The sequence below is a fragment of the Garra rufa genome, chromosome 21 (assembly GCF_049309525.1).
Source record: "Garra rufa chromosome 21, GarRuf1.0, whole genome shotgun sequence".
Lineage (NCBI taxonomy): Eukaryota > Metazoa > Chordata > Actinopteri > Cypriniformes > Cyprinidae > Garra > Garra rufa.
Window position 1 is genome coordinate 19,969,525 of NC_133381.1, and position 72,089 is coordinate 20,041,613.

Genomic DNA, 72,089 nt, shown 5'->3' on the forward strand with positions numbered 1-72,089 from the left:
AATTTGATGGAATGCAGAAAATACTGCACTTGTTAATAAAACACCCCTGAGTTTTTTTACACCTAGCTAAAAATATGTTTGCATTTTTTTGCATGTGAAGCGAGTAAAGTGATATTCTCTTCTCAGCCATGTGTCTCAACTATTTAAACAGATGTGGATCCACATCACATCTTGTGGCCACACCCTGACTGTGGACATTATCTCTGCTCTCCTGGTCACGTCATACTGCTGAGTCCAGAGTTAAGGGTTTCGGGGTGTGCAACCGTGCATGTGTTAATTTGTTTATGTTTGTTTTTCACACATCTGTGTATTTGGCGATAGCTGGTCACAGTTTGTCTGTGTGTGTTTGCATGCATGAATGCTGCAGACAGGCATGAATACCCTGTATCCCATCCATGCTGACTAAGCAGCCCTGCCCCAGCCACGTGCATCAGACTGTTTAGCTGCACCAGCCAGTGCACTGCAACCAGCTTCCCCATAGCTGTCAGCCTCACTGTACTCCAAGTGCATGCTTGCCAAGAAAGAGATGCTACTGTGTGGCATATGGTCAGAAACCATGGTGGACTCCATAATAAAGGTGGAAATACAGATACAGATTCATATGCACTGTAATTTTTTTTTTTTTGATTGGCAGTGTTATTTTAGTATAACACTAGAGTATTTACTATTATATATGTGACCCTGGACCACTAAACCAGTCTTATGTCGCTGGGGTATATTTGTAGCAATAGCCAAAAAAGCATAGTATGGGTCAAAATGATTGATTTTTCTTTTATGCCAAAAATCATTAAGAAATTAAGTAAAGATCATGTTCCATGAAGATTTTTTTTTTGTAAAATTCCTACTATAAATATCAAAATGTAATTTTTGATTAGTAATATGCATTGTTAAGAACTTAATTTGGAGAATTTTAAAGGTGATTTTCTCAGTATTTTGATTTTTTAGCACCCCAGATTCCAGATTTCAAATAGATGTATCTCAGCCAAATATTGTCCTATCCTAACAAACCATACATCAATAGAAACCATATTTATTGAGCTTTCATAGGATGTATACATCTCAGTTTTGTAAAATTTAACCTTATGACTGGTTTTGTGGTCCAGGGTCACATATATTTTGTATATTTTAATTTTAGTTAAAGTTTTAAGCAATTTTGTTGTATGTGTGTGTGTGTGTGTGTGTCAAACGTTTTTGAACAGTAAGATTTATAATGTTTTTACAGAAGTCTCTTTTGCTCACCAAGCCTGCATTTATTTGATCTTAAGCACAGCAAAAACAGTAATTTTTTTAGTATTTAAAATAACTGTTTTTTAATCAAATATATTTTAAAATGTAATTTATTCCTGTGATCAAATCTAAATTTTCATTTCAGATAAATGCTGTTCTTTTGAACTTTCTATTCATTAAAAACCCCGAAAAAACTCTACTCAGACATTTTCAACATAATAATAATAATAATAATCATAATAATAAATGTTTTTGAGCAGCAAATCAGAATATTAGAAGGATTTCTGAAGGACCATGTGACTGGAATAATGATGCAAAAAAAGTCAGCTTGAAATCACAGGAATAATTACATTTTAAAATATATTCAAATTGAAAAAGGTTATTTAAATAGTAAAAATATATTTAAAAATTATGCTGTTGTTGCTGTACTTTAGATCAAATAATTGCAAGCTTGGTGAGCAGAACAGACTTCTCAAAAAAAACAAAACATTAAAAACCTTACTGTTCAAAAACTTTTGACTGGAAGTGTATATACAGTTTTTATTTTGATTTATTTTTAAATAAATTACTTTAAATAAAAAATATTTTTAAATAATTAACTGTAATCATTTAAAAATATTTTATATATATAGTTTTAGTCATTGTAGTACACAAAGTTTAGTAACATTTTTTAAAGTAACAAAATAGGTTTTTATGGCTCTAATTTCAGTTTGATTCTAAGTTAACTGATAACTCAGACTTCAAAATTTCACATTTAACTTGTTACTTGTCATTTCTTTGTAATTGTTTGAAAGTGAAAAATGTTTCTACACCTATTTTTAAGGAACTTTTCCTAAACCAAACAAATATATAAAAACTTTTGCAACAAACGATCAAATGTTTTTATCCACTCTCAGAAATAAAGCTGTCAGTCCATTTTGGTACCTTAAAGGTACATACTAGTATTTAAAGTGTACATAATAGGTACAAAAGTATACCTTTTGAAAAGGTACCGCCCCAATGACGTTATAAAATATTACATATTGTGTTCTTTTTACTGCTCAGAGGGCAGATGCAAAGCATCGAAAAGAAAAAGAAGCTGTACAATGAATAATAAATCAAATAGAGTTTTGTGATCATAAAATTGCATTAAATCAACTGAAGCACCAATGAAGCACTTAGCAGTTTGAACATGCATCAAGACAAATATCTAAAGTCTGAAAGCCATATTTGTTTACATAAGGCCTCCACATGCACCACGCACGACTACCCAACTAATAAACCATTTCAAACTCTTCTCTTCTGTAACCGCCTCCAACGTGCTACCTATGAGGCCTTTTCCCCTTTTCCTCGAACAATGACTGCTTTATACTCGAGGCCTGAAGTGCCACCGTGGGAATGTGCTGAGGGGGAGGACGTGTTTTTATCCTGCTATTGGCACCCTGACCAGAGACTGGCGACGCAAAGGTTAAAACTGCTACACACAAATAGGCTACTCAAGGCAGAAGGTGTGGACAAATTGTCAATTTAAGGGCATTACAGAGTTAATTTGCACATTTGAATAGCCAAATGGTGCAAAAAAACATTTGGCAGCAAGTTCAATGCTCCCATGCAAATTTCCTGGCGTGGTCCAATTAGCACGTCAGTGTTAGATCTGCAACATCCTGATCCACCTAAAACGTTTACAGCCCCACTCATATGGAGGAATCGATTCTTTCGGGTGGTTCTTTTTTCGAAGAACGGTTCACAAATGATTCAGTGGTACGACGTAACTGCATCATCACGTGGTCTCTGATATCATTATATGCTCTCAATTTAAAATGTTCAATAAATCTTTATGAAGTTACATTGTTTATCAGCATTTAGTACCAAAAACTAATTTGGATATCTTGGTTTTGCTACCATCACGTTTTAATAAGATGCTACACCTTTCGTCTGTGAATAAAACTGTCACACAATCAAGTCAACATACGTCTAGTACGTTTTATTTACAACTTTTGCTCAATCGGTTCTTGGTTCATAGCGAATCGGTTCTCTGTTCAACGAGTTGACTACGGATGCGCTCGGCTTGTAAACGATTCAAATAGAACCGATTCAAAAGAATGATTCGTTCACAATTGATTCGAAAAGACGGCAATGTCGTAAAGATGCTACGCATCTCTCTCTGAATATCACCTTGATGCTGTCTCATGATGTCTACTGCACAAACAAGCTCTGGGAAAACATGCTTATGATGACTATAACACAGATGTTATTGCTGTGTCAGAGATGCGCCCCTCCTGAATCACATTACATCACATCAGCAGTCAAACTGGCGTCCTTCCTAAAGGACAAGACAGCAGCATGTGGTTATTTACCTTTCAATGCGCAGAACTGTCAGAAACACGCCAAACCTTCAAACAAGCAGCATATACGTCCGCGGTACTGAAGGAAATGCTGTTTTGATCCCAAAGCCATGCTGTAAACGGTCGCATTAGGCTACTAAGGTTACATTTCTCTGCAATGCGATTATTCCCTGTCAAAACGAGTGCTGAACCCTGTAAATATGCGTTATGAAAGTATGTTTAAGCTCTGTGGTGTGTTTGGGTCGGTGGTTGAGGAGCCCTACCTCGTTCCGGCTTCACCTGGGATGATGATGATGGAGCGTGCAGACTTTTGCTGCATTGACTCAAAGCTCCCAGGAGCGAGACCACGTGACTCAACTCTGCACCGCTACTCTCTAGTCATCCAAGTCTACACTGCGCTTTTAAAGTCAGATGCAGTTTTCCCCCCCATGGAGGGCATTATGCCATAAGAGTCGTGCAAGGATAAAATCTCTTAAAATAAGACTATATCAATATATAATTTTATTGAGATGGAATAATGTTTTTTTCCAGTAAATGAATGCAGTGAATGTGCTTTACAGGAATACTTTGTAGAAACTATTACATTTACTGTAAAACTGTTAGTTGTGGCTGCCAGAACATTATCGTAAGTGTCATTAATAATCATATAATCATATAATGACCTATTTTAACGATAAATCACCATAACCTATTACCTTTTAATTATAGTATTTTTAGATTATTTCCCCTTAAGATTAACATATAAACATATACGTTTTTATTTTTTTAAATATATTTGTAGATTTTAATTTAAGTTGTGAAAAGTATTTGAACAGTAAGATTTTTAATGTTTTATATAAAAGTCTCTTCGGCTCACCAAACCTGCATTTATTTGATCCAAAGTACAGCAAAAACAGTACAATTTCTAAACATTTTTACTATTTAAAATAACTGTTTTCTATTTGAATATATTTTAAAATATAATTTATTCCTGTGATTTCAAAGCTGAATTTTAGCATCATTACTCCAGTCACATGATCCTTCAGAAATTATTCTAAATATATTTTGATTTGCTGTTAAAAAAGCATTTATTATTATTTTTAAGTTGAACAGCTGAGTAATTTTTATTTTAGTTTTCTAAAGTTCAGATCGGTATTTATCTAAAATAGAAATCTTTTGTAACATTATAAATGTTTTTATCATCAATTTAAAGCATCCTTGCTAAATAAATAAATACATTTTAATTGTATTAATTGCCAGAACATTATCGTGTTATTAATAATAATTAATAAATTAATAATAACAGCAAAAACAGTAAAAAAATTTAAATATTTTTACTATTTAAAATATAACTGTTTTCTATTTGAATATATTTTAAAATATAATTTATTCCTGTGATTTCAAAGCTGAATTTTTAGCATCATTACTCCAGTCACATGATCCTTCAGAAATTATTCTAAATATATTTTGATTTGCTGTTAAAAAAGCATTTATTATTATTTTTAAGTTGAACAGCTGAGTAATTTTTATTTTAGTTTTCTAAAGTTCAGATCGGTATTTATCTAAAATAGAAATCTTTTGTAACATTATAAATGTTTTTATCATCAATTTAAAGCATCCTTGCTAAATAAATAAATACATTTTAATTGTATTAATTGCCAGAACATTATCGTGTTATTAATAATAATTAATAAATTAATAAAAACAGCAAAAACAGTAAAAAATTTAAATATTTTTACTATTTAAAATAACTGTTTTCTATTTGAATATATTTTAAAATATAATTTATTCCTGTGATTTCAAAGCTGAATTTTTAGCATCATTACTCCAGTCACATGATCCTTCAGAAATTATTCTGATAAAAAAAAAAAAATATTATTATTAATAAGTTGACCAGCTGAGTATTTTTTTTTAGTTTTCTTTAATGAATAGAAAGTTCAGAACAGCATTTATCTAAAATAGAAATCTTTTGTAACATTATTAATGTCTTTATCATCAATTTAAAGCATCCTTGCTAAATAAAAGTATTAATTTTAATTGTATTATTGCCAGAACATTATCATTGTCATTAATAATCACATAATGTGCTATTTTAACGATAATTCACCATATACAAACACAATAAAAATACTGTAAAATTACGTAGGCTATTGTCTTTTTAAATTTGTTATTTTAACGTAGGCCTATATGATAAAATTAACTAGTTAACATTATTATTAGGCTATATTTAACATATAAACTAAAGTTAAAATTAACATAAACATTTTAAAGTCTATCTATGCCACACAATAAAGCTAACCCATCGCAGAGAGACACAAACGTATGATTAAAGGCTGTGTGGATGTGTCTCAGAGGGGTTTGTGAATAATTACACTTACAGTAATGATCTCATGTGTGCTCTGACTCTGTGGGCGTTGATAACGGGTTGCACCGTATAATAAACTGCTCAAACGGTGTTAAATGGGATTTAACTTACCTGTTATGATGTCGTCAATCACCAACTCGTTCTCAGTCATCCTCAAAATCTTCAAGTTTCCTTATTCCCGTTCAATGTCTAACTTTTTGCGCGGCTCATTAGAAAAGCTCCCTACTTCTGAAGTGTGCTTCCACCCGTCCCGTTTCTTCACTCCGCTCTTACACCCACCAGACTTCCGGCCCAAATATGTTTAAGACTAACTCTTTGGAGCGCATTTAAAAGAAAGTATCTTAAGTTTGACCTACAGCTGAGTTTTTCCCGGACTGCCTGACACCCAGAGAAAGGAAGTGTACCGATCCAGACTTTGGGACTGTTGACTCGCCATCCCGCCCCGCCCTTCAGCTCGACTCCATGTGGAAGAGAAATAAATACAGTAACAGAGTAAACACAGGCCTCTGTGAACTAATGTGACAGGTAATTAATTCTCTATAGCTATTCTTATCGCTATGTATACTGTGAGAATAAAATACAATGTAATACATCTATCTATCTATCTATCTATCTATCTATCTATCTATCTATCTATCTATCTATCTATCTATCTATCTATCTATCTATCTATCTATCTATCTATCTATCTATCTATCTATCTATCGTACCTTAGTCTACTAGATGCTGTTCTGTGTCATCTTCTCAAATATCAGATCATATCCCATGGCAACATGGTCATATAATACTGCATCCCACTATTGCATGGAAATAATATTGTGCACTGTTTTCTGTAGTATTGTCATTTCATAAATGAATAGGATGACGTGTTTTAGATGCACTGAAATGGTGCTTGTGTAAATTTGAGGAGCATTTGTTTTCTTTTTAATTAACATATGGGTGTGATCTCAGCCAGGGTGGAGTTTACATGACAAAGGCACTGGAATATTCATGATTTCATACAGAATACAATTTACAGCAGAATACATGTGTCTCTGTTGTAGGCATGTTCATAGAAGAATCTTTGGGTGAAACATGGACAAACATTGCACTTTACATATACTAAGAAGTTACTTTCTGTCAGTGACAGACAGAATCGTAAATTCAGATTTAAAGTTATATTTTAGCCAACATCATGACATATGCATTTATATGTGACCCTGGACCAATAAAAAAAAAAAAAAAAAAAAAACAGTCATAAGAGTAATTTTGAAATATATGAAAGCTGGATAAATAAGGTTTCAAATGATGTATGGTTTGTTAGGAGGACAATGTTTAGCCAAGATACAACTATTTGAAAATCTGGAATCTGGGGGTGCAAAAAAAGTCTAAATATTGAGAAAATCGCCTTTAAAGTTGTCCAAAGACATTCTTAGCAGTGCATATTACTAATCAAAAATTAAGTTTTGATATATTTACGGTAGGAAATTTACAAAATATATTCATGGAACATGAACTTATTATCCTAATGAATTTTGGCATAAAAGAAAAATCGATAATCGGGTATATTTTGACAAATATATCCGTGCAACTTAAGACTTTTCTGGCCCAGGTCACATATATACAATCAGTGATGGCTGTTTTTCTAAATTAACTAGTAAACTAAATTTTTAATAGATTATGGCAGTTAGAGGATAAAGCCAGTGGCCAGTGTTGGTCATGTCCCCTGGCATTTCTAGGTTATAAAAAGGCCCAATGCCCCATCTAGTGGTCAATCTGAATTTGACCCACAAGACCCCAAACCTGCCAATCAAACCACAAAGGAGCATTGCATTAACATCATCCTAGTCTACAATGTTCAAAGCATCCCATATATATATGTATATATATATATATATTGTTCATATTCCTATGTGCATCAAAACTTGTGTGAAAAAATGTAGAAGGAAAAAAGGAAAAAAACTAAAAAACAAAATGTTTTGTTATGGCTATATGAAAAAAAGAATTATATTTTTATTAGAGTAACAGATTTCTTGCTGTTAGAACCCAGTGAGCTTGTTTTAACACTTTACTAAGCTTTTTATTCGCTGCTTTCACATCACAAAAATTGCAGTGTTGTTGCATCAATACTAGATTACAAAATCTAAAATCAAATTGCTGCCCCATTTCTGCCAAATATAAGCTGGAGTTCAAAAAGCAACTGAATGAGTCATGTCAAACTGGATTGCAAGTCTTTATTTTTTAACAAATATAAGCTGCAAAATCACAACAGTGTGTTTTCACTTTTGTAGGAACATTGATTTATGAGAGTACTGTATGTTCCTTTTAAATTAGCCTTTTGATGGTCTTTGATGATAACCACCCATGTTAGCCAGTTCAATGCATTCTTCATTAAAACATTTTGGAAATAGTTTTTAAAGTTTCCAAACATATAATAATATATACTAATATGCTTCAAAATAGTCTGGTTCTTGTTTGTTATTAACCATGTGATCATTTTGAAGAAGTTTACTTATGGTCAGGCCTTTGTCCAGGGTGTGGATATATCAAGGCACTGGTTGGGTAAATTCTGCATTTTGAGGACATATGTGACCCTGGACCACAAAACCAGTCACAAGGGTTGATTTTTTTGAAATTGAGATGTATGCATCATCTGAAAGCTGAATAAATAAGCTTTCTATTGATGTAAGGATAGGACAATATTTGGTCAAGATACAACTATTTGAAAATCTGGAATCAGAGGGTGCAAAAAATACTGAGAAAATCACCTTTTAAGTTGTCCAAATTAAGTTATTAGCAATGCACATTACTAATTAAAAATTCAGTTTTGATATATTTATGGTAAGAAGTTTAATAAATATCTTCCTGGAACATGATTTTTACGTAATATCCTAATGATTTTTGGCATAAAAGAAAAATCTATAATTTTGACCCATACAATGTATTTTTGCCTATTGCTACAAATATACCCATACTACTTAAGACTGGTTTTAAGGTCCAGGGTTACATATATGAAAGGAGGTTATTCACTCTTGTTAATGACCTCCTTTCATATATAACCAAAATACAAACAAAGTACATCATTAGAATGGCACACAGGGAGGGACATGCAGCACATTATTGTGGACTAATCAGAACCCACTTATGACAAGCTATCATCAAGTTATATGGATTCAGCATAATTACGATTCTGGGTGACATCTCTTATCCAGATAATCTATTCAAAATCACACAGTGAGGAAAAATTGTTAAATGACTCAACTTAATAGTTTATTTGGCTGGTATTAGTTTTGTACGTAATGTAAAACAAAACAAAAAACTAATTCAAGACATCACTCTTGACATACTGCAAACGTGATGACTAAACTATAAAACAATAACTGTCTTCATAAGAAAAAAAGATCAAAGTTATAACACATGTGCAAAGAATGTTCCCTGACTTGAAACCATTCTTTACTAAATGTATTGAAAATGCTATTGTTAAATACATTTAAAATAATTCAGAATAGGCTATAAGCCTGTGAAAATAGGTAACCTGTGAGGAAGAAAAATCTCCAAAGCCTTGATGTTGTAACAACATGCCCTTAAGTCCACAAGGGGGAAGTGTTCATACAGAATGTCAAAACCTGTATACAGCACTTTGGACATTTTAGGTTTTCCACTTTCACTCTGATTTACACTTTTCACAATTACAAACGCACAATATCTAAAATTAAGCTAAAATTACGGAAGCGTTGAGAGTGTGAAAATTAAGGATATTTAAGCCCACTGATGAACAGCAATGTTACATTAGGCTAACTATTACTGTTTAATCTGTCCAAGTAATATTGTAAGGTGATGAACTACAATTGAATTATTGCGCTTTAGAATGAGTTGTAATCTTTAAGGACTGGCTGAACATCACCGCTCCATCAAGAGAGTTCTCTCAATCGATTGGCTGATAGTAGGCTATCCCTTGTTGCGTCTATGTCGTGCGCAAAGTAATATTTAAACAATACAGCTATTGCAAACACTATTTTTTCACTATTATTTCACTAGCAATGCTGAAGCGATTTACTGAAGCTGCAACGAACATACCGCATAAACCCTTGAACACACATAACAACACAAATACTTGCGCAGCGTTACGCAAAATGCGTGGCTACGCAACTGACTAGAGCCACGCTCATTTGCAGATTCATTTACGTTAGAGAACTCCGGTTGTTTATATTTACTTGCGGACGGTCTGAAAGAGACATTTCTACTTTGCGTTACTGAAAACAATAGGAAATTTGGGCTCTGTGGATTAGACTGTGCATTAGTGTTAAAATAGCTACAACGCGGATGGCTACAGTAGGTAATAGACTGAGACATAAGTTTAAGTGCTATTATATAATTGAGCCACCATTTCGCGTATTAATTTCATAAATGTTTCACTATTGTGCCAAAGATTTAATAATCAACCATTAACAGTTTAATGTAATTTGCGTGACACCTGCTTGATGTGGGAGACTATACTTTACAGACTATTGATTTCATATCTACATTGATTTTAAGACAAGTTATAGGGCATGCTTTTTTGTTGTTGTTATTGCGAAGAAGGTTTATATAGCATATATAAAAATAAACTGTTACGAATACATAAATTATTAAATGTTTTTATATTTATGATACAAAAATATCTGGTGGTTGCTTTTTTTTCTGAGAAAACTCTAGGCTACGTTAAGGGTTACACTTCGAAATTAACTCTACTTAAGCTAATTAAAAAAAGCACACAACGCAACAAGGCTAGGCTATAGAGATGCTTTACAGGATTTCCTGTGTGTACATCTTTCAGCACTTTACGCTTATTTGTCCCCATTTATTTGGGTTAAATCATACTTGTCTCTTATTTTCCCAGGAAGATGCAAGGTCATGCGCAGGTCAAGGGTTTGATCTTGCTTATGTATTTGCCAGATGGTAGCAGGGAAAGAAAGAATCGAATAATTCAACAAATCTGTCTTTCTCTTTATCTTGGGCAAGGTATCAGAGCAATGCGCTCGACCTGTCCGTGAACCCTTTTTAGTGGGCTTAGGAGAGTGACTTAAACGAGATCGTTTCATTAAGGCAAGAACTCATTATTAATCTAAAGCGTAAGATATTCAAAATAAAATCTGTAATCCGTTTTATACATACCAACAAAATAACTTATTTTCCGTTTTCTTCAGCCGTATTCATTTATTGCCGAATATACTATATTGGGCACTGCACATTAATTGCCTTCTAATACACAATATTTAACTGAAATATAAAATGCAAACGTTTATGGCAAATATCAGAGTTTTAAATAATTCTGATGTGTTTCTGAACAGATTATGTGTTAATTATTTATTTGTATTTTATATATTAATTCATTCCAATTAATACCCTACAAAAGATTATTAAAATAAAAATAATTCCCCCCGACTATTGTCAGTATGATAATGGTTAGAAGCAAATGTAAAGCTAAATAGTATTTTAGTTTGAGCTGTAATAAAACGTCAGATCTTTCTTGTCATGAACCTTTTTACGCTTTAATTTTTATTACAGACGAATACGTTTTTCGACGTTTAGAACAGTCATGTAGTTGCGCGCAAAGGACGTAAAATCATAAAAAGAAGTTATCAGCAAAACATGTGTGCATTAGGCCTGCATTACCAAATCAAACAAGCCCAATTCTTAAGTTCTAAAACAATTTGAGTCCTCGTGGTCGCACAAACTGGGGGAAAAAAAACTATTCAGATGACACCTGGCAAAGTTTGAAAACATGACTGGGCAAGTGCGCGGCTCTGAAAACATTAATAAGAGCATCAGGCGATGCATCTGGCGGCTTAAGGATGGGACAAGACGCGCTAATTAGGTAGAAATGGCCCTTTTTCCCCGTGACCCTGCGGGACCCTTGGCAAGCTGTTTAACATTAGTTAAGCAATTAAAACGTTTGAATGCAAATGTAGCTTTTGGTGAAAGCTGTGGCCGTGGCTTCAAGTGTATTATTTTCGGTGTTTGTTATGATCCACATGATGCATGCCATATATGAGGTCACAATGTATTATGATGGCACGACAAAAACGCAATTATTGGCGTTACTGGATAACAAAGCAACAAGTGGCTAAGCGTGAGATGGCTGGTCTGTGCTTGACAAGAATAAATATCGATAAAACATTCGGTTTACGTGGTAGAATTTTATGAAAACTAAATGTTGCAACGTTGCTTGAGGCTCCAAGAAGTTCTGCAAGGAGGAACAAAACAGACAACAAATCTATCTGGGAGTGTCTGACCCACCGGCAGTCACATGTCTTGACAATGTGGATGTTTCCAGCTTTAACACTCTTGAAAAGCCTGGAGTCCTTCACAAGGCCCAGCGGTCGCCCCAAAGCGGGCACAAGGTGTTTTAGGCACAGCTTAGCAGGGTATTACGACTGTGTTTGTTTGGTAACTCTAACGTCGTCTTGTGCTTATTAAATGATTCTCTTATGCAGTACAGAGCTGGACATATGGGCTTGGTTTGTCTCTATCACTTAAAGGAAGTGTCTATGGAAGTATCTTCTCCGAAATGTAAGTCAATAAAAATTCTTAATCACAGGCAGTGAATGTTAATTTTCATATTTATAGGCTACTTTATGTTTTGCATTGTAGTCTCATGGTTAATTAGACATGTTATATAGGTCAATGCTACAAATGTAGCTAATAAATCACTGCAACGTAATTTATTAAACAAATGTTATATTTGTCTATAGTTTTCAGGCAGTTAATCTGAATTTTCTGACTCGAATTAAATTCAAAATATTTATATTCGCGTAAGCGGGATAATATATAAAAAGAAAATATGCGTTTGGGAAGTGAATGCATGTGTAGATTGAGCCTGGGACTGCGCAGACGCGGCCGGCTGGTGGCGACAGCAACTTGAACTCGGAGGTGACCGCACAGTCTAATGGCATATATGCTCAGATATCTGCTTTGAGTGATTTTAGATCAAGATATTTGAAAACATTTGTGTCCAAGGACCACATGGTTTGTGTGAATCTCAATGCTCTGAGTAAAGTTTACCTGCTTCATGAAATACATAGCAGGTGTTTTCCCACTTGTTCATCATCAGATGTTACGCATTCCCGTGCGCATTGCATTAGAGACTAGCAAAGCTACTGGACTGCATCCTAATTGATTTCTGTGTGGATGTTTACTGTGTTTTCCTCCTGATACCTCATACTGCTTTTGCGCCATGCGGAAATGAGGCTCGGTTCATGTTTAAGCAAGCATATTTTGTTGTGTCAGATTTTGCTTGTGTCTGCCCCATCTGCACGACCCAGCCAAGCGCAGCAAAACGCCAATGAAACGCGCTCTAGTCCGTGACGTCAGTCACGCGGGTGCCCTCTCGATGACTTCCTGTCCTGGAGCGACTGACCTCCGCCTGAACCTAAGTTTAATCGTGAGCAGAAGCGCGTGCCACATAGTCACACAGGCGTTTAATTTGGAAAAGGGGAGAAACAGATTGTTTATACCTTCTCCAGATTGTTCCATGTGAATAATGTTCTCTGATTAACAGTATAGATTATGTTAAAATGTCGTTAATTTCCTCCTACAATCTCTTTTAATAAGAATACTAGAAGCTAATGCATGTGCTGGAAAAAAAAAAATGAAAACCACAGTTGTTTTTTTTATCATTAATCTGGACAAGGTCAACCGACCTTTGGTACTGAACTAACAGCAACGCGTGTTAATTTGTAGCACAGCAAATAATATTTTCGCAAACGAATATTACAATAAACTTGAAGGAAAATGACCTAACGTAAAATAAATAAACACATTAAAATGATGTAAATTAATTGTCACATTTCTCGCAACATATAGGCCTATATGTTAAATGGCTACAAAAAGGATAGAGGCAATGTCGCGTTCGTCTTTCATCAGTTATTAGACTCACCCTGGATTAAATTATTTTTAAAATGCATATAGAAAGTAAAAACTCAGTGCAGAACATGGTTTATTAATACGGCATAATGAGCACAGAAAAAATGACCTGCTCGGTAAAACGGCCAACAGCGGAAAATAATCTGATGTGAGTGCTGGCTAAATTGATATTAAATAAAACACTTTTTTACTCTTAATTTTTTTACTCCCATCAAAACATTTCAAATAATATCCTCATGTGCCTAATTAATAATTTAAACTGCACGAAAAATTGTAAAATCATTTTAAAGAGCTCACGCACCCACAGCAAAAAATGTCATGTTAGACAACCAAACAAAAGCAAGATTTGTAAATGTAAATTTCGAAAAAAAAAAAAAAACTATGATAATTTAATTCAATTATACATTAAACAATAAAATAGTAAGCCTATTTTTTTTTTTAATTAATTTTAACTTTGTATTGGACTTTGCACAACTGCGTAACTATAAAGAGTAGAATTACGCGCTTTAGTTATATGAACATCACAGAGTGAATTTTTAAAATGAGCAAAACATGTTTATTTTCATTTCAGCTTTTTCTTATAGTGTTGAAAATATTATGTTATGTCAACAAAAATGTTCCAAAACATTTAAATGATCTGAATTATCTGAAAATACCTTAACTTCAGTTTCAGGACTTTTCATGCGTTTTGTTTTTAAAGATTTTTTAATAAATAAACAATAACTTACCATTAATGCTAGCTTTGGCAGACTCTAAGGCAAATTGCTGTTAAAAAATTGTCTTTTATATAAAATTAAAGCCACGGTTAGTATTGCTTTGGTAACTGGCGCCCTGCCGTATAGGCCTATATTCTTTCCATGCAAACAGATAAACAAATACCTTGAGCTTGAGCTCTTAGCAAAATAATTAATATGGACACATGGAATAGATTAGATACTTTAAAAAAAATTATATAGGCTACATTATTATGGCAGTAGCACCGCAGATCTTAACACCTTATAGCATTTCTACAAATAATAATGATAAATAATAATAATACTTTATTGTTATTATTATTATCGTTTTATTTTCGACAAATAATGTTCATATTAATAGTAATAGTAGTAGTAGTAATAGGTTTTTAAAAATTTTTTTTAAATAGTTGCCCAATTTTTTTCTTTATTAATGGATGATTATAACTTTGTTTATTCAGAACGAAAATGTCTATTAGCCTATGACCGCGGTGGTGTTTTTATTTGGATCATTTAACCTAGCCTACATTACCGCATTCTTCGTTTAATTTTTGTTTTATTTGTTATTATGTATTCTAGTACAACCATTCATGGGTTTCCATTACACAATAATATTTCGAGATATATTAGTGTCTACTTCATAGAAACGCGACGTAGCTGTTTGCTAAAACATCTATATAGCTATCTGTACTTCTGACAACATTTTCACTTTAACAGACGGGTCTCTTAAACACAGAAAAATCTTTGCATTGCCATTTTCAGATATCACATGGGCCGCGAGTGTAACGTCAGTAAGTGTTAAATCCATTAGTTCCGTAAAGCTCTTAACCAACAACCTGACACTGGGAACCAACTCATAATGCGGCCAAATATTTGTATTAATATCTTGTAATAAGTATTTTGGATAATGTTTTTCAGAAACAAAATAAAAATGTTACAACTATACATTACATATGTAAAAGTATTTTAGCCTATATCAATTGTAAATGCGACGTGCTAATTCTTCACTTATTTTTCTGAACATATACGAGTGCGTGTAGTTTTGTATGATGCTTGCTATATCAGATTTAGCCTATTATTAAATTAATTTGAGGCCAGAAATATTCAGCGTTTTTACGTCAAGAGGAATGGAGGGTCCTGTTAGATTTATGGAGGCCACAACAGCGTCAAAATGGATATTGAACTTGTTCCGATTAAATGCGTTATGAAAGAGAAACGCAGACCCAATTCTCGCGGTGTTACATCTGAGGTTGCCGAGCAACCGTAGATCATCAACAAAGCCTGCAAGCGAGGACGCGCACATGACAGCGAAGGACTGTAAACAAATGTAGAAATTCTGCCGTAAACCAAACAAACATGTCATATAAAGCATTCTTGAGCCATAGCAAGGTATCAAAAGAGGACCAGGAGTTTTACGACTTGAAGAACAAAGCCGCAGAGTATTACAGGTCCAACGGCGTGCCGCAGAAGATAGAAAACGTCCTGAACGAGATGTTTTGGCAGAAGCCGGATGATATCTACGGTTATCTGGTGGGACAAATCAACATACCTAAGCTTTATAAACATTTGATCTTAGAATTATGCTGTAGAATTATAAATGACAAGTTTGTCATTGCGTGTCCAGTTTCTACCAGAATGAAGTCAGTATTGATGTAGGTCAGATCCCCATAATTACACACCAACATAATGAACTGAAATCAATAACGTTAACTGCCTGCTGCTCTTTTTCAGGCGAGCTATTTTTCCAGGCTCTCCTATACTCCAGTGATTAGTAAAATCACCGGAAGAGAGGTGTTTGATGCAAGAGGATTGACAGCAGTTCAGACTGAAGTGTACTGCATCATAAAAAATGAGCAAAAGGTATATTCTGAAATGTGACCCTGGACCACAAAACCAGTCGGGTCAATTTTTTGAAATCATCTGAAAGCTGAATAAATACAATGTTTGACCAACGTACTGTTTGAAAATCTGAAATGTGAGGGTGCAAAAAATCCAAATGAAGTAATTAATGCATACTACTATTTAAAATTAAGTTTTGATATATTTACGGTAGAAAATTTACAAAATATCTTCATGGAACATGATCTTTACTTGATATCCTAATGATTTTTGGCATAAAAGAAAAATCTGTAATTTTGACCCATACAATGTATTTTTGGCTATTGCTAGAAATATACCTGTGCTACTTAAGACTGTTTTTGCGGTCCAGGGTTACAAATAATGAAAGACAACAAGGTGGATATCAGATCTAAGTGTCTCTGTTTTAATGCTTATGAGGAACTGTAAGCTGGTCGCCCTGTAACCTTTCACCTTTTGCCATTTGCACCATGCTGGACAGTTCGCACAAGAAATTTGTAGTGACACAATGAATTTAGGTCACATACTCATGCACACAGACAAACACAGAACAATTAGAGTTGGAAAGCGTGTGTGTTTATAGTGTGACGCACGTGCCTCACAATCAAGCACTATTAGCATCAGATCACTCTCTGTCTCTTATTCTCCATCTGTTTTGCCTTCTCTCTATCACTGTTTATGTTTGCTGTAAGCATTATGCCTTCTGGCTTAGTGGCCATATTGCAGTTGTGAGTGCTGCTGTTTTAGTTTGGCACATTTAGAGATTATGACAGTAATACATTGGGACAGGGAACAGGGTGACTGTAGGCATGAGCTGGGGGAGGAGAAGAGAGGTGAAAGGAGGAGGGGAGCAGAAAAGCACATAGAAAGGGGAAAGCAAAGTAGGGAGAATTGGCAATGCTCAGATTCAGATCAGTGTTTGGACAGTGCTAGAACGTAATGTCACACTTGTCAACAGAAATTTCTGACTTCTGATAATTGTTTTAGCATTAGCCTGACTGCTGTGAACATTTGCCGTTCCCCTTATGGTGAAAGAAATGCATTGTGTTTAATGTGAAATCCACACATTTTGACATTGAAATACAAAGATCAAGCGGTGAACACCAGGACACATGAGCAACAGTTCATGCACAGATTGTTATATTCAGACCTTGGTCTTTTGAGTCTTGAATTTAGAATTTTGTCCTGACCATGAATGTCTTGATTCAGTAATTTTAGAAGAAATAGCAGTATAAGCTCAAATGTCGTGTGTGTGTGTGTGTGTGTGCGTGTGTGTGTGTGTGTGTGTGTGTGTGTGTGTGTGTGTGTGTGTGCAAAAAAATGTGGAAATTAACTATTATATGTTTCTATTATTAGGGGCCAAGCACCGAAGGTGTATCCGTTGGCGTTCTTATTCTTATTCTTCTTCCGTTTCTTCCGCCGCAAGTCTATGGCAGCCCATAGAACCGCTTGCGGGAAAGTTGTATAATTTTGCATTGGATAGTCCCAACATTAACCATAGCAAGTTTGGAGTCTCTAACTCAAACTCTCTAGCGCCACCACTTGTCCAAATTTTCACTTTCTTTTTGCTAATAACTTTTGAACCGTAAGCCATAAAATCAAAATTCTTTTTTTTCTCTGAATCCGTGGGTCATGCCGAGTCGATTGAACACCAAAATTCAAAAATCATAAGGTTTAGTTTTTTTTTCTATAATTTATTGTTTGTAAAACCTACTTTTTCAAACTCGTCCTAGATGTTTGTCTGATTTTCACCAAAATTGGCTCAGATCATCTTCAGACCATGCTGGCAAAAAGTTATGGAATTCAAGTTGATTGGACAAACCGTTCTCGAATAACGCGCTAATTAATTCTATGAAAAGCGTGCAAAAATGGATGTGAGGCCATATCTCTGCAACGCTCTGGAGTATTGAGACCAAACTTGGTGTGTGTTATAAAAATCATGGCCTGAGGCTACCTGCAGTGTTTCGTCACAGTGCCACCTAGTGGTCAGGAGATATGAAAAATGGCTATTTTTGCTTATAACTTCTCAGTGCTTTGCCAAAAAATCTCAAAGCTCATCCCGTTAAATTCGGAGGAGCATGCCGAGTCGAACCATATCCAATTTTTCCATGTCAGCCATTTTGGGTGTCGGCCATTTTGAATTTAGCGTTAAAATGCTGTATCTTGAGAACGGATTAGCGTATCGTTTCGACATTAATTACAAAAATGTTCGGCCCTGAATGTACATAAAAATTTTGGGGCCAGCGCCACCTTGTGGTCAAAAGTTATAACGAAATTTCGAAAAATGCTAATAACTTATGTGAAAAATGGCTTATTGTAATGAATTTGATCTCAAAATATTCCTTGGGTCAGGCCGAGAACATTGATACCAATTTTGCCAATTTTGGCCGAAGTTTCTGTCCACCATTTTGATGAATGTAGAAAACTTTGATGCGTTTTTATTTAACGCATCAACGAATTTGCTGAAAAGATGCCAAAGCTCATCTGAAGCTGTATCTCTGCAAAGCTTTGAGATATTTGCACCAAATTTTGTATGTGGCATTATCACCTCACACTGATTACTCCACATCAATTAACAGCGCCACCTATTGGTCAAGAGTAATAAACCATTCATTAACTATCAATTATAAATTGTCCAAAAATGCTAATAACTGTAGACAGCATTAGCCTAGTGTAATGAAATTAGTCTCAAAATATTCCTTGGGTCATGCCGACAACATAGATACCAAATATGCCACAGTTGGTCAAACTTCCTGTCCGCCATTTTGATTTATGTTGAAAACCTACTTTTTCGAACTAGTCCTAGACTGTTTTCATCAAAATCGAGTCAGATCATCTTCAGACTGTGCTGACAAAAAGTTATGGATTTCATGTTGATAGATGAAACCGTTTTCGTACAGCGCCTCAACAAATTTTAGACTTGATGCCAAAATGATTCTGAGGCTTTATCTCTGCAAAGCTTTGACATAAAGACGCCAAACTTTGAGTGTGCCTCTGTCACCTCACACTAAACACACCACATCGATTTGATAACAGCGCCACCTGTTGGTCAAACCTAATAAGCCATTAAATCGTATCAGTTCTATATAATTTTTCTGTCGTTTTGACTAAAATCATCCTAAAATGGCTTCTTTTTACTTATTGTTGCAGTTGGTCTGCTGTTCCTGCCATCCTTAGCTCCTCATTTTCCCCTTTGAATGCTTGGCCCCATAATTGCTGCTTGCAGCTATATTTATTATTATTATTATATTCCATTGCAATATTGGAAAATACTTTTCATTTTCTAACCATAAAAAAATCTAAAACTATTAAATATGTTTTTGACAATTAAGATAAAGCAAATCTAATAATAATAATAATAATAAATAAAATAAATATTAAATATTGGAAAAAACTAAAAAATATAATAAAAATTATACATGTTGTCTTGGTAACTAACTAAAATACACTACCAGTCAAAAGTTTTTAATGTTTTTAAATGTCTGCTTACCAAGTCTGCATTTATTTGATCCAAGGTACAGCAAAAACAGTAAAAATTTGAAATATTTTAACTATTTAAAATAACTGCTTTCTATTTGAATATATTTTAAAAATGTAATTTATTCCTGTGATCAAAGCTGAATTTTCAACATCATCTCTCCAGTCTTCAGTGTAACATGGTCCTTCAGAAAACATTCTAATATGCTGATTTGCTGTTCAAGAAACATGTTTTATTATTATTATTATTAATACTTAAAACAGTTGAGTATTTTTTTCACGATTCTTTAATGAATAGAAATATGCAAAGATCATTTAATCTAGATAAGAGCATTTATCTGAAATAAAAAGCTTTGTAACATTGTACACTATACCATTCAAAAGCTTGGACTACTTTTTTGAGGGGAAAAATAAATTAAAGTATTGAGCAAGGGTAGTTAAATTGATCAAAAGTGATGATAAAGACATTTGTTATGTTACAAAAGATTTTTATTTCCGATAAATGCTGTTATTCTGAATTCTACTCTGCTGTTTTTAACTTAATAATAATAAAAGTTTTTTGAGCAGCAAATCAGAATATTAGAATGGTTTCCTAAGGATCATGTGACTGGAGTAATGATGCTAAAAATTCAGCTTTGAAATCACATAAATTGCATTTTAAAATATACTCATATAGAATACAGTTATTTTAAATAATAAAAATATTTCAAAATTTTACTGTTTTTGCTGTACTTTGTATCAAATAAAAGCAGGCTTGATGAGAAGAAGAGACTGTTCAAAAACTTTTGACTGGTTAAATTGGTTTAAGTTAATGTACTACAATTACCAAATCTAAAACTGAATTAAAATTAGAGTTACACACAAATATTAAAAAGTCTGAGTAAAACTGAACAAAAACTTTAAATATGAATACAAACTGAACATATTAAAAAATATTAATAAATAATTTAAATATTACCAAAATAGCACTGAATATTTTATGTCAAATATTTAGTATTTAGTAACCTAATTAAAATTAATTGAATCTGAACAATAATTTAAGAAGCCTAGTATAGAATTGAATAAATATATAAAATTTTTCAAATTCATTATGGGGGCTCATTTTCAGTGACATCTTGTATCAATCTCAGATGGTGTGCAGTGCAGTGATGAGCAGCCCTAGTGATGTTCTGGCTGATGGTGTGGCAGAGCCAGGGGAGGCATTTTCTACCAGCAGCCAGCAACATCTATCCATCACCACAGCTCTGAAGTGGATCACAGAGCATCTCAGTCCAATGCTGCACGGCTTTAACCCCACTGACCAAACCAATGTAGACAAACTACTCAGGTGATCTCACACACACAGTACAAAATACACAAGCATCACTCAAAGGACATGAAGGTTGCTATGATAACACATGCAGGACTGAGGTTGTGTGTCTCTGTTCTGCAGTGATTTCTTCATGGCACGTTACCTGGAGCACAAGGACAGTCTTAGCATAAAGGAGGAGGACGAGCTGAGAAATGAATCAGTGTCTGAGTCTCCACCCCAAGCCACTCTCACACCTGCCCCTGCCAAAGACAAGAAAGGAGGTGATAAAGGTAAAGGAGCTTAATGTTCTGCCATTTTTAAAGAGTATGTAGCTGTAGGTCAGAATAAATATATCAAAATAGTAGAGGGATCAGAGTCAGGTTAAGTGAGGGTGCCACAGGAGGACAACAACTCATCTTAGTGCACCAAGTCAAAAAACCCGTGTGAGATTCAAAGACAGAAGGTTAAGCAAGATTCCAGCCAATCTCCTGTCATCTCACTGATCTGAGACCCGTTGTAAAAGCAGTCTGAAAGAATCCACACTTCATGAAAAACCCAACTGGGAGCTGCTCTCAGATACATTAGCAGCTTGTACCGATGTGTTTCTATGTGACGCTGACTCTGTTTTCACCTTTTCATTGAATCCAAGCTTTCTTGAAATCTTAGAGAAATCAAAGGGAAACGGATTTAAATGTGCCCCGGGTAACCTTTTCTACTTTAAAAAACCTTTTACCCCTACAGAAATGAATAGTACTTTTGAAAAACATTTTTTAAATGGTGATGGCCTTCAGTCATATCAGTGGCCTAGAAAAAGCTGTTTTATTCTGCATGGAGTGGGTCTTCTCTCGTGGTGGCCGCCATGCTGATGCCGCACACTTGAAGAAATGCTTCTCACTTAATCTCGGTAACCCCAGTATATTAGACATTTTTGCTAGAGAAAAAATCAGGAACTGAAAACTTTGATGCTTCAGCTTTCCTTTAAGATTCAGGTCATATAAGATAATATTGTGCACATCCTTCAATGACCTCTCCATCCCTTGTACTTTCATTTGCCATGTTTTTGTACTCAGGTAAAAAAGGAAATAGTACAGAGAAGCCCCTCCCCCCTGCGGAGACCCCAGTGCCGAGGCTGCCAGGGGCTACAGCGGTGGGTGTGGTTTCTTTAGCTGTGGCAAAAACTGCTGCCAAACTTCGCAGAGAACCCTTATACCGATATATCACATCAGTCAGAGCCCCGCAGGTATGCATTTATTCAATCAAAAACATAGTAAAAGCAGTAATATTGTGAAATATGATTGCAATTTAAATAGCTATTTTTTTTATTTCAATATATTTTAAAATTTAATTTATTCATGTGATGGTAAAGCCAAATTATTCCAGTCTTGATCCTGTAGATTTATTCTAATATGCTTATTTAATGCTCAAGAAACATACATTCATATTTTTTCAGGATTTTTTGATTTATAGAAAATTCTATAGAAGCCTGTTTATGCAACTGAATAAAAAAGATAATTACGACTTTTTATCTCACAATTCAGCCCTTTTTTTTTGCAATTGTATGATACAATCTACAAAATGAAAAAAATAGTTGCAATTCTGAGTAATAAAGTCAGAATTGTGAGATATAAACTCGCAATTCTGAGAAATAGTTGCAATTCTGAGAAATAAAGTCAGAATTGTGAGATATGAAGTCCCAATGCTGAGAAATATTTTTTTTTCCTTCCTCACAATTGCAATTCTGACTTCATAATATGCATTTGTGTATATAAACTCGCAATTCTGAGAACATATCAGTCTTTTTCTCCCTCAAAATTGGGCTTTATAATTCGCAATTGTGAGATTATATCTCACAATTCTCACAAAAAAAAGTCAGAATTGCGAATTATCTTGCAATTCTGACTTTAACTCACAACTTTATATAACTGACAACTGCAAGTTTATATCATACAATTCTGACTTTATATCTCACAGTTGTGAGTTTATCTCATGCAATTCTGAGAAAAAAAAGTTAGAATTGAGTTTATATTTTGCAATTGTGACTTAATTTCCCAGAATTGCAAATTTATATTGTGCAATTCTGACTTTATATCTTACAATTGCAAGTTTCTATCATGCAATTCTGACTTTATAACTCACAATTGCGAGTTTATCTCACACAATTTTGAGAAAAAAGTCAGAATTGAGTTTATATCTTACAATTGTGACTTAATTACCCAGAATTGTGAATTTATATATTTTGCAATTGCTAGTTTATATCTCACAATTCTCACAAAAAAGTCAGAATTACAAGAAAAAAAGCCAGAATTGCAACATATAAACAATTGCGAGAAAAGTCAAAATTGTAACATCCAAACTTGCATTTGTGAGAAAAAGTTTTTAATCTCACAATTCTGATTTTATAACTCACAATTGGGAATTTATCTCACACAATTCTGACAAGGTAAGAACTGCGAGATCCATACTCGCATTTGTGCATGTGAAAATGTTTATTGCATTTCTGATTGTATTACTTTGCAATTGCGAGTTTATATCACACAATTCTGACTTTATATCTTGCAATTGTGAGTTAAAAATTTGCAATACCCTTTAAAAAAAAACTTAAAGATTTTTTTGTAACATTATAATTTTCGATGAATTTAATGTGCCTTTGTTAAATGAAAGTACTAAAGGAATAGTTCACCCAAAAATGCAAATGTGCTGAAAATGTACCATCTAAGATGTGGATTTGCTTGTTTCCTCATAAGAAGAGATTTGGAGAAATTTAGCAATACACCACTTGCTCACCAGTGGATCCTCTGCAGTGAATGGGTGCTGTCAGAATAAGAGTCCAAATATTTGATAAAAACATCTACAAGACAACAGTCCATCTATTAACGTCTTGTAAAGTGAAAAGCTGGATGAACATATTTAAGTTCTTACAAACATGCAGCTTTTAACTGCACATTACACTCTTAAAAAAAGCTCCAAAAGAAGTAGAAGAACCATTTTTGGTTCCCTAAAGAACTTTTCATTGAACAGTTCTTAGAGAACCATTTTGAGGAACATTAAAAAAATCTAAACAAACTTTTATGCATTTAAAAGATGTCATGGATGTTCAAGGTTTTTCAAGGAACCATCAATGCCAATAAAGAACCTTTATTTTTAAGATTGTAGTGGATTACTTTTGGATTACTGTGTTTTTATTTCATTCTGATGGCACATTCACTCCAGAGGACCCACTGGTGAGCAAGTGTTGGAATGCTAAATTGCTCCAAATCTATTCCAATGAAGAAACAAATTCATGCACTCCTTGGATACCCTGAGGGTGAGTAAATTGTCAGCAAATTTGCATTTTTGGGTGAACTATTTCTTAAATTTCTTTACAAAACTAAATCAAAGCACATTAAATCCGAAAAATATTGCATTAGTTAGACAACTTTTTAAGTGTATGTATGTAAGTTATGCATGTTAATCATCAAGTTGGCTTGAAAAGTGTACTTGAAAATTTGTATAATTTCATGTACAGTTTTTATCCTCTTCCTCATTTCCTGTGAACTGCTTTAGAGTCAGAGTGAGATGCCACTGCCTGTGCCCATGATTACAATTCTGAGCTGTGGAAAGAACTCTGTGGGTAAACTCAACCTGCTGGAGGAGGTCATCCTCATGCCCAGCTCATCACAAGGAGTCAGAGAAGTATAAACACACTTAAACACAAACAAAGTAAAGTAGGCTGTGTTCAGCACAGAAGTGTTAATGCTGTGCTGACTGCTCCTACTCCAGTGTCTATACCACTTATCTTCAATGTATGTGTGTGTGTGTGTGTGTGTGTGTTGGTCTTGCAGGTCATTGGCATGGGCCTTGAGCTGCAGTGTGAAATGAGGAGAGTTTTGAATGGATCTGCATATAAAGCTGGGGTAAGGATGCTCTCACAGGGTTTGACTCTTTGACAAAGGGACATAATGTTCTATGCTCCGGCTCACACAAAAGCATCAAGCAGCACACACATTACGTGTGGAATTTTTTTTGATGCTTTGATGGGGTAATTATCTGCACATCACCATCTGAATGAAATAAACAGGCCTCAATCACGTGCAGGGCTTATGAATGGCGATTGAACCACTTAACAGCATGTCACACAATAAATATATATTTATGTTTAGATGGCAGGCTATTACTGGTGCACTGTGCAGCACTACTGTTATAGCCTCTATAAAGACCTTCATAACATTATAGGGTAGGGGTGCTGGATTCGGTTTAGTTTTAACATACCTTGGTTTTCAGTTGAGCTGGTCCAGGCGAGTTTGATTCACAGGTGGAACTGAATTCTGCCAGAAGGCCTCTGTAAAGGACGCATAATGGATTATCAATGGGATATCATATCTCCCAGTTAACACACAAACATACAAATTTCTGGTATAACTTCATGGGATCCAGCAATTTATGTGATTTGCTTTTTGTCAATGTCTATAAAATCATACATGCTGTAGATACAGCTTGACCTGACATCAAAAAGTCAATTTTATGGAAAGAAGAAAGGTAAATGTATTGTTTCTACAGTTATCATTAAACTTTAATATGTAAATTTAACAACATCCCTTTTGGCTTTATTTACACAAACTGTGAAATAAATCTAAAATGCATTTCCATTCAGAAGTTTGGTGTCTGTAAGATTTGAATACTTTATATTAAAATATAAGTTTATATTCAATACAGATGCATTGAATCAAAAGTGACAGTACAGACATTAAGAATCTTACGAAACATTTCTATTTGAAATAAATGCTGTTCTTTTAAACTTTCTGTTCATCAAAGAATTATTAAGAAATTGTATCACAGTCTTCACAAAAATATTAAGCAGCACAACTGTTCTCAACATTGATAATATTAATTAAAATTATTTAATACGATTTTTTCTTCCGAAAGAAGTTACTTCTGAATGAAAAGAACATTAAAATGAATAGTAATTATAAACATGTAAACTGACTCTGACTAATCTATCACAATTCTGTGGAATATGCTTTAGTGCCTATACATGGTCTTTGAGAAAGAACATTATTAAATAATGATTAACATGTCTGAAAATAAAGAAATAAAGTCCATGTACAATTGAGTATCTTGAGCACCAAATCAGCATATTTGACTTTCTGAAGGATCATGTGACACTGAAGACTGGAATAATGCTAGATGGCTAATTAATCACAGGAATAAATGGCATATTTAAATAGCTTAAACAATTATTATTGTTTTAACTGTATTTTTAAAATAAACAAATACAGCTTTTTTTTGTAAAATAATTTTACTAACCCCAACATTTTGAACAGTAGTGTATGTTAAGAAGTAATTTTGTGATAGCTCTAATAACAATTAAGAAAATGGTATGTTGATGCCAATATTTCTTTATGATGATAAACTATCAATCAAATTTTTGAACAGTAAGATTTTGAATGTATTTAATGCTACCAGGACTGCATTTATTTGATCCAAAGTACAGCAAAACCAGTACAATTTTGAAATATTTTTACTATTTAAAATGACTATTTTCTATTTGAATATATTTTAAAATGTAATTTATTAATTTATTCAGCTTTGATCATAAGAATAAATTACATTTTAAAATATATTCAAATAGAAAACGGTTATTTTAAATAGTAAAAAATATTTCTGTACTTTGGATTGAATAAATGCAGGCTTGATGAGCAGCAGAGACTTCTTTAAAAAACAAATCTGACTGGTAGTGTATATGATATTCCACTATAACTAACCTGCTCTTTCTCAGCCTGTAGGTGTATCAGATGAGGGCGCATTACAGGTGGGGTTTGAACGTCCCGAACAGGCTCTTGATCTGGTGTCAGATTCCTGTGCTAACCTGGAATTGCCTCTGGGTTCAGACCTGCGCTTGGCTATAAACTGTGCAGCACATGGTCTGATGGACTACGTGAGTGAGGGGAAGACAGAACGGAAAAAATTATTCACACATTCATTCAAAACAAGTACAAGTAACCAATTTCTCATGCTGTCTTCTAGTCACGTGGGAAATATGAGGTGGTGTCCGGCTGTCCCAAATCCCCAGATGAATTGGTGGACATGTACGAGGGTCTGATTCATAAATACCCTGCTATCACATCCCTCATTGATCCTTTCAGGAAGGAGGTGAGATTACAAAAACATGTATTTAACATATTTTTTTATCTGGATTAAGCAAGTGTACCATATGTCATACAGCTCATCTGGTTGAACTGACAATGTGTCTCTGAGTTTAGGATGTTGATCAGTGGAAGAAGCTTTCTTCAGTGATTGGTCAGTCATGCTGCCTGATTGCAGATGCTGCATCCAATCTCTATCCTCGCTGGAGTGAAGCAAAACCCCTCCCACCTGGGGTCTCAAGGGTCATTAATAGGCACCACAGTGATATGACAATCTCTGACCTTATACAAAGCATAACAGAGCAGAAAGGTAGGCTCCAAACATGAACAAACAGGACAAAAGAATACAGCTGACAGTAATTTGCAAAAACATAACATCCAAGTCTAAATATATTGACTGTAATAAGTATGTAACTCTTCCCTATGCACACTGAGATGCAGAGACAATGCTGGATGCAGGCAGTGGTGATACATCAATTGTTGACCTGGTGGGTTGAATTCTTGATTTATTTTTTTAGGGAATTCATTTTTCAGTGGCATGCATGCATACAGTCTCTCATCAAGTCTTTTAATAGAAATACAAAAAATTAGATTCATTTAGTTCCTGAATATGTGCCAATGAACATACCAGTCAAACAATGGACGCAGCTCATTAAATTACATTTTTATCATACTGTAGATTAAATGTGTTGCTGAACACAACCCAAATGTTTGAGTCCAAAGAACTGAGACCAATATTTTTTCTAATTTAGTAGAAATTTGTTCATTACAAACTATAGGATCATAGAATAATTAGCACAACAAAAAAACTAAATAATAATATTTCTTCATTTGATTTGTTTTACATTTTTTTAAATTCCAAAACTTCAGGTTTGATTACATTTTGAGTCGTAGTTTTTTTCCTTTGGACCTCACCGTATGTGTGTTTAAAGGCTGTAGGGTCAGGCGTGTCCTTTCTCAAGCTGGGCGGGTTGAGAGGAGGAGAGCGAATGGACAAATACAATCGTCTGATGGCGATAGAAGAGGAACTGGAGCAGGAGGGGATCCTGGGTACTGTTTTTCATACATTCTCACACTCACATAATGGCAAGTGGCATAATGGCTATTAGTAGCATCTATATTCAGAAAACAATGTATGGTACCTTTGTGTCTTTCAGGTGCTAGAGAAAAAAAACAGCCTCTGTCGGATCTTTCTGAAACTCCGGAAGCGGCTGTGACTCTGTGACCATCACTACTTGATGTGACTTCATCTCCTGTCTGTCTGTCTGACATTATCACAGTAGGGTTTGTCTGAACTGACTGCATGACATCAAAATGCCTGTTAATTACAATTCACATCAAAATATCATTTTAGTGCAAGATTGTAAACATGTAAACTGACTCATCACGTGCACTATATTCCTGTGTGACATGCTTTTGTGCATAAAGATGGTTTATACATTTAAAAATAAAATTAAATAAACAATGTTTTTTTTATAAAGCACACCCACAATTTTTAATATATTTTAATATTTTTCACAGTATTTACAATGAACATTTCCAGATAGACTTGCCCACCATATAATTATTTTGTGCGATTTTCCACAAAATTAAGTTAATTTTGTGTGTGCGTAATGTGTCAGTATTTTCCTTCCTGATGCCTTTATCATTCCAAGCTCTCCAGATTTACCTGTAAGAGAAAAATCACAAAATGCTAAATATTACAAAATGCATTGTATACTACACACACTACAAGTCAAAAGTTTTTGAACAGTAAGATTTTGAATGTTTTTTAAAGAAGTCTCTTCTGCTTTTATTTAATTTAAAGTACAAATAAACAGTACAAGTATTTTTAAAGTGAAATATTTTTACTATTTATAACTATAAATGTTTTCTATTTGAATATATTTTAAAAAGTATTTTTTTCTGTGATCAACGCTAAATTGTTAGTATCATTCAGTGCCACATGATCCTTTAGAAATAATTTTAATATGCTGATTTGCAAGAAACATGTTTTATAATTATTATCAATGTTTAAAGCGGTTGAGTACATTATTTCTCAGGATTCTTTATTGAATAGAAAGATCCAAAGATCAGCATTTGTCTGAAATAAAAAGCTTTTGTAACATTATACACTATCCTATTCAAAATGCATAAAAAAAAAGAAATCATAGAAATTAATACTTTTATTTAGCAAGGATGCTTTAAATTGTTAAAAAGCGATGATAAAGATATTTAGAATGTTACAAAAGATTTCTATTTCAGATACATGCTGTTCTTCTTAACTTTCTATTCATCAAAGAAACCTGAAAACCAGCTGTCAACATTATTATGATAATAAATGTTTTTTAATCAGCAAATCAGAATATTAGAATGATCATTAAAAGATCATGTGACTTAAGTAATGACTCTAAAAATGCAGCTTTGAATTCACAGGAATAAATTACAATTTTAAAATATATTGCAATAGAAAACAGTTATTTTAAATAGTAAAAATATAATTTTTTTTGCTGTACTTTGGATGAGCAGAAGATACTTTTTTGAAAACTTACTGTTCAAAAACTTTTGACTGCTAGTGTGTATATAAATGTATTACATTTCACTTCAGATTTAAATAAGTATATAAATATATTTTTTAATTTTTGTTCTAAATTCTAAAATGCATGTGGGATTTCAGAAAACTCAGACAATGAACTCTATCCCCCCTTTTGTCTCCCCAACACACAGACGGGTTTTTAGAGAAATCAAAGCTATTCTTCAATTATGAAGAGGCATAAAACAACCCATCACTTCCTTCTCCACATCCTCTCCTCACTATATACAGACAACAGATACTGACACAGACAAATAGACACACACACACACACACACACACACACACACACACACACAGAGTGACTGAATGGGGCCAATTATCCAGCCTGTTCAAAAGGGCAGCAGTGTCCGCTTTATACAAGTGTTTGTGTCTGTTTATGTGTTTGTGTTAAAGAGTGTGAATGGACTATTTTGTATTAACAAGTGAGAGAAAACACAAACCCACAGCTGTGCTGTGAAACTACAGACCACAAGAATGTGTCGCGTTCGGCTCCTAATCAACTCACGCGTTCGTATATTAATTGATTTATATAAATCTTGAATTTACTAAAACTGTACCTTGTAAGGAGACAAACACAGCTCTCAAAATACACCAAACTTATATGATGCAGAGCACACAGCATTTTGTAAGTGTACAATGGGTGACATCTGTGAAAAAACCTAGCTATTTCTACGCAGCGGGAGTGGAGGGGGTGTAGGGGGCATCCGCAGAGAGACAGAGAGATTTGAGACCAGCATTACAAGTTACTGTGGCTCCCCACCAGGCAATCATTCTGTTTGAAAAATAAACAAAATGACTAACAAAACAGGCTAAATTAAGCGTTTTACACACACATGTACACACAAGCTGGGCTCTAAATTGTGGTTCTGTCAATAGAGGTTGTTTTGTGTTGCTTGACTATGGCTTCGAAACAAATGCAGGACAAGTGTTACAGAACACGATAAAAAGCAAACATAAGTAAGACAGAAACAGCGGCAGTGCAACAGCCCAGCGTGGCTTTTCATGATTACAAGCTTGTTGAGATTGACAGAATGTTTATGGTACGTCGATTAAGAACAAAATAAATAAAGGCAGAGCAGAAGATGAGAGAGAGACTGCAATTGAGCAAGATATTTACTCATTTACACCTCGCATATTCAACAAACGTCGAACCGGAAACGTCAACAAATCAAAATATGCTACGTGCGGGACAGAAGAGCTAGTAAAAATGAGTCGATTATTGATTGTATTTTGAGCGCTGTTGGGGAAGGGAGTTGGAACTGATAGAAAATCTCACTCTAAAAGGATCAAGACGCTTTCTAGAATGTTTATCAACCTAGTTTCTGATCCCTTGCACGTATAGTCATTGATAGCTGTTCATTGATAGTTAATGTAAGCTCAGGTCTGTTATGGTAATATAATACCAATAATACTAACATTAACAGATACAACTTTTGATTTTAATAATGTATTAGTAAATGTTAATAATAATAGTAACACTTTACCATAAAGTCCCATTAGTTAATGTTAGTTAATACATTAACAATTAATAATAATTACAATAAGAAATACATTTGTTCAGTATTTATTCATCTTTATTACCATTAATTACCATTAAGGACTGTTATGGGTATATAATACCAATATTAACAGATATATATAACTTTTAATTTTAATAAAGTATAGTAAATGTTAATATTAACATTAAGTACTTTTCATTGTTAGTTCACGTTAACTAATGTTTACTTTAAACCTCTTAAAAATAAATACATTAAATAAATAAATACGCTATCTATACACACTACCAGTCAAAAGTTTTTGAACAGTAAGATTTTTAATGATTTTTAAAGATTTTTCTGCATTTATTTGATTCAATGTACAGCAAAAGCAGTCATTTTGAAATATTTTTACAATTTAAAATGACTACTTTCTATTTGAATATATTTTAAAATGTAATTTATTCCTGTGATCAAAGCTACATTTTCAGTATCATTACTCTAGTCTTCAGTATCACATGATCCTTTCGAAATCATACTAATATGCTGATTTGCTATTTAAGCAACATGTATTATTATTATTATTTTTAGAATTATTTGATGAATAGAAAGATCCAAAGATCAGCATTTATCTGAAATAAAAAGCCTGTGTAACATTATACATTACACCATTCAAAATTAATTTTTTGGGAAAGAAATTATAGAAATTTATACTTTTACTCAGCAGGGATGCTTTAAATTGATCAAAAGTGATGATAAAGAGATTTATAATGTTACAGAAGATTTCTAGTTTTGATAAATGCTGTTCTTCTGAACTTTCTGTTTAAAAAAAAACCTGAAAAATTTCTACTCAGCTGTTTTCAACATAATAATAATAATAATAATAATAATAAATGTTTTTGAGCAGCAAATCTGAATATTAGAATGATTTCTGAAGGATCATGTGACTGGAGTAATGATGCTAAACATTAAAAATCTTACTGTTCAAAAACTTTTGACTGGTAGTGTGTGTATATATATATATATATATATATATATATATAAAGAAACATGTTTTACCATTGGCCATTTAATGTGCAATTTCAGCCAATTCAGCCAATCATAGGATGTACCTTAAATTTGATTAAACATTAACATGTATTGTTAGATTTAAATAAATAAATAGAAATAAATAAAGGTGTACCAGTGAAAGGGCCCAAAGGTTTCCTAATCACTTTCTAGCCTATAAGAAAGAAAGATTTTTCTCTAACATAAACTTAAAATATATCCTATATCTACGATCTCACGCTATATGGGCTTTAGTATACAGATAGTCAACTGCAAACCTGACAGTCAAAATATCAAAATTTGATAATTGGTTATGAACAACAGTAGTTTAACCCACATTTAACATCATTGTTTACCAGATTCACAATGTGTGACATTACAAACATCCTCACAGCTTTCAATGCACCTCAGCTAAATCTAAAATAGCACAATAACATTCCACAAAGCTCTTCCATTCACAAAACACAATGACAATCCACACGAACACGTTTTTAAAACGCTTCTCAAACACAGCCTTGAAATAGAGTTTACAGTGTGTGTCATTCTCTGTTGCAGGCCAGGGTCAGGTGAGGAACAGAGTAAAAAGAAGAGAAAAGGAGAAAGAGAGAGGGAATAAAGTTTCATCTTGTGTCCGGGAAGATTTAACCCCATGAAGAGCTCTAAGCCGCACTGGAAATTGTGCCTAAGTGTGTGAAAGCAGTGGAAAGGCGTCACTGAGCCTCAGCGCAGACACACACATCTCCTGTTTCACACCACAACAACATCACCGCAGCTGCAGCTCACCGGAGGAAATGAAATCCTGTTGTGTAACGAGGCATGACAAACGTCACACCATTGTGTAAATCTGATCTAGTGTGTGGCTAGGACAAAATAAAATGCTTCTATGTGGACTGGATGGGGTAAGATACTAAATTTCAGGGATTGAATTTACAGTGGGCAGTGTGAAATGTAGATGTTTACCTGAAATACCAATAAGCGGACAAAGCAAACACTTCATCACTGACCTCAAGTCTAAAGATGATGCTTTAAAACTATCTTGAATGATTTCCAGCCTTGTAGACTTTCAAAAGATCTTATATACACTACCAGTCAAAAGTTTTTGAACAGTAATTTCAAAGTCTCTTCTGCTCACAAAGCCCTTTATTTATTTGATCCAAAGTTTAGCAAAAACTGTAAAATTCTGAAATATTTTTACTATTTAAAAGAACTGTGTCCTATTTGAATATATTTTAAAATGTATTTTATTCCTGTGATCAAACCTACATTTTCAGCATCATTACTCCAGTCTTCAGTGTCACCTGATTCTTCAGAAATCATTCTAATTTGCTGATTTGCTGTTCAAGAAACATTTTTTATTTTTATCAATATTTAAAACAGTTAAGAATGTCATTGAATACCATTCAAAAGCTTGGAGTCAGTATTTTTTTTTTGTTACATTTATAATGTTACAAAAGATTTTTATTTCAGATGAATGCTGTTCTTCTGATCTTTCTGTTCATCAAAGAAACCTGACAAAATTCTACTCAGCTGTTTTCAACATAATAATAATAAATGTTTTTTTTTAACAGCCAATCAGAATATTAGAATGATTTCTGAAGGTTCGTGTGACACTGAAGACTGGAATGTAATCACAGGAAAAAAATACATTTTAAAGTATATTCAAATAGAAAACAGTTAAATAGTAAAAATATTTCAAAATGTTACTGTTTTTGCTGTATTTTGGATTAAATAAATACAGGCTTGGCGAGCAGAAGAATGTTTTTCTTTATTAAATTATTTTTTAGCATACTCACACTAACATTTAAAAATTAGGGGCAATATGATATTTTTCTTTATAAATTAATATATTTATTCAGCAAGGCTTCATTAAATTGATTAAATAAGACAGTCGAAACATTTTATAATTTTACAAAGATTTTGGGATTTTTATTTTAAATAAATACTGTTTTAAACTTCTATTAATCAGAGAATGCACAAAACATTACCAAATCAGTATAATAAAATTATTTCTAAAAATATCCAGCTTTGCCAACAGGAATAAATTACATTTTAAAATATATTCAAATAGAAAACCGTTATTTGAATAGTAAACTGTAATAATAATTCACAATATTACTGTTTTTACTGTATTTTTTTTAATCAAAAAATGCAGCCTTCGTTTGCATTACAAATCTTACCTTACATAATTCTACAGTCAGAGTTTTTGAAGGGCATTAAAACATCATTATCAGGTATTTTATATAGTAGATTTCATGTTATTAAAAAAAGTAGTAATCATGATTTGACTGAACATTTTGAACATTCTGAACTAAAAAAATTCAAATTTTGGTGCTCAATAAATATATATATATATATATATATTTTTTTTTTTATTATTGAAAATGGTTGTGCTCCTCAATGTAGTGGATTGTTTTTGATAAATAGAAAATGCAAAACATTTAAATTAAATATACAATGTAAAAGTCTGTAATGTCAATTTAATTTAATGCATCCTTGATAAATAAAAATAGTATTTTCTTGTAAAATATTTTTACTATTTAATATAACTGCTTTCTATTCAAATATATTAATCAAAAAATGCAGCCTTCATGTGCATTACAAATCTTACCTTACAGTTTTTGAAGGGCATTAAAACATCATTATCAGGTATTTTATATAGTAGATTTCATGTTATTAAAAAAAAGTAGTAATCATGATTTGACTGTATGAACATTTTGAACTTCGCGTTTCAAGTTGAAAAGAAATGTCATGAACCTTTAGAAAATTTCTCCTTCGATTGACGCTTCAATTGAAAAAGGATCTGTGTTGTCTTTGCAGAAAAGCAGGTATGTGCTCAGCTCCAGAAAAAAGGTTCAGAAACGTATTTGCTGTATAACAACACTCACCCACCTCTGACCTCCTTTAATGAAGCATTTAGAGTGTCACAAAGATCAACCTCCTCTTACAATGTCTCTTCAGGGCTGCCATAAATGAAACCGCCTCAGGCCCGTGGCTATACATTCTTTCAAAATGCTTCACTTTAGTCACCCATTTAAACTAAACTGCTTTATATATTCCATTCAATAGTGTGATATTGTCATGTTGGCATGTCAACAATTTGAAAAAGAATAACACATTTCATTACATCTTGGTCAATACGTGTATAAATAGCGTCAATGCATTGTCTGTTATTTTAAAAACTTGTCTCGGGAATAATAGTCTCGTGTGATTGACGACCCCAAATTGCTTCTCTTCTTTACTGTCGGTAAAAACGCCAATTCTCTATGAGATAGACCAGTGCTGAAATACCTGAAAAAAATCCCCAGGTTCATGAAACAGTAAAAAGACTGTTAAAGAAGGATAAGTTCACACCAGTGCCTTGTAATTACCGAGAGGGACGTTACAAGGTTAATACTAGTCTAGCCAAAGCCATTTAAGAACACACTAGGTTGGCACATGTTCAAGGCTAGTCACCAACGCCCCTCTGGAAACGTTTATCACACAGACAAAGCAAGTGTCAATAACTTTGTTCAGTGAGGACGGTCCAGCTAAAGTATAAGATTGTGGGACGGACGGGATTTTGTTTCACTACCATTAAACACTCACAGACATTCAAAGTCCCTCGAATTCAAAGCAAATAAAAAGAAACGTGACTTTTAACATTTTTAACGTTATTTTTTAGGGCTGATAAGACATGAAGTTCTCAGTACTTTTCATTTAAAGGATTAGGCATGAATAAAAATGTTCTGATAATTTACGTCCAAATCATCCAAGATGTTCATGTCTTTTTTTAATGCATTGTTAAAAAGAAATGAAAGTTTCTGAGGAAAACATTTCAGGATTTTTCTCCATATAGTGAACTTCAATGGGTTGAAGGTCCAAATTGCAGTTTCAATGCAGCCTTAAGGGCTCAGCCAGCAAACAAATACCTATAAAATGTATATACTTTTAAACCACAAATGGAAGTTATTTTGGAAGTGAACTAATCCTTTATGTAACTTTTCCTTTTTCCACAATTTTACAAAAGAAATGAAAACAGGCTCAAACTGTTGATACGCTGTAATAGTATAAAGTATAATAGTATAAAGCTAAGTTTATCCCAAAGTGTGCTCATATTTGCTATCTTAACATTGCTGAAATCACTATAATTTTGAAAACTCTTGCAATTACTTCTTTCATACTGACAGTTTCTTGTAATAAGCTTGTATACTACAGTTCTAAAACAAAACATTCTTTTTCATTCTGTTAAAAAAAAACATAAAAAAATTCAAATTTTGGTGCTCAATAAATATATTTTTTATTTTTTTATTATTGAAAATGGTTGTGCTCCTCAATGTAGTGGATTGTTTTTGATAAATAGAAAATGCAAAACATTTAAATTAAATATACAAATGTAAAAGTCTGTAATGTCAATTTAATTTAATGCATCCTTGATAAATAAAAATAGTATTTTCTTGTAAAATATTTTTACTATTTAATATAACTGCTTTCTATTTAAATATATTTTAAAATGTAATTTATTCGTGATCAAAGCTAAAATTTCAGTATCATTACTCCAGAATTTAGTGTCACATGATCCTTTAGAAATCATTCTAATATGCTGATTTGCTGTTCAATAAACATTTATTATTACTACTATTATCAATATTTGAAACAGTTGAGTGAATTTTTTTCAGGATTCTCATTTATGTGAAATAAAAAGCTTTTGTAACATTATACACTATACCATTCAAAAGCTTGGAGTCAGTATCTTTTTTTGGGGGGAAAGAAATTATAGAAATTAATACTTTTATTTAGCAAGGATGCTTTAAATTGATATATAATAATTTATAATGTCACGAAAGATTTCTATTTCAGATAAATGCTGAACTTTCTGTTCATCAAAGAAACCAGATAAAATTCTACTAGGCTGTTTTTAAAGGATAACTATTGCCAAAATGCAACCTGGGCTGTTTTTTTTTACTGTAAACAAGACAAACATATATCTAAAAGCATAATTACGACAAACGAGCTGTTTTTGAGATTGACCGTGATTTCGTTTTGTGGTCAATGGCCGGTGAACGGGAGTACTAAGGGCATAACTTTGAGCGTATCAAAATCGATATTTTTACAACACTAAGAAGGCTCGACACACCATGAAACTTTGCTCGAAGTATCGCCTGGGTCTCTACACATGAACTCGAGCATTGAGAACATTGTTTGTGTACACAGAGTTTACTAAAAATAACGTTTTTGAACAACTCACTTTCACTGTTTGGGTTTCCGCTCGCAGCCATCTTGCCAGTCAAGAAGTGTCGATCTCCGAATGCGAAGGAATGGACTCCATTGGACGAAATATTAGGCTTATATAAGGCTGTTTTTACAACTAGAAGGTTAATATTGTTTTTCACTTGCGACAAAACAACGAATTAGCCGTGCATTTATATGGAAATATGCTTTAGGAGCTATCCATCCTCGCAATCGGAGATCGACACCTCTTGACTGGCAAGACGGCCGCGAACAGTGAAAGTGAGTTGTTCAAAAACTTTCTTTTTAGTAAACTCTGTGTTCACTAACAATGTTCTCAATGCCGGAGTTCATGTGTAGAGACCCAGGCGATACTTCGAGCAAAGTTTCATGGTGTGTCGAGCCTTCTTAGTGTTGTAAAAATATCGATTTTGATGCGCTCAAATTTATGCCCCTAGTACTCCCATTCACCGGCCATTGACCACAAAACGAAATCACGGTCAATCCCAAAAACGGCACGTTTGTCGTAATTATGCTTTTAGATACAAGTTTGTCTCGTTTACAGGAAAAAAAAAACAGCCCAGGTTGCATTTTGGCAATAGTTATCCTTTAACATACTAATAAATGTTTTTGTGCACCAAATCAGAATATTAGAATGATTCCTGGAGGATCATGTGACTGGAATAATGATGCTAAAAATTCAGCTTTTAAATCACAAAAATGAATTATATTTACTATATTCAAATAGAAACCAGTCATTTTAAATAGTAAAAATATTTCTAGACGTTACTGTTTTTGCTGTATTTTGGATAAAATAAACGCAGGCTTGTTGAGCAGAAGAGACTTCTTTAAAAAAAAAATATTAAAAATCATACCGTTCAAAAACTTTTGACTGGTAGTGTACATAACATAAAATATATTTTGTTATGGTAATAAAAATTGAATTTGGACACTCTTTGAACCAAACAAAAGAAAAAAAAAACTAAACAATTGTGAGTAAATGGTTTGACCCATTCAATAAATAAATAAATAAATAAATAAATAAATAAATAAATAAGCAAGAGCAAATTCACCTCATTCTTTAATATGTAAGTAAGCCTATGAGCGAGACGTCCAGTTCATTAGTTGCAAAAGGGAAATAACGAGAAGAATAACAACGTGCAGTAAACTGTAAAAAAATGTTTGCACTTCAAACCAGTGTGCTCATAATTAAAATAATATGGTGAGACACCAATTTGCAGTATATATATATACAGCTAAAAATAGCTGGATGCAGATGAGATTGTAAGCCTGACCCATAAAATTTACAAACGGCCACGCCCACTCTTACAGAAAAATAAGGTGGATTAAAACCCAAACATCTGCTTGGCACTATCAAGTCACATTACAGTCAAAGTTCTGCAAGTATTACATTAAAAAATATTACATAGTCACGTGTGTTTGGTTAGTTTGGATCAACTACCCTGGTGCTCGACGTAAAAGAGCAGATACTCACAACCTATGATCTCCTATGAAGGCTTGAGTTGATCGGTGGATATTGTGGTTGTTGTGTGTTGCGGTGTGTCCTTGTCTCTTGTGTTCTGGCCTGGTTCTGGCTGGGTTTGTTCAATCTGGGGCGGATCCAGGGCAGCACTGGAATTCGCTACAGGGGAAGGGTTGAAAAGTTAAACGGATGATCTGGCTCAAGAGACAGAGAAAATGTGCTGAAGTGTATGTGTGTGTTTTAGACTGACTGTTATTCTTTGCAGCCTTCAGCGCTACCCTCCGTTTCTGCAGGGCTTTCTCCAGCTCAGACTTCTGTGATGGCGATGGCGGGCGTGTCCCAGATGAGGAGGAGGGGTCGGGACGCTTGACAGAGTTCTAACAGAAAGATTCTGTTAGTATACCAACAGCTGGCTTTAAACACATTTGAATTATATTGCAATATGTTTGTTGATTTTTTTTATGTTTATACCTATATACTTACATAAATGCACACATGCAGTTGAAACCAGACGTTTATATACACCTTGCAGAATCTGAATCAAATGTTAATTATTTTACCAAAATATGAGGGATCATGAAAAATGCATGTTAGTTTTATATTTAGTACTGACCTGAATAAGTTATTTCACATAAAAGACATTTACATATAGTCCACAAGAGAAAAAAATAGTTTCATTTATAAAAATGAGCCTCAAAAATGTACATACATTTGATTCTTAATACTTTGTTGTTACCTGAATGATCCACAGCTGTGTTTTTTTGTTTAGTGATAGTGGTTCATGAGTCCATTGTTTGTCCTGAACAGTTTAACTGCCCTACAGGTCCCACAAATTGTTTGGTTTTTAGCATTTATGTATATTTAAACTCTTTCCAACAATGACTGTATGATTTTGAGATCCATCTTTTCACTCTGAGGACAACTGAGGGACTCATGCAACTACTAATTTTTTCCTATTTTGCCTAAATATCATGTTTTTTCATTTAGCACTGCCCTTCAGAAGCTACAGAAGATACTTACTTGTTTTCCAGAATACAAAATAAGTTAAATTTACCCTGAAAAGTTTTCACCCCCTGGATTTGAATGCATGCTCCTTCCTGAAGCATCAGTGAGTGTTTGAACCTTTTGTAATAGTTGCATATGAGTCCCTCAGTTGTCCTCAGTGTGAAAAGATGGATCTTTCAAAATCAAGTAATTAATGGAAAGGGTTCGAATACACAAAAATGCTGAAAAACCCAAAAAATTGTGGGATCTAAAGGATTTTTCTGAAGTACAGCGGGTAATTGAACTGCTCAGGACAAACAAGGGACTCATAAACAACTAAATAAAAAATAACATGCATTTTGTATTATCCTCTCTTATTTTTGTAAGATAATTAACATTTTGCAGATTCTGCAAGGTGTATGTAAACGTCTGGTTTCAACTGTACATTTGAAGTGATAATATTAATAATTAATAATCAATTATAAATAAAATAAAAATAAATATAGCAATCCTAACCAGGATTCCTTGAAGTTCCTGTACAGCAGAATTGGATCCTTCTTTCTGCAAAAAAACACAGAAACAATTAAGCAGACTATGTAAGTTAGTGTTATTGTATTTAAAAAAAGGTTAATTTAGCGTGAATAATTTTGGATAAATCTCCTCAAAAAGGCTGCATTCATTTGATCAAAAAATGTTATTACAATTTGAAATAACTGTTTTGTATTTTAATAAATTTTAAGTGTAATGTATCTCTGTGATGGCAAAGCTTAATATTCAGCAGCCATTACTCCAGTCTTGTGTCACATAATCCTTCAGAAATCATTGTAATTTGTGCTGATTTGGTGCTCAAGAAACAATTTTTATAATTTTTGATGTTGAAAACAATTGTGCTGCTTAGTATTTTTGTGGAAATCACACTACTTTTTGTACATTACTCTTTAATAAACTTCAAAAGAATAGCATTTATTTGATTACTGTCACTTTTGATCAACTGAATGTGTCCTTGCTAAATAAAAGCATTTATTTCTTATTATATTTGATTAGCACCTAGCATATTAATGACATTGATTAACTAAATAAATCAGTTTTTGTGTTGGTATGAGTCTGTATGATGTGTGTACCGGTCCTGGTCTGGCTCTGTTGGTTTTCTGGGAAACACGTCGGAGTTGAACTCCTTTTTTGATTCGCTGCATCATCTCATCCACAGCTTGCTGCCTGATGTCCTTCTCTGTTAGACACACACACACAGACAGACAGACAAATGGGATTTATATTAAAACACATCTAAACAGTTCAACTCTGCTGCTTTTCATTAGAAGTCATTTTAGACATACTGACACCACTAAGCAGAACTGCAAGGGTTTTGGGTTTATTTGAGCTGGCATGCACAAATATCATTAAAAAAAATTAAAAGAAAGTTGATCTGTGTTTTTGTCTTTGTTTAGTGGCCTTGGCAATCACTTTCAGTCATTCTGTCATTAACTGTAACAAAAATGTGAATATTATCTGCTTACCAGTCTGATGTTTTTCTGATATGATAAAAATCTCTCTAAAACATTCTCTTTTGCAAAGCCATAAAATTGGCATTGCATTTCAGAGCTAGAATATGGTCCAATAACAACTTTCTATTCATATGAGATCATAAAAATGCTGTTCAATATGAACAAGAACATGTGAAAGAAAACTGCAATTATTCGAGAAAGTATCTAAGCTTATACTTATTATAGGATGGGAAAGAATTTTAGTCAATCCAGTGGAAAGATCGCCATTCCTTATAAATATTCAAACCCAGTGAAAAAGAAAATCAAACACTAGTGATAAAGGAAAGGCTAAAGTTCACCAGTCAAATTCTAAAGTCTAAACAAGTCTAAACATCAATGAATAATGACCCATCCAAACTCTGTTCAAAAGTGTTTGTCCTTCAGGAAAAAGCTGCAAGTCTTGCTTTTTCTGTACCATCTTATTTTTTTTTAGTATGAGGCTCAAAGAAATGGCTAAGGATAAACTTGAACTTGACCCAGGTATTTCATTTCTACCCATTTCTGTGATGAAGAACACGTTTACTTTATGTGAAACAGTGTACATAAATTACATTCCATCTGACTGCATGCATTGCAACTTCTTAATTGACACTTAACACTGAGCAAAAAGGTCAAAATAAATGTCTGAAATCTTTCATGCGGCTCAAAGACGGAGCAGCCCTGCTAATGAAACGAAACAAAGATAAAACCTTGAACCATCAGCCGTCGCTGATTACTGTGCTTTTAAATGATCAAACTATGTAATCTTTGCATTTATTAATTTTTATAAAGCAAAACTTTAAACCGGAGCAGGCTTATAGAGTGGAAATAAAATGGGTCTTTGCTCTTTACCTGGGGTTTTCTCAGATGAGTCCTTCTCCACTAATGCAATTTCAGTGCTCACATCCTTTTTCTTACGAAGTATAGACAGTAATGAGCTAAAAACAAAAAAATAGAGAATTATAGCAAAATTAGCAGTTTCAACAAGAAAAATGTCATTAAAACTTCCCAATGAGCAAACAGCCTATTGACTGCAGTTTTCATCAGATCTTATTAATCTTTAGGTTGTGATTTCTCATTTTGATGGCTTTTATCACAAACAGACTGACAGACTAGTGTTGGGCGATATGCACAATTTTCATATCGTCCTATCGTCAGCCTGTGAGATTGCAGATACACCATACTGTCGTGCTAATTTATTTAATGACATGTAAATATGTCAATATGTAATAAATTCCTTATTCGTTTTGTAAGGGTAGTGCATGTGACTAAGTTGTGCGTGTACAGAGTGCTGACGGTAGTTCTGTTGGATAGGTTTAAGTTTACTTTCGGTTTCATTCTCTGCTGTCTTCAGGGAGCGGTAAATGTGCGTGCGTGAATGTAAATTAATGTATCTTTCTATACCCGTCATACTGTAATAATGTTACCACTGTACGTCTGATCTTTGTCATCAGTTCATGTTGTAGTTCAGTTCATATTGATTGTGGAGAAATGGTGCCCGTGTAATTCACGTGCATATGTTTAGCGCCATTTTATCGCATCGTAATTCTAGTTAACGCATACAGTTACTGAGGTGAATGTTTATGTTTACTATACAGACAGATTCTCATATATCGTATTTAATTAAGCCTAAACCACTGTCTACACTTAATCTATGTACACTGTATGATGAATAAATCTCTTACCCATTTTCACTGCACGTTTATACCACGGCAAGTTTCTGAGGCATCCTAGAACCGACTCTCTGCGCTGCATCGCTAAAGTTAGGTGCCTTTTTTACGCATAATAATAATAATAATAATCGTCTTACTATCGTCAAAGGCATCAGCAACCGGCGATATCTTTGACTATCGTCGATACACGATACTATCGTCTATCGGCACAACCCTATGACAGACACTCACCTGAGTGGGTTGCTTGAGGGGGCAAGGGGTGGAGGTGGAGGAGGTGGGGGCGGGGGTGGAGGCGGTGGTCCTGGGGCAGCTGGTGGTGGGTTGGAGACCTGCTGGAGCTTCTTTTTCAGTTCCTCCACTGCAAAACACACAGAGATACAAACACTAGGTTATTTAGAGTGATTTTTTATACAACAAAAATGTATAATGTGACAAAAATTCTCTATTTCAAATAAAAGGCTGGTAAATTAAAGGAATAGTTTACAAAAAAAATTAAAATTCTGTCAATAATTACTCACCCTCATGTTGTTCCAAACTCGTATGACCTTTGTTCATCTTCGGAACACAAGTTAAGATATTTTTGATGAAATCTGAGAGCTTTCTGAACCTGCGTAGACAGTAACACAACTGACACGTTCAAGGCTGACACGTCCAAAGGTAGTAAGGACATAATTAAAATAGTCCATGTGACATCAGTGGTTCAACTGTTATGTTTTGAATCTATTTGAATACTTTTTGTGTGCAAAGAAAACTAAAATAACAACTTCATGCAACAATTTCTTTTTTTTTTCCACATCAGTCTTGCACACAAGTAGAAATTGTTGAATAATGTTGTTATTTTTGTTTTCTTTGTGCACAAAAAGTATTCTCGTAGCTTCATAAAATTACGGTTGAACCACTGATGGACTATTTTAACGATTTTCTTACTACCTTTCTGGGCCTTGAATGTGGTAGTTGTGTTGCTGTCTATGCAGGGTCAGAAAGCTATTGAATTTCAAAAATATCTTAATTTGTGTTTCGAAGAAGGTCTTACAGGTTTAGAATGACATGAGGGTGAGTAATTAATGACAGAATTTGTATTTTTGGGTGAACTATTCCTTTAGGACAAACAACTGATTTCAACATTGATTACAGTAAGGAAAGATTTCTTGTGCACCAAGTCAGCATATTATAATGATCTCTGAAGGTTCATGTGACACTGAAGACTGAAGTAATGGCGGCTGAAAATTCAGCTTTGCATCACAGGAATAAATTACGTTTTATATACCAAATATACCAAAATAGAAATCCGTTATTTTAAATTCAAATATTATTTCACAATACTATTGTTTTTACTGCATTTTTGATCAAATAAATGCAGACTTGGTGAGCATAAAACTGACTCCAGACGTGTTACCTGTGAATCTGAGGTCTTTGGCTTCAGTTTCAGCTTTTGTATGTTTGTGCTGCCAATCTTTTCTCTCCTCTTCCAGCAATTCATTCTGTCTCTGTAATGCTGTCATTTGCTTCTTTAGTTCACTACTGTGTATCTGCTCTTCAAGAGCCTTCACCTAGAGTCCACAAACATACATAGCACAACAATCAACGACAAAAACATGAGGTGTAAAAATGGCATGTGATCTTTGAACTTTAAGGTTTAGTTCCTTACAAAAAACAAAAAACAAAAAAAAAAAAACTGTTTTGTCATCAAATAAAATGGTGACCAAGTCTCCATCCACTTTCACAATAAAGAAAATAGCAGCTTGCACACTGGACCAGTCCATTTTTACTGTCATTGAGACACTATTATATTTTTTTATTTTAGATTATGTTTGGATATATTTTTTTTAGCTGTTTACCGTTTGTTGTCAATTTTTCCAGATAGTTTTTATTTATTTTATTTTAGTTTTAATTTTGTTTTGAACTTGTTGAAATAAAATAAGTTAATGGTGACACATCATTAAAATTTGACTTTTTCCACGTTTAAGTGCTATAATCAGGTCCCCACTCCCCAGTGCATCCATCAACCCAGAAAAAGGTCAAACCAGTAACTTTGTTTTGATAAGCCTTTGTCTGCAAGCATGTGAAAAACCAGCACATCAGATTTTGTTTACCCATGATGTAGGAAAAGGATTTTATTATAATATTACTGCCCCTTTATCTGCATGTTTCCACCCACAGTGCCATCATTTTGAGACATAATTATTTAAGTTAATTATTAAGTTAATTTATTCATTTAATTACTGTATATTACACTGCTGTCACACAGATCTAATACACATTAAATTTTTTTCCCAGTTGTTTACCTTCACCAAAATAACTGACAGTTTTTTTAATTTCTGTGCATTTTTAACATAAACGTGTGTATTTAACAGTTTAAATGCAATAAGACATGAAAGAGAACTCAGTTTAGTACTCACGTGCCATGTGACAGCCACTTTCTGTAAGCGTGTGCTTTGGATGTGTGCGTTCAGAAAACGTCTAGGTTACGTAGGTAACCCTCGTTCCCTGAAGGAGGGAACGGAGACGTTACATGGGAATTCGCTTAGAATCCAATCATATCTGAGCCTTATACAAAAGGCCAATGAAAATTGGCGAGTGGCATTTGCATGATGCGCCACGCCCCGTACATACGGGTATAAAAGGCGACGTCATGCGCCAGTCAGACAGGTTCTTCGCTGAGGAGCCGGGTTGAGCCGGCGTCAGCGCGACGACAGGGACGTGGCAGGGGATGTAACGTCTCCGTTCCCTCCTTCAGGGAACGAGGGTTACCTACGTAACCTAGACGTTCCCCTTCAGTCGAATCACTTCGACGTTACATGGGAACTGACCCTATGGAACAAGCCACGTCCCTGCGCCGCGTTACGCAACGACCACGTGCCGGCAGGCGGACGTGTCAACAGGCGGACGTTAACGTAACCTTCCCAACGCCCTGGGGCCCGAGAAGGGGGGTCCCCAGGGATGCCAGAAACTGAAGCAGGGGTTGGGGGGGCGGAGACATGAATTCTGTCCATGTGAAAATAAGAAATTCAATATATCCATAAGGGGGTTTTAGGGATATACGAGGGAAACAGAGGCCTTCTGGTTGACCCCTGGAAAAAATATAGAGAAAAATAGCCACAACCTGCGGGGCGAAGGAGACCCGGCAGGAGCACAGTCAAGAGCTACTCCGCGTCTAGCCCGGACTGAGGGGCATGGAGGACCCAGGTTCGCCGGAGGGAACAGACTGGGAGATAGCGCACGGATCCACGTGGGAATGGCGCAGCAAGCCGACACTAGCCGTCCTCCCGGTCACCTGTCAGAACTCGGGAGGACACGGCCTCTAAGCGAAGGTTGTAAAACCTGGCAAAGGTATTTGGTGTCGCCCAGCCGGCAGCTCTGCAGATGTCCGCTAATGAGGCGCCATGTGCCAACGCGTAGGAAGATGCAACACTCCGTGTGGAGTGGGCATGCAAGCCTAAGGGGCAAGGCTCTCCCTGATACAAGTAAGACAGGGAGATGGCTTCTACCACCCAATGCGCCAACCTCTGTTTGGAGACAGCATTCCCTTTCTGCTGACCTCCGAAGCAGACAAAGAGCTGCTCAGTGCGTCTGAAGTGCCGAGTGCGGTCTACGTAAGTGCGCAGAGCACGGACTGGACACAACGATGCTATAGCTGGGTCTGCCTCCTCCAAGGGCAGAGCTTGCAGGTTCACCACCTGATCGCGGAAAGGCGTGGTGGGAACCTTGGGCACATAGCCGGGCCGGGGTCTCAGGATGACGTGAGAATCGCCGGGCCCGAACTCCAGGCACGCTTCGTCGACAGAGAAAGCTTGCAGATCCCCCACCCTCTTGATGGAGGCCAACGCAGTCAGGAGCGCTGTCTTCAATGACAGAAACTTAAGCTCAACTGAGGCGAGGGGCTCGAAGGGAGGTCCCCGCAGGCCCTGGAGGGCGACGGAGAGGTCCCAAGAGGGTACGAGGCGCGGTCTGGGAGGATTGATCCTCCTAGCGCCTCTGAGGAATCTCACGACCAGAGGGTGCTTACCTAGGGATGATCCATCCACTGCATCGTGATGTGCGGCAATAGCGGCGACATACACTTTGAGAGTCGAAGGGGACAGCCTGCGCTCCAACTTCTCTTGCAGGAAGGAAAGCACTACTGCAATCGTGCATCTCTGTGGGTCCTGTTTGCGTGAGGAACACCAGTCGACGAATAGACCCCACCTCAGTGCGTACGCCTGCCTTGTAGAGGGGGCTCGGGACTGAGTGATGGTTTCTACCACGGCCTGTGGAAGGCCGGCGAGGTCTGAAGCGTCCCGTCCAGGAGCCAGACGTGCAAGTTCCATAGATCGGGACGTGGGTGCCAAATAGTGCCCATCCCCTGAGAAAGAAGGTCCTTCCTCAAGGGGATTTTCCAGGGAGGGGCTGCCGAGAGGGAAATGAGTTCTGGGAACCAGGTCCTGGCAGGCCAGTATGGGGCGACCAGGAGAACCTGCTCCTCGTCCTCCCTGATCTTGCACAGGGTCTGTGCAAGGAGGCTCACTGGGGGAAAGGCGTACTTGGGCCCCGGAGGCCAGCTGTGGGCCAGAGCGTCCCTGCCGAGGGATACCTCGTTGAGGGAGAAGAACTGCTGGCAGTGGGAGGATTCGGGGGAGGCAAACAGATCTATCTGGGCCTCCCCGAAATGCCTCCAAATCAGCTGGACTGTCTCGGGGTGGAGTCGCCATTCTCCAGGGAGGGTGGACTGCCGTGAGAGCTGATCGGCTGCACGGTTGAGTTCCCCCGGAATGTGAATGGCACGTAGCGATTTTAGCCACGTTTGACTCCAGAGGAGCAGACGGCGGGCGAGTTGTGACATGCGACGGGAGCGGAGGCCGCCCTGGCGGTTGATATAAGCCACAGTCGCAGTGCTGTCGGTACGCACAAGTACGTGCTTCTGACGCAACGTCGGTCGGAAGCGACGAAGGGCCAGAAGCACAGCCAACAACTCGAGGCAATTGATGTGCCACTGCAGTCGAGGTCCTGTCCAGGAGCCCGAAGCTGCTTGCCCGTTGCACACAGCACCCCAACCCGTGGTGGAGGCATCCGTGTAAACCACGATGTGCCTGGACACCTGCCCCAGGGGTACTCCGGCCTGGAGAAAGGCAGGGTCTGACCACGGGCTGAACAGGCGGCGACACTGCGGGGAAACGCCAATCCGGAGTGTGCCACGGTGCCATGCCCGTCTCGGGACTCGGTCGTGTAGCCAGTGCTGAAGCGGTCTCATATGAAGCAAGCCCAGCGGCGTTACCGCGGCCGCAGCTGCCATATGCCCCAGGAGCCTCTGAAAAGTTTTTAGAGGAACCGCTGTCTTGTGCCTGAATAAATCTAGACATCTCAGCACCGACTGAGCGCGCTCGTTGGTGAGACGGGCTGTCATGGAGACCGAGTCCAGCTCCACGCCGAGAAAAGAGATCCTCTGCACTGGGGAGAGTTTGCTCTTTTCTCGGTTGACCTGAAGGCCCAGGCGGCTGAGGTGCTGAAGCACCAGGTCCCTCTGGTCGCAAAGCACCTCTCGAGAGTGGGCTATCAGAAGCCAGTCGTCGAGATAGTTGAGGATGCGGAAACCTGACAGCCAAAGAGGGGCCAGGGCCGCTTCCGCAACCTTGGTGAAAACGCGAGGAGAGAGGGACAGGCCGAATGGGAGAACTTTGTACTGGTATGCTCGACCCTCGAACGCAAACCGAAGAAAGGGCCTGTGGCGAGGAAGAATCGAGACATGGAAGTACGCGTCCTTCAGGTCGATGGCTGCAAACCAATCCTGGGGACGAATGCATGAGAGCATGCGCTTCGTCGTGAGCATCTTGAACGGCAGCCTGAGAAGGGACCGATTCAGGACTCTGAGATCCAGGATGGGTCTTAACCCACCACTCTTTTTGGGCACGATGAAGTAGGGACTGTAAAACCCTGACCTCATCTCGGCTGGAGGGACAAGCTCGATCGCATCCTTCGCCAGTAGGACTGCGACCTCTGCACGCAGGACAGCGGCGTGGGTGTCTGAGTGGACACGAGTGTGAAGGACACCTCTGTACCTGGGCGGAGCTTTGGCGAACTGAATCGCATAGCCGAGACGTACCGTCCGTATCAACCACCGCGAGGGGCTGGGGAGCTGAAGCCAGGCCCCCAAGCGCCTCGACAGGGGTGTCAAGGGAACGTTGACCGACGTGACCGTGGTGGGGCAGCCTAGGGGGGGAACAGGAAGGGGAGACAAGCTGCTCTGAGCAGGGCCTACCTTCTTCCCAGGTTCCCGCGCTGGCGAAAGACAGCTCCGAGTCCGGCTCCGAGAGGGCATCCTGGTGCCGCCCGGAACGGGAACACGGGGCCGAGGCCCCGGAGGTGAAGGAAATTGCTCTTTTATTGAAGTTGTGGGTACCGCCGACCCGTGGGCCGGCGGCAGCGTTAAAGTGCACAACAACCCCCGGCCCTCCAGCGGGAGCGGGGACGCAGATGTTCTCGTCCCCTGAAGAACAAACTTCTCCACCTCCGGGTTGCCCGCGTCAGGGACGTTTCGCGGCTCTCTTGCGGGTGTTCTTTGCAGGTCCCTGAGAGGCGGGCGGCGCCGCACCCCCGCGGCCAGCTCGACGTCGGGCCGTCTCCTTCTTGGGTTCAGCAGGCGACGGAGCAGGTTTGGTGGGGGCCGCGGGGGGGCGCCCTCGGCGACGAGCGGGGGGAGGCTGAGCCACCGGCGGCGGGATGGGTTTGGACTCGCGGCGGGGCAGGATGTGTTGAATGGCCTCCCTCTGCTTCTGGACTGCCGAGAACTGCTGGGCAAAGTCCTCGACAGTGTCGCCGAATAGGCCACTCTGGGAGATAGGAGCGTCAAGAAAGCGAGCTTTGTCGACGTCTGCCATCTGGGCCAGAGTGAGCCATAGGTGTCGCTCCTGGACCACGGCTGTGGACATCACCTGACCAAGGGAACGCGCCGTGACCTTCGTCGCCCGTAGGGCGAAGTCGGTGGCGGCGCGGAGTTCTTCCATAACCCCCTGGTCGGGACCACCCTCGTGCAGCTGTTTCAGGGCCTGGGCCTGATAAACTTGTAGGATCGCCATAGCATGCAGGGCGGTGGCGGCCTGTCCAGCGGCGTGGTAAACGCGGCCCGCAAGGGCGGACGAGCGCTCGCACGCCCTGGACGGGAGATGCGGACGATCCCTCCAGGTGGCAGCGCCGCGTGGGCACAAATGCACCGCCACAGCGCGCTCGACCCGGGGAATCGCTGCATACCCCCTGGCCGCCCCGCCATCGAGGGTGGTGAGGGGAGAGGAGCTGGGGCGGGGCCGTGATGAGAAGGGGGCCCGCCAGGATCTCGTCAGCTCCTCGTGCACCTCCGGGAAGAATGGGACCGAGGGGGGGCGAGGTGGAGCCGCGGGGGCCCTCCCCAGGAACCAATCATCCAGCCTAGAAGGATCGGCCGGGGGCGCCTGGGGCACCTCCAGACCGATCCCCCTGGCGGCCCGGAGGAGCATAGTCGATAGCTCAACGTCCACCTCAGACGGAGCGGCCACCTCTAGAGGGGGCCGCGCCGCCGAAGCGTCCGCCTCGCCGACCGACTCTCCCTCTGATGCTGCGGTCGACATCTCATCCTCCGCAGGAGCACCGAAGGAGACGCTCAGCCCGCTGGGCGGGGAAGCGTACTGCTCCGGGAACTCGACGGGACCACGCTGTGTGACAGAAGACCGCAGGGCTTTCTGGGCCGGCGGTGCGTTCTGCACGGTGACAGTTAAGTCCCCCCCGCGTCTCGCCGCGGTGGCCGAAAAGCATTGACGGCTTAACGACGGACCGCGAGAGGAAGACGGGGGGAGGCCGCCTCGCGAACGAGCGGCGGGACTTCAGCGTGCTCATGGTCATGCATTCGCAATGAATGCATTCACCATCCATGAACGCTGCCTCAGCGTGCTCACTCCCCAAACACGTGAGGCAGTGATCATGTCCGTCCGCAGGAGGGAGGAAACTACCGCATCCTGAAGCGCACGGCCGAAAAGCCATTCTGAAAAGAACGTCTTACGGCCGCGAGAAATTGCTCTTTTAGCTCCCGGTCTGCCCAGGGAAAAAGCCGCGGGGCGGCTGTGCACTCAACGGACTCTCTCGCTGGAAAGCAGAGCGGCTGTAGTGGCCGTGAAAACGGCAGCCCGCGGGAGATCGCTGACGGCTGCAGAAGGATAAGCTCTTTTAGTTGCAGCACGTCAGGAGAGAGAGCAGGAACTCTGGAAGAACTCTTTTGAAGATTGTAGACTCTTAGCAGAGAAAGCAGGCTCAACATTCAGACGGATCTGAAGCGAAGAAGCTGTCTGACTGGCGCATGACGTCGCCTTTTATACCCGTATGTACGGGGCGTGGCGCATCATGCAAATGCCACTCGCCAATTTTCATTGGCCTTTTGTATAAGGCTCAGATATGATTGGATTCTAAGCGAATTCCCATGTAACGTCGAAGTGATTCGACTGAAGGGGAACAGCGTTTCAGCGCAGAACAAACTTGGTTCAAGCAATGCAAGCTGAATCTCGGTCCCACTTTGAATTTGCAGTCTGTGCATGAATAAAACCTATTTTGCAACAAAGAGAAACATATCTGAAGGTGTTAGAAGTGTTTTGCATGATTTTTGAAGTTAGACCCTGAAATGTCAGAAAACAGCGTTTCAGTGCAGAACAAACTTGTTTCAAGCAATGCAAGCTGAAACTCTGTCCCAAATTAAAATTGCTGTCTATGCATGAATAAAACCTATTTTGCAATGCAGAGAAACATGTCTTAAGGTGTTAGAAGTGTTTTGCATGATTTTTGAAGTTAGAGCCTGAAATGTCAGAAAACAGCGTTTCAGTGCAGAACAAACTTGTTTCAAGCAATGCAAGCTGAAACTCTGTCCCAAATTAAAATTGCTGTCTATGCATGAATAAAACCTATTTTGCAACACAGAGAAACATATCTGAAGGTGTTAGAAGTGTTTTGCATGATTTTTGAAGTTAGAGCCTGAAATGTCAGAAAACAGCGTTTCAGCGCAGAACAAAGTTGGTTCAGGCAACGCAAGCTGAATCTCGGTCCCACTTTAAATTTGCAGTCTGTGCATGAATAAAACCTATTTTGCAACACAGAGAAACATATCTGAAGGTGTAAGAAGTGTTTTGCATGATTTTTGAAGTTAGACCCTGAAATGTCAGAAAACAGCGTTTCAGTGCAGAACAAAGTTGGTTCAGGCAATGCAAGCTGAATCTCGGTCCCACTTTAAATTTGCAGTCTGTGCATGAATAAAACCTATTTTGCAACACAGAGAAACATATCTGAAGGTGTTAGAAGTGTTTTGCATGATTTTTGAAGTTAGAGCCTGAAATGTCAGAAAACAGCGTTTCAGTGCAGAACAAACTTGGTTCAAGCAATGCAAGCTGAATCTCGGTCCCACTTTAAATTTGCAGTCTGTGCATGAATAAAACCTATTTTGCAACACAGAGAAACATATCTGAAGGTGTTAGAAGTGTTTTGCATGATTTTTGAAGTTAGATCCTGAAATGTCAGAAAACAGCGTTTCATTGCAGAACAAACTTGTTTCAAGCAATGCAAGCTGAAACTCTGTCCCAAATTAAAATTGCTGTCTATGCATGAATAAAACCTATTTTGCAATGCAGAGAAACATGTCTTAAGGTGTTAGAAGTGTTTTGCATGATTTTTGAAGTTAGAGCCTGAAATGTCAGAAAACAGCGTTTCAGGGCAGAACAAAGTTTGTTCAGGCAATGCAAGCTGAATCTCGGTCCCACTTTAAATTTGCAGTCTGTGCATGAATAAACCCTATTTTGCAACACAGAGAAACATATCTAAAAGGTGTTAGATGTGTTTTGCATGATTTTTGAAGTTAGACCCTGAAATGTCAGAAAACAGCGTTTCAGTGCAGAACAAACTTGGTTCAGGCAACTCAAGCTGAATCTCGGTCCCACTTTAAAATTTGCAGTCTATGCATGAATAAAACCTATTTTGCAACACAGAGAAACATATCTGAAGGTGTTAGAAATGTTTTGCATGATTTTTGAAGTTAGACCCTGAAATGTCAGAAAACAGCGTTTCAGTGCAGAACAAACTTGGTTCAGGCAATGCAAGCTGAATCTCGGTCCCACTTTAAATTTGCAGTCTGTGCATGAATGAAACCTATTTTGCAACACAGAGAAACATATCTGAAGGTGTTAGAAGTGTTTTGCATGATTTTTGAAGTTAGACCCTGAAATGTCAGAAAACAGCGTTTCAGCGCAGACCAAACTTGGTTCAAGCAATGCAAGCTGAATCTCGGTCCCACTTTAAATTTGCAGTCTGTGCATGAATAAAACCTATTTTGCAACAAAGAGAAACATATCTGAAGGTGTTAGAAGTGTTTTGCATGATTTTTGAAGTTAGAGCCTGAAATGTCAGAAAACAGCGTTTCAGCGCAGAACAAACTTGGTTCAAGCAATGCAAGCTGAATCTCGGTCCCAAATTAAAATTGCTGTCTATGCATGAATAAAACCTATTTTGCAATGCAGAGAAACATGTCTTAAGGTGTTAGAAGTGTTTTGCATGATTTTTGAAGTTAGAGCCTGAAATGTCAGAAAACAGCGTTTCAGCGCAGAACAAAGTTGGTTCAGGCAATGCAAGCTGAATCTCGGTCCCACTTTAAATTTGCAGTCTGTGCATGAATAAAACCTATTTTGCAACACAGAGAAACATATCTGAAGGTGTTAGAAGTGTTTTGCATGATTTTTGAAGTTAGACCCTGAAATGTCAGAAAACAGCGTGTCAGTGCAGAACAAAGTTGGTTCAGGCAACTCAAGCTGAATCTCGGTCCCACTTTAAAATTTGCAGTCTATGCATGAATAAAACCTATTTTGCAACACAGAGAAACATATCTGAAGGTGTTAGAAGTGTTTTGCATGATTTTTGAAGTGAGAGCCTGAAATGTCAGAAAACAGCGTTTCAGTGCAGAACGTCTAGGTTACGAAGGTAACCCTCGTTCCCCGAAGGAGGGAACGGAGACGTTACATTGGGATCTCGCTTGAGAGACCGATCACCTCTGAGCCTTATTAAAAAGGCCAATTGAAAATTGGCGAGTGGACGTGCGCGCCGGCCACGCCCCCGTACATACGGGTATATAAGATGGCTGCGCGCACCACTCAGTCAGGCTTTTGCTGAAGAGCCGGGAGAGCCCAGCGTCAGCGCGACGCCAGGGGCGTGGCAGGGGAATGTAACGTCTCCGTTCCCTCCTTCGGGGAACGAGGGTTACCTTCGTAACCTAGACGTTACCCCTTCAGTCGAATCACTTCGACGTTACATTGGGAACTAGACCCATGGAAAAGGCCACGACCCTGACGCCGCGTTACGCACAACGCCACGTGCCGGCAGGTCTTCCCAGACGTGTCCGCAGGCGGTCATTGAACGTAACCTTCCCAACGCCCCGAGGCCCCCTTTTTATAAGGGGGCCTGCAGGGATGCCAGATGTACTGAAGCATGGGTTGGGGGGGCGGAGCACATGCAATTTGTGCATGTGGAAATGAGAATAATTCAATATATCCATAAGATTTCTTAGGGATACACGAGGGAAACAGCGGTCTCCTCCGCTGGAAAATATTGAAAAGTATAGCCACAACCTGCGGGGCGAAGGAGACCCAGGCAGGATCACAGCCAAGGACTACTCCGCATCTAGCCCTGACTGCGGGGCATGGAGGACCCAGGTTCGCCGGAGGGAACATTCTGGGAGATAGCGCACGGATCCACGTGGGAATGGCGCAGCAAGCCGACACCAGCCGTCCCCCCGCTCGCCTGAAGTCTTATGTTAAGACACGGGAGGAACGGCCTCTGCGCGGAGGTTGAAGAACCTAGCGAAGGTATTAGGTGTCGCCCAGCCCGCAGCTCTATAGATATCTGCTAGTGAGGCGCCATGAGCCAACGCATAGGATGAAGCAGCACTCTTAATGGAGTGGGCATGAACACCTAAGGGGCATGGCTCTCCCAGATATAGATAAGAGAGGGAGAGGCATCTACCACCCAATGAGCCACCTCAGTTTGGGGACAGCATTCCCTTTCTGCTGAACCCCAAGCAGATAAGCTGCTAGGTGCGTCTGAAGTGCCGAGCGAATTCATTTTCACATAGACATAACATCGCAAGGCTGGGTCTGCCTCCTCCAGGGCAGAGCTTGCAGGTTCACCACCTGACCGCGGAAAAGCGTGGTGGGGAACCTTGGGCACAATAGCCGGGCCGGGGTCTCAGGTAGTAACGTGAGAGTCGCCGGGCCGGGGTCTCAGGTAGTAACGTGAGAGTCGCCGGGCCCGAACTTCTTGACACACTTTGCTGGCAAGGAAAGCTTGTAGGTCTCCAACCCTCTTAATAGGAGCCGGGGCAGTCAGGAGCGCTGTCTTAATGACAGGACTCGACTGAGGTCCACTGAGCACCTCTGGGGAACCTTTGCTCGTTCAATGGGAGCCAGGGCAGTCAGGAGCGTTTTTCTCGCTCGACTGAGGCCCGAGGCTCCAAGGGAGCGCCCCGCGGCCTGAGAAGGCGACGGGGAAGCTTCCCTACAGAGAAGTTTGTAGGTCTCCTTACCCTCTTGATGGAGGCCAGGGCAATCAGGAGCGCTGTCTAAATGACAGGAATTCTAGCTCGACTGAGGCCAGGGGCTCAAATGAAGCGCCCCGCGGCCCCGAAGGGCGACGGGGGGGTCCCAAGAGGGTATGAGGCGCGGTCTGGCACCTCTGAGGGACCTCACGACCAGTGGGTGCTTACCTATTTTGCTTCATCTACTGCATGTGATATGCGGCTAAGCGGCGGCATATATTCCGAGAGTCGAGGGGACAGCCTGCGCTCCAACTCTCCTGCAGGAAAGGAAGCACTACTGCAATCGTGTATCTCTGTGCCTCTCAGCGAGAGGAATGCCAGCGATAGACCTCATCTCAGTGCGTGAGCCAGCCTTTGCCAAGGGAGCCCAGTACCGAGTGATAGTTTGTATCACGGCCTGTGGAAGGCCGGAGAGATCTATGGTGTCAAGCCGTGCCCTTACAGGGAGGGACTGCCGCGAGGGGAAGGTTACTAAGACCTAAGTCCGGGTGGGCCGTCCTTGCAGCGCAACCTCCAGACTTACTCCTCGTCCTACCTGGACTCGCACAGAGTCTGCGCAAGGAGGCTCACTGGGGAAGGGCGTACTTGGGCCCCGGAGGTCAGCTATGAGCCAGAGTTACTCTGGCAATGGGAGGAATCGGGAGGGCGAGCGGATGTGGCTGGGCCTGCCGATATAACTCCAACTAGCTGCGTCACGGGGTGGAGTCGCCATTCTGCAGGTGGGTGGACTGCCGTGGGAACCGGGGGGCTGCACGGTTGAGTTTCCCTGCTTTAAATGAACGGCAAGTAGCAAAATCTGCCACGTTGGACTCCATGGGAGCAGATGGGAGGAGCTGTAAGCCTCTGTTGTACATGGCAACCCAACCCGTGGTAAGCCACGGGCTGACTTGTCGGCAATACTGCGGGAAAACGCCAGTCCGGAGAGAGCCGAGATGCCATGCCCATCATAGGACTCGATCGAGCTGCAGCGGTCTCACATGAAACAGCTTAACGGCAAGCGGCTAGAGCTGACATGTGCCCCAGGAGCCTCTGATTTGAGGGGACCGCTGAATAGTTCCTGATTAGCTCAGAGACTACAGCACCAACTGCGCGCTCTTGGTAGCAAGGCGGGCCGTCTTGTGGAGTCGGAGTCGGGCTCCCGACCGAGGAAAGGGATTCCCTCGGTTGGCCTGAAGGACCAGATGGCGGGGGTGCTGAGGCACCAGGTCCCTGTATTCGCACAACGGAACTCACGAGTGGGCTGGTAAGCACCAGTCGAAGAGACGGTTGAAGACGCGAGTACCTGTCTGCCGAAGAGGGGACAGGAGAGCTCCTATGGCCTAAAGAAGGCAGGAAGGAGAGGGACTAGCCAAGTGGAAGCACCTCGCGCTGAGCGCTCGACCCCCGGGGCAGACCGCCGGAGGGGTGTGCACCGGGGAAAGATCGAGACGCGACAGCGGGTGCCCTTCAGGCAGATGGCTGCAACCCAGCCCTGGAGACGGAAACATACTTGTATGTGCGTCGTCGTGAGCATGTGTGCCGACAGCCTAAGAAGGGATCGGAACAGAGCTCCATCCAGGGCGGATGTTAACCCACCACTCTAACTGGACACGTGAAGTCAGGACTCTTATCAAACCCCGACCTCGTCCCGGCCGGAGAGACAGGCTGGATCGCGTCCTTCGCCAGTAGGAACGCGACCTCCGCAGGCAGAACAGAGGCACGCCTGTTTCCGAATAAAGAATGTAAGGGGTACCTGTGAGTCTGGGCGGACGCCTGGAGCCGGGCCGTACTGTCCGTATCAACCAGTGTAGTGGTATCAAGGGAACGTTGACCGGCGTGACCGTGGTGGGGCAGCCTGGGGAAAGACAGGGAAGGAGACAAAACCCAGAAGGATAAACGTCCTGGAGAAGTGTCTAACTGCGCTAAGCAGTGCTTACCTACTTCCCTGGTTCCCGCGCTGGCGACATCCGGTCCCGAGTCTGGTTCCGAGGAGTGGAAGTGCTGCTCAGGAAGGAAACTCGGGGCCGGGGCCCCAGAGGTGAGAAAGCTGGGTCTTTCTGTGATTTCAAATGACCGGCTAAGTCCCGCTTCCAGCGGGAGTGCCGACAGAGTAGCTCTCTCCACCTCCGGGGGTGCTCGCATCAGGGACGCTTCGAAGCTCGCCTGCGAGGGTCTTCCGTCGCAGGACCCTGAGAGGCGAGCGGCGTCCCTCTTCCACGGGCGGCTCGACGTCGGCTGCGAGCCTGGATTGTGTGGCTCAGCAGCGGACGGAGCTGCGGGGGGACGCCCTCGGCGACGGGCAGGCGGAGGCGGGGGCCCAGGCGGCGGAATGGTAACTTCGCGGCGGGGCAGGATATGTTGGACGGCCTCCGTCTGCCTCTGGACCGTTGGAGCGCCAGAGGAGACGCCCAGCCCGAACGACGGGGAGGCGTACTGCTCTGGCAACTCGACGGGGTATGCTGATGGGCGGAGGATCGCAGGCTTTTGGGGGCCGGCGATACGTTCGACGCCGCTGAGCAAAAACCCTTCACGGTGTCGCCGAATAGGCCGCTCTGGGGAATGGGAGAGTCGAGAAAGCGAACTTTGTCGGCCTCTGCCATCCGGGCCAGAGTCAGCCATAGGTGGCGTTCCTGGACCACGCAGGTGGACATCACCTGACCAAGGGGACACGCCGCGACCTAGTGGCCCGAAGGGCGAAGTCAGTGGCGGCGCGGAGTTCTTCAAGTACCCCCTGGTCAGGACCACTCTCGTGCAGGCCTTAAGGTGCCTGCACCTGGCACTTTTGCAGTGTTGCAATGGCCTGCAGGGCGGGGCAGCGTGTCGGGGGGCGCAGAAAAGGCCCAGCCGATGAGGGCGGAAGAAATTTCACATGCCCTAAAAGGGAGACGCGGAGGGCCCCACCAGGCGGCCGCGCCCGCGGGCAAAGGTGCACCGCGATGGCGCGCCCGACCTGGGGGACCGCCACGTACCCCTTGGCTGCCCCGCCATGGAGAGTGGCGAGGGGAGAGGAGCTGGAGTGCGCTTCAAATTAATAGGGCGCCATAGATTTTGTCAGCTCCTCATGCACATCCGGTCAGAACGGGACCGGGGGGGAGCGCGGCGCTGCCGCCGGTGCCCCCCCCAGGAACCAGTCGTCCAGCCTAGAAGGATCGGCCGGAGGCCCCTGAGGAACCCTCAAACCGATCCCCCCCGGCTGCCCGGAAAAGCATAGCCGACAGTTCGACATCAACCTCCGGGGGAGCAGCGACCACGGGTGGGCGCCGCGCCGCGGGAAGAGATGTGTCACCGTCTGACTCTCCCTCTGATGCTGTGACAGACATCTCATCCTCTGCAGGAGCACCGAAGGAGACGCTCAGCCCGCCAGGCGGGGAAGCGTCTGCTGCGGAAACTCAACGGGACCGCGCTGAGGTAGAGAGGTCCGCAGGGCTTTTTGAGCCGGCGGAACGCTGTCTATCGTAAATTGAATGTCCCCCCCCCGCGCCCCACCGCGGTGGCCGAAGAGCATAGGCGGCTCAACGGCTGACCACGGGAGGGAGGCGGGGGGAGCCAGCTCGCGAACGAGCGGCAGGACTTCAGCGTGGTCATGGTCATGCTTTCACCGCATGGACCATTCATGAGCACCACCCCAGCGTGCTCAAAGCCTAAACACGTGAGGCAGCGCTCATGTCCGTTCGCTGAGGAGAGGAAACTACCACATCCAGAAACGCACGGCCGAAAAGACATCCTGAAAAGGACGTCTAAAACGGCCGCTAGAAATTGCTCTTTTGTGATCCCGGTTTGCCCAGGGAGGGGCCGCGGGGCAATGCACTCGCCGGGGCTGCTCGCTGGAATGCAAAAAGGCTTTATATGGCCGTGAAAACGGCCGCCCGCGGGACCGCGCTGACGGCTGCCAAACAATGCTCTTTCTGTGAAACACTCTTTTAGTTATGGCAGCGCAGCAGCAGGAGGGAGCATGAACTCTGAAGAACTCTTCTCGGCTGTTTAGAGGCTCGACACATCGGCTCTGAAAGCAAAAGTCTGACTGAGTGGTGCGCGCAGCCATCTTATATACCCGTATGTACGGGGGCGTGGCCGGCGCGCACGTCCACTCGCCAATTTTCAATTGGCCTTTTTAATAAGGCTCAGAGGTGATCGGTCTCTCAAGCGAGATCCCAATGTAACGTCGAAGTGATTCGACTGAAGGGGTAACAAACTTGTTTTAAGCAATGCAAGCTGAAACTCTGTCCCAAATTAAAATTGCTGTCTATGCATGAATAAAACCTACTTTGCAATGCAGAGAAACATGTCTTAAGGTGTTAGAAGTGTTTTGCATGATTTTTGAACTTAGAGCCTGAAATGTCAGAAAACAGCGTTTCAGTGCAGAACAAACTTGGTTCAAGCAATGCAAGCTGAATCTCTGTCCCAAATTAAAATTGCTGTCTATGCATGAATAAAACCTATTTAGCAACACAGAGAAACATATCTGAAGGTGTTAGAAGTGTTTTGCATGATTTTTGAAGTTAGAGCCTGAAATGTCAGAAAACAGCGTTTCAGTGCAGAACAAACTTGGTTCCAGCAATGCAAGCTGAATCTCGGTCCCACTTTAAATTTGCAGTCTGTGCATGAATAAAACCTATTTTGCAACACAGAGAAACATATCTGAAGGTGTTAGAAGTGTTTTGCATGATTTTTGAAGTTAGACCCTGAAATGTCAGAAAACAGCGTTTCAGTGCAGAAATGAAAGCTTTAGCGTAAAGTTCTACCAGGATGACTCTAATTCATGATTATCTCGACAACCAATAGCAGCTTGACGCCTTGAATAAAAGTCCAAAACTTACTCTTCCATCCTGCTGCCCCTAGGTGTCGTACCCGAAGTTCCGTCTGGTCGATTCCTCTAGCAGCTCAAGATGTTTCAAAAACCGCTCGTTGATCTTGCAATCTCTGACGAAGACTCCGTTCCTCTTTCGCCCGCCTCCCTGCACCGGAGTATGCGCATTCTAAGGAATCTCCCTGGGTCCAGTGGCCTCCCGAGAATATCGCGGCCACCTTACTGGATTCCGGCATCCTCGTCAGCAACGACTTGACCCACGATGACCTCATCCTCCTTGCTTCCAACACGCTGGGTAGCCTTCCGGCTTCATCATCCGACGTGTCCAAGGCGACCATGGCAACGCAGCCCAGCCCCTCAAACAGGACGAAAACGCACGGCTAAATCCTCCTCTCCTCCGCCAAGCCCGGATTCGGGCAGCGCAAACGCGCAACTCTTAAGGCTTTTCTCCAGCTCGCCGAAACCGTCAAATGTTTCGAAACTAGTCTGGGCTTCTTCCAGTCAGCCTTCGCTTCGCGCGCACCCGAACCATATATTCCCGCGACATCTTCCGCCTCCGTCTCAGTCTCCCCTTCAGTCATCGATTCAATTTCCTCTGCTGCACTCTCCACTTTTCCTGCCACGTCGACTTTCGCAACATCTCCAGTTCAGACTCCGCTCCAAAACGCCGCTACGTCATTTCCTCCTGCAGCGTTCAATCTCTCAACGGCTCTGAAGGCCCAGGTTTTCGGTAGACCATTCGTTCCACCCGCTGCTGCTTCAGTGTCTCCCAAAATAAGATATGACATCATCTCAGGTAAAGACATTAACCTGCTGCACTGCTGTTACCACGACCCGTGATTGACAGGCAGACGATTGACTGTGGCGACGTGGCAGTCCTACTTAACTTCAGATCCCAGGCTACAACGAAACCTGCTTTTACCGAATTCGTCATTGCTTTTAGTTTTCCCCAATCGCAGAGAGGAATTAGAACTTTATCTAGCCATGATGGCAGACTTTAATCTAAGATATGGCGGGACCTTATTTTACGAGTCTCACAAGTCTTTTTCAGCAAAAGCTGCTTCTCCTGTTGCCTTCGTTGGTTGACTCTGACCTGCTTATTCGACTTTTCGGAGGCCAAAAAACTCTGACTCGAGCTGTTCGTAGCTCCCACGGTCACTCCGCTTATCTCTGCCCTAAAGTTCACGCTTGCCGTGCTCCGGGCGCTCTCCATGGTGCTGATCCCGCAAACCCCGCGCTCGCCATATAAGGCCGTCCAATTATGAATTCAATGGTATACCTCTGTGCAATAACTTTAATGAATCTGTTTGTTCTTATTTTAAATATTTGCAAGCTGCCTTTCGCGTTACATTTGCTTGATGATTTTCTGCTAATCGACCTTCCTCCTTCTGAAGCTTCGTGCTCGATACTCTAAACAAGTCTTTTGCGACTTAGGTGTTCCTTCGTCAGAAGAAAAAACAATCGGTCCCGTCATACGTCTCGAATTTCTCGCATAATTCTGGATACTATTAAGATGCAAGCTTCTCTTCCACACCAAAAAATTTGTCCGAATCAGGTCTGTTATGGAATCGTTCCTCATGTCTCGCTTAACTTCCAAACGTGACTTGCTTTCTCTTCTCGGCAGTCTCAACTCGCAATGCGAATCATTCAACAAGGTCGTTCTTTCATATCTCGCATGCTGCATTTGGCTCATTCAGTTGCAAATTTAAGCGACTCGCTTCTCCTAGATGACGGTTGTTTTTCAGACCTTAGGTTTTGGTCTCTCTAAACAACGTCTTGGTTACGTATGTAACCCTCGTTCCCTGAAGGAGGGAACGGAGACGTCACGTCGGAGACCGACGAATTGGGATATCGCTTTAGAGATACCAATCCTCTTCGTGTGTAAACTAAACGAGCCAATGCACATTGGCATGCATGATTGCATCCAGCTGTCGCTGATCACAGCGTGAGCATAAATACACAGCAGGTGCAATGCATAGACAGGATTTCGCTGAGGAGCCGAGCTTGGGTCCGGCCGCACAGCGGTGGTACAGCAGCTGAGGCGACGGGACGTGACGTCTCCGTTCCCTCCTTCAGGGAACGAGGGTTACATACGTAACCAAGACGTTCCCTCTCAGTCGGTCTCTACGACGTCACGTCGGAGACCGACGAATTGGGATCCCTAGCAAAGCGCCGCAGCTGCTGCCCCCCTCCAGTGTCCTGAGCAAGCCACCTGGCCTCCAATTTTTGCTAAGGCCAAGGGCGGATCAGAAAAGACCAGTCACTGTATAACATAGCACTACCTACTTAGTGAAGCTGGAGCACTGGGAACGTGCGGAGCTCCCACCCATCCCGGAGGAGGTTCGGAGCAATACGCATATGGCTCAATTAGGACATATGGAAGAATGGAGGTGATTGAACCCTCGTGAAGATGGTAGAAGGTTACCGGGGAAACACGGCCTCTGTGGGTACCGTGGAAGACATATGGGATTCACTTAAGTCTCTCATGTATCCTAAGCCTTCTATCGGTTCTAAAGATTCATCGAGAGAGGCCTGGCGCCTAGACGCTCCGCTACGTCTGGAGCCGAGGAAGGAGGACTCGACAGGGTCTTCATGGACACTCTGGAGAAGATAGCAAGCCGACCTGAGCCAGTGCCTCTCAGTGCTTCTACCCGTTTGAGGTGAGAACACAGGAGGAGACTGGCTCTACACGAAGGCTATAAAACCTAGCGAACGTGTTAGGGGTCGCCCAACCCGCAGCTCTACAAATGTCAGATAGCGAGGCGCCACGAGCCAGCGCCCAGGAGGATGCAATACTCCTAGTAGAGTGAGCTCGCAACCTGAGCGGGCAGGGCACGCCCTGAGCTTGATAAGCCAAGGCGATGGCATCCACTATCCAGTGTGCCATCCTCTGCTTGGAGACGGCCTCCCGTGACAAATAAAGAGCTGATCTGAGGTCCTGAAGCTTTGCGTCCGGTCGACGTAGCATCTTAATGCTCGGACGGGACAAAGCAAAGCTAGGGCTGGGTCTGCCTCCTCCGGGGGCAGCGCTTGCAGGCTCACCACTTGGTCCCTGAAGGGAGTAGTGGGAACCTTGGGCACGTAGCCAGGCCGGGGCCTCAGGGTTACCTGGGAATCTGCCGGCCCGAACTGAAGGCACGAATCGTCGACCGAAAACGCCTGCAGGTCCCCTACCCTCTTGATGGAGGCCAATGCCAGCAGGAGCAGAGTCTTCATAGAGAGATACTTCAGCTCGACTGACTGTAAAGGCTCAAAGGGGACCCGCTGTAGTGCTGTGAGCACCAGAGACAGGTCCCAAGAGGGTACGGAGGGGGGCCTAGGAGGATTTAACCTCCTGGCTCCCCTGAGAAACCTGACGACCAGGTCGTGCTTACCTACTGACCTTCCTTCAACGGGGTCATGGTTTGCAGAAATAGCGGCTACATAGACCTTAAGGGTGGAGGGAGACAGCCTACGCTCCAATCCTTGCTGCAAAAAGGTAAGCACGACTCCGACCGAGCATCTTCGGGGATCCTCATTTCTTGAGAAAGCCCATTCGACGAACAGGTTCCACTTCAAGGCGTAAGCATGTCTCGTGGATGCAGCTCTCGCCGAAGTGATGGTGTCTACCACTCCTTGGGGTAGATCACTCAGAACCTCCGCGTCCCGTCCAGGGACCAGACATGTAGTTTCCAGAGGTCTGGACGCGGGTGCCACAGGGTGCCCCGTCTCTGAGTCAGTAAATCCTTCCTCAGAGGAATCCGCCAGGGAGGGGCTGTCGCGAGGAGCATCAGTTCTGGGAACCAGGTCCGAGTAGGCCAGTAAGGCGCCACTAACAGGACCTGCTCCTCGTCCTCCCTGACCTTGCACAGTGTCTGTGCGAGAAGGCTCACTGGGGGAAACGCATACTTGCGAAGGCCCCGTGGCCAGCTGCATGCCAGGGAGTCCGTGCCGAGTGTACCCTCGGTCAGGGAGTAAAAGAGCTGGCAGTGGGACGTCTCTGGAGAAGCAAACAGGTCTACCTGAGCTTTCCCGAAACGTCTCCAGATCAGCTGGACCGACTGGGGATGGAGTCTCCACTCTCCGGGAAGCGCAGCTCGTGAGAGCTCGTCGGCTGCACGGTTGAGCAAACCCGGAATGTGAATGGCACGAAGCGACCTCAGATGCTTCTGACTCCAGAGGAGGAGAGAACGGGCGAGCTGCGACATGCGACGGGAGCGTAGACCACCTTGTCGGTTGATGTACGCAACGGTCGCAGTGTTGTCCGTACGGACCAGCACGTGTTTGCCTCGAAGGCGCCCTTTGAGACGGTTCAAGGCAAGGCGTACTGCCAGCAGCTCTAGGCAGTTGATGTGCCAGTGTAGCTGGGGGCTCGTCCAAACCCCCGACACTGCCTGCCCGTTGTACGTGGCTCCCCAACCGGTGGTGGAGGCATCCGTGTGTACCACAGCGTGCCTGGAGACCTGTTCTAAGGGAACTCCTGCCCGAAGAAAAGCTAGGTCTGACCACGGGGTGAAGGTTAGGCGACAGGCCGAGGTTACTTTGACCCGGAGAGTGCCGCGCTGCCACGCTCTCCTCGGGACTCGGCCATGAAGCCAGTGCTGAAGTGGTCTCATATGGAGCAGGCCAAGCGGTAAAACTGCCGTAGCTGCTGCCATATGCCCCAGGAGCCTCTGAAACTGTTTCAGTGGGACCACTTCTCTGCTCTTGAACGTATTCAAGCAGTTCAGCACCGACTGAGCCCGCTCTTGCGTGAGGCGAGCTGTTTGGCTGACCGAGTCCAGTTCCACACCAAGAAAAGAGATCCTCTGCACGGGGGAGAGTTTGCTCTTTTCCCAGTTGACCCGAAGGCCCAAGCGGGCGAGGTGTGCCAACACCAGGTCCCTGTGTTCGCATAACTGCTCTCGAGAGTGTGCTAGTATCAGCCAGTCGTCGAGGTAGTTGAGGATACGAACGCCCTGTTCCTTGAGGGGAACAAGGGCCGCCTCCGCGACTTTCGTGAAGACACGGGGGGAGAGGGACAGCCCGAAGGGCAAGACCTTGTACTGATATGCTCTGCCTTCGAACGCGAACCGCAGAAATGGTCTGTGGCGCGGAAGGATCGAAACATGAAAGTACGCGTCCTTCAGGTCGATCGCTGCGAACCAATCCTGGGGACGAACACATCTGAGGATGTGTTTTTGTGTGAGCATTCTGAAAGGTAGCTTGTGAAGAGCTCGATTCAAGATGCGCAGGTCCAGGATCGGTCGTAAACCGCCGCTTTTCTTGGGTACTATGAAGTAGGGGCTGTAAAACCCTGTCTTCATATCGGCTAGAGGGACCGGCTCTATTGCTTTCTTCGCCAGCAAGGTAGCAATCTCTGCCCGTAGGACAGGGGCATCTGCTACTTTCACTGTAGTGAAGTGGATGCCCCTGAACCGAGGCGGACGCCGGGCGAACTGAATCGCGTAGCCGAGCCTGATGGTCCGGAGGAGCCAGCAAGACGGGCTGGGAAGCCTTCTCCAGGCCCCCAGCCAACGTACAAGAGGGACCAGCGGGACCACTGACGTACCTGCGGGGGGGCAGCGAGGTGGAACGCAGGGACCCCGCTCGGGCGTCTCTATGCCGGTCCGAAGCGGGGTCAGAGTGTCTGTGTGTGGTGTGTGCAAGACATTTACCTGCGTTCTGGCAGCTGGTGCGTGAGTAGTCCGTCTTACCGCACTCTCCAACCGCCCAGCGCCATTTGCTGGCGGGAGGGGAGAGGGGGTGAAGCCCGGGGCTAACCCGTGCAACACCCGCTGTCCCCTCTGGGGACCCAGGGATAGTAGAAACTGCTCTTTTATTGAAAATTTGGGTGTCACCGGCCGTGAGGCCGATGACGGGTTTCTTAAAAGAAACTTTTTTAAGGGGAACAAAAGATTCTCCGCCCGGCCCTCCTCCGGGGGAGGGAGTGGTGCGATCACCATCTCCCGAAGAGCAGCTTCCTCCATCTCTGGGTCGCCCGTCTCAGGGACGCTTGTTCTTGCGTTTCCCACTGGTCTTGGTGGGAGCCCGGACGGGCGGGGCGGCCGCCCTGGGACCGGCTCCACGGCGCCGCCGTGAAGGCTGCTGCGCAGGCTGCTGTGGAGCGGGGGCGGAGGCAGGGGGCCGCCCTCGGCGACGAGCAGACCGAGGTGCCGCCGGCGGCTGGGTGGAGGCAGCAGCGGGAGCACGCCGGGGCAAGATATGACTGATGGCCTCAGTCTGCTTCTGGGCGGCCGAAAACTGCTGGGCGAAGTTTTCGACCGCGTCGCCGAAGAGGCCGGTCTGGGACACGGGGGCATTCAGGAACCTGACCTTGTCTGCTTCCCTCATGTCGGCCAGACACAGCCAGAGATGGCGTTCCTGGACCACCATCGTGGACATCGCACGACCCAGAGACCGCGCCGTAACCTTCGTCGCTCGTAGCGCGAGGTCCGTAGCGATACGGAGTTCACGTAGAACTTCCGGGTCGTGACCACCCTCGTACAGGTCCTTCAGTGCCTGGGCCTGATGGACCTGTAACAACGCCATAGCGTGTAGGGCGGAGCCAGCAGCGCCACAAGCCGTGTAGGCACTGCCGATCAGAGCCGACGAGTGCCTACAGGCCCGGGAGGGGAGCAACGGGTTGCCCCGCCAAGTGGAAGCGGCGCCGGGACACAATTGCATCGCCACCGCACGCTCCACCGGCGGGACAGCCGCGTACCCCCGCGCTGGTCCGCCATCAAGGGTGGTGAGGGAGGACGTGCCACTGGAGCGGTTTCTGGCAGTAAAAGGTGCCGTCCACGTCCCAGTAAGCTCATCATGCACCTCCGGGAAGAAGGGCACTGGGGTGGGACGCTGAGAACCAGCGCGGGCCACCCCAAGATACCAGTCATCCAGCCGAGAGGGGTCGGGACGTGATGGAGGGTTCCATTCAAGCCCTACCCTCTCGGCGGCCCGGGAAAGCATAGCCATCATCTCGGGGTCGGTATCCGGCACCGCTGACCGCCCAGTGGACGGCAGCGATCCGGAATCGTCCTCCCCCGAGAAGTCTGGCTCACCCCCCGATGCAGCGATTGACATCCGGTCGTCAGGGGGAGCCCCAAAAGTAATGAGCGGTACCTCACGAGGAGGACCCGAACACTCTTCTGGGAGCTCCAGATGGAACGGACTGTCGGTGGAAGGAGGAACCCCCAGCGGATCATCCGCCGGGAAATTCCCCACCGTCACCGTCAGACCAGTCAGCCCTCTGCCAGAGGTAGAGTCCCCCCGGCGTTTGCCGGGGGGAACGGTAGATCTGGGCAGAGGAACTGGCACCCCGCCCCTTTGCAGGAAGCGGAGTCTGGTCCGCAGCTCCGTGATGGACATGCCGCCGCAATGACAGCATGACTCATCCACAAACGCCGCCTGAGCGTGCTCAATACCCAGACACGTCAGACAGCGATCGTGACCATCACCTGGCGCCAGGTAACGACCGCATCCAGAAACGCACGGGTGAAACGGCATTGTATTTCAAACACCTCGTCTTTAAAAAGACGTTCACCCGTGATACTCTTTTAGAAACTGCTCAGTGCTGAAGCACACAGGGGAGATGGCCGCTGCGACACAGAAGGCAGGTAGTGCAATCCTTGACTGCGCGCTTTTTCCACCCACAGGAGACCACCACCGCTGACGCGCCGTATCGCCAACACCGCAGTGAAGAGTTCTTTGAAGAATGGCTCGTTGCGTCTCTCATAGAAAAGATCGGCTCCGATGCGAAATGCTGTCTATGCATTGCACCTGCTGTGTATTTATGCTCACGCTGTGATCAGCGACAGCTGGATGCAATCATGCATGCCAATGTGCATTGGCTCGTTTAGTTTACACACGAAGAGGATTGGTATCTCTAAAGCGATATCCCAATTCGTCGGTCTCCGACGTGACGTCGTAGAGACCGACTGAGAGGGAACTGGAATGGCATTTCCTTCTATAACGACGTTTCCGAATCATCCAACGCTCCGAACTATATACCGAAGCAACCACTTCTATTGATTTTTGGGGATTCTTCCAAGGGCAGTGGTTCGCAGAAAAGTGGCCTCACGATTTGTCTATTTCATTCAAAATCCACCTTGTCCGCTCTCTATGAAATCTACCCTATCGCGGTTGCTAGCGTTCTCTGGGGCTCAGCCCGGTTACGGAAACGTATTACCTTGTTTTGCGACAACGAAGCCACTGTCCACATCATTAACAAAGGTCGTTAGCATTGCCCGGCTATCATGTCTATTTTAAGACGTCTAACTTGGCAATCCATGACGCACAATTTTATCATCAAAGCCGAACACATTCCAGGTCGTTTTAATGCCTAAGCTGACGCTCTCTCTCGCTCTCGTTTGCAGGTATTCCGACGACTTTACCCAGCGGCCAACAAGGATCCGACGCCGTGCCCACGCTGCAACAAATTCTCTTGAATTAAACAGGCCTTTGGATTTTAACAACCTTTTAAATTCTGCCAAATCGTACATCGCAAAGGCGTAGCACTGTCAACTCTCAAAGCATACAACTCGGCTTGGTCCCGGTTCATCATGTTTTGCTTCACCTATCAAATTCCGTTACTTCCCATTTTAATTTCGACCGTGTGTGCTTTCCTCACGTACTGTTTTAATCATGCCAACTTAATATTTCAACTATATGTAAAATTCCGGCTGGTGTTCTATTCCACGCAAGGTATAATATCCCTAATTGCCCCAGCTTATTTTCGTCCCCTTTCATTTGATTACTTCTCCAGGGTATGTCAAAATCCGTGTTCAAAGCTAAACGTCAGCCTATCACACTCCGTATACTTCAGACCTTAGTCTCAAAACTTCGTAACGGCTTACTTGACAACTATTCCAACGCTCTGCTCGAAGCTACGTTTTAAACTGCATTCTTTGGTTTCTCGCGCATTGGTGAGTTTACTTCCGATAGTAATTGTTTCGATCCAACAAAAGATTTATTTCAAGACCTACACTTTTCACCTAATAACTTTTCACTGTTGATTAAACTCTCAAAATCAGATTCCCCGGGTCTGGTGTCACAATTTCAATTTCAAAATAAATTTGGCTACTCTCTATGCCCTTTCGCTTCTATGCTCAACTTTCTCAAAATACGGCTGCGCACTTCTGGTATGTCACCTCTTTTCTTTCTCTTAAGTGGGTTACCCATTACTAAACGGTGGTTTAGAATTCATTCGTCAACCACCTTGACAGCCGCCGGTCCTTCACCCGATATTTATACTAGCCACTCTTTCCGCATCGGCGCTGCCACTACGGCAGCTGAACGAGGGGTTCCAGAGTCTACCATCAAACAGCTCGGAAGATGGTCTTCTTCGGCATACGAAACGTATATCAGATCAGAATTTCATAAGGTCCTGAATGCACAGCAGTCTCTCACATCATAAAGGTACGTTGAATTCGCTAGCTACTGGTGGTGGTTTTACGTCGAATTGTTTATGTTACTTATGGTGGTTAAAGTTACCAAAAGTCAATCATGCTTTTACTTATCGTCGTCGTTATAGCCTACAACTAATATGACGTCTTTGCATTTTCTTTATCATACTAACGTTCGTAATCTCATAGACTAAGCCTACACTATAATCAGCAACCTAACGTCAGCGGCAATAACGACTCGAAGCCGTTCGCTCCTTTATGTTTATCTTTACTAATTTATTCGACCTAGCATGGTCCTTCCTCAAGCCTGCGCGGCTTAAACGGCCAGTCGTGGCATTTACCGAAAGTCAGTCGTGGCTTTTACCATCGTCTTAATTATTATTAGCTTTATTATCAATAACTCACTCTTACAATATGTCATTGGATTTTATATTATGCACGATAAGCTTTCAATATAACGCCAGTGGCAATAACGGCTCGAAGCCGTCCGCTCCTTTATGTTTATCTTTACTAATTTATTCGACCTAGCATGGTCCTTCCTCAAGCCTGCGCGGCTTAAACGGCCAGTCGTGGCATTTACCGAAAGTCAGTCGTGGCTTTTACCATCGTCTTAATTATTATTAGCTCTTATTTTCAATAACACACTCTTACAATATGTCATTGGATTATTTTATTATCCACGATAAGCCTTCAATACCGAGGCTCGACGCCCATCCCGGCTTACACTCATTGCCTATCGTGGCACGCTTATTTTCCCAAGACCTAACGTGGTCCCTCACATCAAGCCAATCGAGGCTATACGGCCAGTCGTGGCTTTAAAAGTTCGGAACTTGCTCGAACGGCCAGTCGTGGCTTAACCGTGGGAGCCTATCGTGGCTTCAGCTAGCAAAGTCAATCGTGCCCATATTACTTTTACTAAGAACAACTATATCATTACTAATTATTATCAATATTGTTTAATGAATCAGATCTTTAAAATAAGCCAATCGTGGCTTTTAACCCGTCGCAGATTGCCTTCCTCCCCTTTAAAGACATCCCTGCATAGCCTATCGTGGCTATTATTAGAAGCCAACCGTGGCTTCTTAATTTAAATCACAAGGCTTCCCCTTTCACGCAATCTTAACCCTTCCATTATCACTCGTACTTCGGGCTCTTTTCTTTGGGGGAAGGCTCTCCCCTGCCTTCATCTTCAGGCAGGAAATGCAGTCTACCTCAGTCACGGATTAAGGATGGAGCCCACGCCAAAAGAAACCATTTAACCCTTCTGTCTTATTCATTCATTCAAATAAATATGTTCAAATTTCTATCGCCTCAGAGTCTCTCTGGTAGAAATGAAAGCTTTAGCGTAAAGTTCTACCAGGATGACTCTAATTCATGATTATCTCGACAACCAATAGCAGCTTGACGCCTTGAATAAAAGTCCAAAACTTACTCTTCCATCCTGCTGCCCCTAGGTGTCGTACCCGAAGTTCCCCTCCATCCTCCCCACCACCACCAGGTTGGCTACCATCCATACCACGTGGGGGAAGGCTCTCCCCTGCCTTCATCTTCAGGCAGGAAATGCAGTCTACCTCAGTCACGGATTAAGGATGGAGCCCACGCCAAAAGAAACCATTTAACCCTTCTGTCTTATTCATTCATTCAAATAAATATGTTCAAATTTCTATCGCCTCAGAGTCTCTCTGGTAGAACTAACTTGTTTCAAGCAATGCAAGCTGAAACTCTGTCCCAAATTAAAATTGCTGTCTATGCATGAATAAAACCTATTTTGCAATGCAGAGAAACATGTCTTAAGGTGTTAGAAGTGTTTTGCATGATTTTTGAAGTTAGAGCCTGAAATGTCAGAAAACAGCGTTTCAGCGCAGAACAAAGTTGGTTCAGGCAATGCAAGCTGAATCTCGGTCCCACTTTAAATTTGCAGTCTGTGCATGAATAAAACCTATTTTGCAACACAGAGAAACATATCTGAAGGTGTTCGAAGTGTTTTGCATGATTTTTGAAGTTAGAGCCTGAAATGTCAGAAAACAGCGTTTCAGTGCAGAACAAACTTGTTTCAAGCAATGCAAGCTGAAACTCTGTCCCAAATTAAAATTGCTGTCTATGCATGAATAAAACCTATTTTGCAACACAGAGAAACATATCTGAAGGTGTTAGAAGTGTTTT

At 41.2% G+C, this 72,089-nt stretch overlaps 2 protein-coding genes across 4 annotated transcripts; one reads left to right on the forward strand and one right to left on the reverse strand.

Annotated features, from left to right (window-relative positions):
* Nucleotides 1-12,287: 12,287 nt before the first annotated feature.
* LOC141296179 (enolase 4-like) lies at nucleotides 12,288-28,552 on the forward strand. 3 transcript variants are annotated; one of them, XR_012341203.1, is made up of 11 exons: nucleotides 12,288-12,426; nucleotides 20,975-21,171; nucleotides 21,277-21,425; nucleotides 22,206-22,375; nucleotides 24,679-24,807; nucleotides 24,957-25,028; nucleotides 26,891-27,049; nucleotides 27,139-27,264; nucleotides 27,375-27,745; nucleotides 28,190-28,307; nucleotides 28,415-28,552. XR_012341203.1 is itself a non-coding variant. In XM_073827458.1 (9 exons), the coding sequence occupies exons 2-9, from the start codon at nucleotides 20,975-20,977 to the stop codon at nucleotides 27,582-27,584; spliced, it is 1,212 nt and encodes a 403-aa protein (XP_073683559.1). In that variant the 5' UTR covers nucleotides 12,288-12,426; the 3' UTR covers nucleotides 27,585-28,092. The 3 variants fall into 3 exon arrangements, 1 of the variants encoding a protein (XP_073683559.1); XR_012341204.1 differs by lacking the exon at nucleotides 28,415-28,552 and having other exon boundaries at nucleotides 28,190-28,379; XM_073827458.1 differs by lacking the exons at nucleotides 28,190-28,307; nucleotides 28,415-28,552 and having other exon boundaries at nucleotides 27,375-28,092.
* LOC141296180 (shootin-1-like) lies at nucleotides 28,438-44,741 on the reverse strand. The gene is made up of 8 exons (XM_073827459.1): nucleotides 44,616-44,741; nucleotides 43,451-43,577; nucleotides 42,399-42,484; nucleotides 41,148-41,254; nucleotides 40,543-40,587; nucleotides 39,293-39,419; nucleotides 39,055-39,201; nucleotides 28,438-28,926 (listed from the first exon to the last, which is right to left on the reverse strand). The coding sequence occupies exons 1-7, from the start codon at nucleotides 44,719-44,721 to the stop codon at nucleotides 39,068-39,070; spliced, it is 732 nt and encodes a 243-aa protein (XP_073683560.1). The 5' UTR covers nucleotides 44,722-44,741; the 3' UTR covers nucleotides 28,438-28,926; nucleotides 39,055-39,067.
* Nucleotides 44,742-72,089: the final 27,348 nt, after the last annotated feature.

Bases quoted from the DNA above. Each gene is read 5' to 3' on its own strand.
- LOC141296179 (XM_073827458.1), top strand. From the start codon at position 20,975: ATGGTGTGCAGTGCAGTGATGAGCAGCCCTAGTGATGTTCTGGCTGAT. The intron at 22,376-24,678 runs GTATGCATTTAT...GAACTGCTTTAG, and splicing joins CATCAGTCAGAGCCCCGCAG to AGTCAGAGTGAGATGCCACT. The intron at 27,050-27,138 runs GTGAGTGAGGGG...GCTGTCTTCTAG, and splicing joins CACATGGTCTGATGGACTAC to TCACGTGGGAAATATGAGGT.
- LOC141296180 (XM_073827459.1), bottom strand. From the start codon at position 44,721: ATGACAGCATTACAGAGACAGAATGAATTGCTGGAAGAGGAGAGAAAA. The intron at 41,255-42,398 runs GTAAAGAGCAAA...TGTGTCTAACAG, and splicing joins CTCATCTGAGAAAACCCCAG to AGAAGGACATCAGGCAGCAA. The intron at 39,420-40,542 runs GTTAGGATTGCT...TCTTTCTGTTAG, and splicing joins AGGAACTTCAAGGAATCCTG to AACTCTGTCAAGCGTCCCGA.